At 44.8% G+C, this 67,229-nt stretch overlaps 1 protein-coding gene and 1 pseudogene across 1 annotated transcript; one reads left to right on the forward strand and one right to left on the reverse strand.

Annotated features, from left to right (window-relative positions):
• Positions 1–13,826: 13,826 nt before the first annotated feature.
• On the forward strand, positions 13,827–53,118 carry LOC142428878 (cytochrome P450 2C23-like). Its single transcript, XM_075533777.1, has 9 exons — positions 13,827–14,006; positions 21,702–21,864; positions 36,875–37,024; positions 38,746–38,906; positions 39,443–39,619; positions 40,026–40,167; positions 41,261–41,448; positions 51,509–51,650; positions 52,937–53,118. The coding sequence occupies exons 1-9, from the start codon at positions 13,827–13,829 to the stop codon at positions 53,116–53,118; spliced, it is 1,485 nt and encodes a 494-aa protein (XP_075389892.1).
• LOC142428879 (NEDD8-activating enzyme E1 catalytic subunit pseudogene) lies at positions 18,298–19,688 on the reverse strand (annotated as a pseudogene).
• Positions 53,119–67,229: the final 14,111 nt, after the last annotated feature.

Genomic DNA, 67,229 nt, shown 5'->3' on the forward strand with positions numbered 1-67,229 from the left:
AGCATTGATTGTGGATCCAAGTCAACTGAAATCCTCAGTAACTTCAATCTTTTTCCATTTTGCATGATGTTGTCTGTTGGTCCAACTGTGAGAATTTGGGTTTTCTTTTCTTTCTTTCTTTTTTATATAAGATTTGGGTTTTCTATACATTGACTTGCAGTCCATGTTGAAGGCGGCAGACCTCGATCTTCATCAGTAAGTACTTCGTGTCCTCTTTGTTTTCAGTTAACGAGGCTTTGTGCCCTGCATGTTGCAGGTTAACGAGCCTCCCTTCAACCCTAACGCCGTCTTCTCCTTCTCCACACAGCCCAGCTTCTCAGATGATATGCCCAGTGTCCAGATTGAGTAAGTATGGGGAGAGGACACACACCTTTTCTGATTTTGAGCCAAGTAGTATTCCCTTACCAGGAGCTCTGGTGGTGCCGGTTCCAGGTTGGCCTGCTAACCGCAAGGTCCACCGTTGAAAACCATAAATTTTCTACTCCTAAAAAGGGCTATAATCTCAGAAACTCACAGGGGCGATTCTACCATGCCCTATAGAGTTGGCATCCACTCGATGGCAGTGAGTTGTTCTATTCAAGCAACTGCCTCTTGGTAAATGTACAGGTTCTTTATGAACACAATATAGTGCTCTAGACCTCCCATCTTTTGTGATGTTATCGATCTATCTATAATCTATCTATCATCTATCTATCTATAATGATCCATACTATCTAATGTCTTTCCATAATCTAATGTCAACTTGATCTATAGAAATGTAGGGGTGGATTCTAACCTGTTAACCAGGTCACAGCCTGACACCTTCTGTGGGCATGCTGTCCTCGAGGAAGGGCCTGGGAACCTCTCACCACTCCTCTGCCTTCATCTCCCTGCTGGCAGACCCAGGGTGTTGTGAGCTCTATGATGTGGCCATCGCCACTGGATCATAGGCACCCACTGGCCTTTGATCTTCCTGCATTCTGCATCATTGCCTGTGGCTGTGATGAGACTTAGGGACTAAGTATCATAAGTATGGATTTACTCTGGACTGGGATGTGATGTTTGGTTGCTATCTATAATTATTTCTTAAGATAAAGGTTTCTCGTACCCATATATGCGTGTCACTGGATTTGTTTCTCTAGTCAATGCAGCCTAACACATACTGTCAATAAAACACAAGTAAACATCTTCCTGATAGTCTCTGCTTATTGCCAAGATTCATCTGATGCCGCAATGTTAGGTTTTCCTGTCACATCCTCTCCTGAATCTCCTTTGAATTTCTGGTAGTTCTCCATGGATGTACTACTGAGATCATTGTGAAACGATCTTCAGCACAGTTTTACTTGCATGTGATATTGATATTGTTCACTATTTTTGCATTGTCTTGGGTCACATTTATTTGAGATGGGCACAAATATGAATCTCTTCCAGATGATTGGCTAGTTAGCTGTCATCCTTTTTTTTTTAACAGACTAATGAGGGCTTCTAGTGCTCTATCCATTTTTGGAAACACATCAGTTGGGGTTCTGTTCATTCCTGGAACCTTGTTTTTAACTTATGCCTTCAGTGTAGCCTGGGTTTTTCCTTTAAGATGATTGATTCTTGATCAAACACTACATCTGGAAATGACTGAATGGCAATCAATTCTTCTTGTGAATTAATTCCACCTATTCTCCATTCCCATAAGAAGGCGAGACTTGGGCTCATGTATTTTGACATGTTGTGAGGAGACACCAGTGCCTGGAGGAGGGCATCATGCTTGGTAAAGTGGAGGGAAGTGAAAATGAGGAAGACCCTCCCAGGACGGATGGACACATGCCTGCAGCAGCATGTTCATGCAGAACACTTGGGGAGATGGTTCTGAATCAGGTGGTGTTTCATTCTGTTGTCCACAGGGTCACAATAAGTTGGAACCAAATCCACAGCACTCTACAACAACAACCACAACAGTATGTACCAGGTGCTTAACAAATGTTGAAAAAGTATAACCAATATTGAACTATCTCCTCTGCACATACATTTTATTGATTTTAGAACAGCACAGGAGATGACTGAGCAAAATTCCAGAAACCTCTCATTACCATCAAGTCAACCTGACTCCTGGCAACCGTGTTGGGCAGAATCAAGCTGTTCCTTTGGGTTTCTGAGACTTTAAATCTTTAGAGAAGTAGAGAGCCTCTTCTTTCTCTTGGAGAATGGTGGGCTGGTTTGAACCACTGACGCTATGATTGGCAGCTCAGTGCTTAACCAACTACATCACCAGAGATCATATTTGGGGGGTTCCTAAGGCTATAACTCCTTATGAGAACAGAAAGTCTCATCTTTCTCCCAAGCAGCGACTGATGGGTTGGAACCACGGATCTTATAGTTAGCAGTCCAGCGCGTAATCTACAGAGCTCCTTCCAGAAATCTAGGTTGTTCCATATGCTGTCACGAACCTCACTTTGCACCAGGCAATCACCGCTTCAGGGAAATGTTGGCTTAGACTGTCTCAAGCCACTGTGTGGCATGGACTCTGAGTCTATTTGTTGTATAATCATTGCCTCATTTGTAAATAGTTGACTGTAATCCTCCTTGTCAATAACAGAGGGGTATTTTTTTCCTGTGACATCAAAGCAAGCATCAGGCAGAAGGTTAACCAGACAAGAGTAGCTTGGTGCTGCATAATCTGATCCTGTGGGATAGGGAGACCACCACGTGTCAGACTTTGGATGGCCCTGTTAACTGGACCAGAGAGACTGTAAGTCAGAATATTGTGGCAGCAACTCCATTTCATTGACTGTAAAGTGCTCTTTAGGTCACGTTTTAGCACCTCTGAAATGAATAGTCAAGCAGATGACACCTTTGATTCAGTGTTGTCATAGGAAAGTGTCAGAGAAGCCCAACATACCACTGTTATACCAAAGAAACTCGACAACAAATGTTGATGGAGTGAACAACGATACCGTATTTACCCGAAGATAAGCCGAGGCACCTAATGTTACTACAGACAACCGAGGGTGGGGCCCTTTCAGCATAAAAACGAGATGAGAAAACTCCACTCATACGCGAATATAATGAGAGAATTTCACTAAGTAACCAGGAGACAAGATTCAAGAAGAAGCAATAAATGATTCACAAAGAAGCCAGATTTGCGGTTTCTGGTCAAGATGGTGCCAAGGTAAGCAGTCCATACAGCGGGCTCCAGTGAGTCTGGTGTCTGGGAAGTCCAGTAGAAGTGTTCTGGTGACTGGAAAAGTCCCTATGAGGGGTTCTCCTTGTCCATTAGGGGCCTTTCCCCACATCAGCTTTATTTCAACAACGGAGAGCTGGTTTCCTGCCAGCTGTGCGACCCTTGTGTGCTCTGCCACCATCCAGTGACTCCCCCCATTCACCCCCTTGCCTGGTTGCTGCCCCAGGAACCGGATGGCTATCTTGTGGAGCTGCCCAATGCCGGACCTGACCACAACATAGCATCTGTCCACTCGTGGCTCCCACTTGGGGGAGCTTCACTTTTCTCCCACGGTCCCCCTATGTTCCACAGGGCGAGCAGCCATTCCGCCTCCATGCTCGGGTCCCTCTCCGCTGCCGCCCAGGGCCCGAGGACTGAACCCGCAGCAAGTTTGAGTGCCTGCAGCTGGGTGCACCCAGCACCAGGGCCTGGGTCACCTCCAACTCCCACACAGTTATCCCCTGCCATTTCAAGGGTGCCTCTGCTTATTGTGGTCCCAGCATCACACCGGCCACCGGGAGCACCACCCGCACTTCCTGCCCACCATTTCCCTTGCACAGGGACTTCTGGCAACCCCTGCTTCTCCCAGCCCCTTTTTCTCCTCCCAGCGAATTGTGCTACACCCTGCCCCCACCCATGTCGCAGGAGTAGCCTGCCTGGAGCCATGGGAAAGTAGAGATTGGGACCAGGGCCATTAGAGCTCGCCTCCTACAGCCCCTGCACCCAGTCCTTGCAGACACGCAATGCACAAATTCTGCATTAGCGTGGGAGACCAATTCACTGACTGGGGCCAGACAGACACATCTTGAGTTACCTCACCCAGATTAGTGGGCTGGGTCCTTGCAGGCCTACCGCGCACTACCTCGTCAGGACCCTTGGAGGGCCACAAACCAGATCTTTGTAGGCCTGACCAGCAAGCACCCAGTCCCTGGGGCCTCAGCTAGGCGCCACCTGAGTCAATCGCAGCTTGGGGAGCTTTGCTGCCCTGTCTGCTCCTAGCCCACGCAGCGAGTGGTTCAGTGGATAGTACATCCCAGGCCCTAGGGCATCCTTGCCTCAAACCTAGCCTATATCTGGAATACAGGGGACAAGCGACCCACTACTGGGAGTTACCATAGCCCATGTGGGTCACACCACCTTAGGTCCTAAGAGTAATGCCACCTGCCCATTGTGTCCCTATAGCCCTACCACTGTACTGAAACTATCCACCACTCAAATTGAGTTCCCCATAGCTGTCCCCAGCCGTGCTCGCCACCTCTCATCACTGTTGACCACTGAGCCAACACGCCACCTGTCTTCACAGCAGCCTGACCAACCTCCATAGTAGGCCACAGTCAGCCATTGAAAACACTGTCACCAGTCACTCAGTGAGAGTACACAGGGCCTCTTGGTCTCCCAGAAATATGGTGCCCACCTCTTCAAAATCATCACGTAAACAACAGCATACCACATAACTCCCAACAAGTAAACAAGAAAGACAAGCCACATCAGCAGAACTAACGATGTTCATAGAAGAATCTGATGTGCATCTGCCACAAAAAGAAATATTACTTATTTCATGAACAGACTAGAGAAGGTGGAGAAACGTATCAGTGATCTCGAAGATAATCAGGCAGACCTCAGCAAATGAGAAAGACAATCAAACAAGATAATAAAAGAGGCAGAAGCAAACCTGAGATCAATGTCTGATGCTATGAAAAGGAACAAAATCCAAATTATTGCCCTACCAGAACAAGTCACAGCGAAGAAGTCAACAGCTAAACTAACAAGGGAATTTCTGGAAGAAAATTTCCCCACCCTAACGAATGAAAATCAGTCACTCACACAAGAATCAGAGAGGACGCCAAGTAGACTAAACCACAGGAAGAACCCATCAAGGCATATATAATAGTTAAAGTAACAAACTGTGAAGAAAATCCTAGGAGCAGCAAGAGAAAGGAAGACAGACACATACAAGGGCTCCCAGGTAAGAATATGCTCAGCCCTATCAACAGAAACCATGAAGAGGAGGAGAGAGGGGACTAGCATCTTCCAAAAGCTCAAAGAAAATGCCTCCCCTAGAATCCTTTACCCTGCCAAATTATCTATTAAGATAGAGGGAGAAATAAGGGTTTTCCAGGGCAAGGAAAAACTTAAAGAATGTGCTGCAAGACACCCAACCCTGAGGAAGATCCTTGCCAACTCACTATGGTCAGAAGACCAACGTCCACCAAGCACAACAGGAGAATATCATATAGCCCAACTCCAACCCAAAGCCAACAAGCCGATACCAATCACCAAGATAAAATGGCCACAGAGAGAAAAGATGGCAATAAAGAAGCCCCTAACAAAGACACAGCACAGCAATAAGAAGGGCGATAGGAAAACACACAAATCAAAAGGCACGATATGTCAGCAATGAATCCACAGATCGGGTTAATAACTCTAAATGTTAATGGCCTTAACTCCTATGTTAAAATAAAAAGGCTTGCAGACTGGCTTGGAAAAATAGCCCATCAATCTATTGCCTGTAGGAAACACATCTTACACTCACAGACAAGAATAAACTAAGAACAAAAGGCTAAAGGAAGCTATACCAGGCAAATGGTGACTCGAAAAAAGCAGGAGTCGCAATTCTAATCTCAGACAAAAGTGATCTCAAGGTTCAAACCATAAAGAGATAAGAGGGGGGCACTGTATAATGCTCAAAGGATCACTTTACCAGGAACCCGTGAGCTTAATAAATATATGTGCACCAAATGAGAGATCCGCTAAATTTGTCAAACAAACTATTCAGAAAATGAAAAGAGATATCACATACTCAACAGTTATAGTAGGGGACTTTAAGACAACATTCAGAAAAAAGATAGATCATTTGGACGGTAGCTCAGCAATGAGACTAGAGCCAAACAACATTCTTCTCAATTGCGCATGGCACATTTTTTAAAATAGACCACATGCTGAGACACAAGTCAAGCCGGAGTAAATTCACACACATTGACATCATGCCATAAAACTGGAGATCAATAAAAGAACGACCAGGAAAACAAGGGAAAACAATTGGATGATTAATAATGATCTTCTGCAACATGAGTGGGTACTGACCCAGATTAGAGGGGAGATCGAAACGTTTCTAGATGCTAATGAGAATACTTTGTATCAAAACCTGTGGGATTCGGCGAAAGCAGTCATCAGAGGTCGCTTGATTGCAATAGGAGCATATATGAAAAAGGCAGAGAGACTTATGATGGATATGCTCTCACAAAACCTCCAGCGATTAGAAGAGTCAACTGAACAATCCCTCTAACATCAAAAGAAAGGAACTAATAAAAATCAGGGCAGAATTGAGCCACTGGCAAGACAAAAGAACAATGCAGATGATTAAGGCAACAAAAAGCTGGTTCTTTGAAAGGATCAACAGAATCGACAGACTACTGGCAACCCTAACCAACGAAAGAAAAGAGCAAACAACAATAGACAGGATGAGGAATGAAACAGGGGTAATCACAAGAGACCCTAATGAAATTAAAAGGATAATCACAAAGTACTCTAAGGAGTTCAACAATGTGGAAAACATGGACAAATACTTGGAAAAACAATCCCTCCCTAGACTATCCCAGGTAAAGAACAAGAACCTAAAGAAACCCATAGCAAAAGAAGAAATAGATATGGTTATCAAGAAGCTATCGACAAGAAAAGCTCCCAGACCAGATGGCTTCACTGAAGAATTTTACAAAGTATTCAGGGTAGAGCTGATACCGATCCTCCATAAAGTATTTCAGAGAGTAGAAAAGGATGGCAAACTCCCAAACTCCTTTTATGAAGCCAGTATAACTTTGAAACCAAATAGGGCAAGGATCCCACAGGGATAGGGAATTATAGACCAATATCTCTAATGAACCTAGATGCAAAAATCTTCAACAACATGTTGGCCAATAGAATACAAAAGTATACAAAACATATCAACCATCAGTATCGGGTAGGACACATCCCAGGGATGCAGGGATGGTTTAACATCTGAAAATCCATAAGTATTATATACCACATTGATAAGGAAAAGTAGAAGAACATGATACTATCTATAGATGCAGGAAAAGCACTTGACAATACCCAGCACCCCTTCCTAATTAAGACGCTCAGGAAAATAGTGATGGAAGGGCAGTTTCTCAAGTTAATACAAGCTATCTACAAAAAGGCGACAGCTAACATCATAGTCAATGGAGTAAAGACTAAATCAATCCCACTGAAGAAGGGGACTAGACAAGGATGTCCCTTGTCCCCACTTCTATTCAATATCGTACTGGAGGTCCTAGCTAATAAAATATGACAATGGAAGGACATCAAAGGTATCCAATTGGGAGAGGAGGAGGTGAAATTATCATTATTTGCAGATGACATGATTCTGTACAATGAAAATCCCCCAAAGCTCCACAACTGGAGTACTGACAGCAATAGAGGAATATGGAAGAGTGGCACGATACAAGATCAACAAACAGAAGTCGATTGGTTTGCTGTATACATCGGACAAGACCATGGAAGAGGAGATCAGGAATGCAGTACCATTCACAATAGTCAAGACGGAACTGAAATATCTAGGGATATATCTAACCAAAAAAATCAAAAGACCTATACAAGAAAAACTACAAGACCCTACTACAGGAAACCAAAAGCAACCTCCACAAATGGAGGAATGTCCTATTCTCATGGATTGGAAGACTCAAGAAGGCACTTGAGTGGAAGGGCAATTTATAAGTTTAATGCTATACCGATTTAAATACCACCAATCTTCTTCATAGAATTGGAAAAACTGACCAACAATTTCATATGGAGAATCCCAGAATTAGCAGAAGAAGAAGAGCATAGTCGGAGGGCTTGCTTTACCAGACTTTCACACCTACTACAAAGCCACAGTGGTCAAAACAGTGTGGTATGGTACTGGCATAATGATAGATACACAGACCAATGGAAAAGAATAGAAAGCCCAGAAATAAAACCATCAGCATACAGACATCTGATCTTTGACAAGGGCCTCAAAAAAATCAAGTGGGAGGGCAATGCTCTGTTTGAACAAGTGGTGCTGGAAACAATGGAAATCCATATGTAGGAAAATAAAGCAGATATATACCTCACCCCATGCACAAGAGCAAACTTCAGATAGATCACAGACCTAGAAGTAAAACCCCAAACCATCAGGAACATTAGTGAAGGAATCAGAACAAACCTAATGAACTTGGCCCAGGGAATACAAAGGCTAACTGCAATAGGGCAGGGTACACACACTGGGGGATCAGAAATAGACAAATGGGATTTACTACGGATAAAACACGTTTGCATCAATAGACTTTACCAAGAGAGTATCAAGGCAACCCACAGACTGGGATTTTTAGCAATGACACAATAGACAAAGGACGTATTACGAAACTCTACAATACCCTCCTTGCCTGCAAAAAGAGGAAAACAGTTAACCCTTTGAAGAAGTGGGAAAAAGAACTGAAAAGAAGTTTCATTAGGGAGGAGACTCATATGGCTAATAAACATATGAGAAAATGTTCATGATCATTAGCCATCAGAGAAATGCAAATCAAAACAACCATGAGATACTATGTAACACGTTTGAGGTTAACCCAAATCAGAAAATCAGAGAGCAACAAATGTTGGAGGGGATGTGGCGAGACGGGAACTCTCCTACATTGCTGCTGGTCCTGTAGATATGTACAGCCACTATGGAAAGCGCTCTGGTGAGACTTAAAGAAGAAGTACGTTGAGCTACCTTATGACCCAGCTATCCCTCTACTGGGTATATCCTCAGAAGAGGTAAGAAAGACACCACGACCAGTTGCATGAACTCCAATGTTTATTGCAGCGCAATTCACAATTGCAAAGAGTTGGAAACTATCTAAATTTCCATCGGTAGATGAGTGGATCAGTAAACTCTGGCACATACACACAACGGAGTACTATGCATTACGAAAAAGCACAGAAGAGCACATGAAGCAAGTCTTTTCATGGGAAGAGTTGGAGGAAATTATGCTAAGTAAAGTCAACCAATCACAAAAGGAGAAGTACAGCATAAGTCCCCTGAGGTAAGTGTAATCAGAGTGGTAGGTATAGAAGAGAAGCCACCTATATCATAAAAATTGGGTTGAGATACAAGGCAGTGGGAGGAGGTTGAACCAAACCCAAGGAGGTACATGTTGGTCCAACATAGTAATGGGAAAAGGATGGAGGGGGAGGGAGAAAACAGGGGGATTAAACGTGAAATGATAATGGAGGGAGCAGGGCACTAATCTACGCAGGGGTGAGTACTGGTCTGTCTCCACAGAAACTGGAAGGGGCATGCAGACACTGCCTTGAAGTACCAAACCAAGAGGACAGCCTGGTCACAAGGATGAAAAGAGAGAGCTTCAGGGATGGCCCCAACCAGAGCCAAACTGGCCCCTTCCCTGGAAGTGGGTTCTGCAGAGAGCAGGTTGGGGAGAGGGCCCAGCATGCCACACCCATACGGAGGCAGGCCAGGAGGGAGGAAGAGAAAGAGATCGAACTGGGACCTACACAGGCACACAATGCTCAGAGGATGATGTCCTTGCTGGGACATATTGGGACACAGAAGGGACTGGGCAAATGACAAAAGCACGTATCATGCTGACCCCTTATTGGAGCAGACTGACAGAGGATATTTTGGGGGTCACAGGGTGGAGAAGCAGCATAGTCTGAACCCTGCAAAATGGAGCAAATCAAGAAGGGAGCATACCTGGATACCCAATCTGGAGGAAAAAACAACTGAGCTGACTTTTCAGGGCAACAAGGGAGAGGGGGAATGAGGTGGGAAGGGAAGGAAGTGGTGTTAACAAACTCAGGAACAAAGGAACAAAAATGGGTCCAAAATTTGTGGCGAGGAGGGTGTAGGAGGCCTGGTAGGGCTTGCGCAAAGGTAATGTAGCCGAGAGGAAATGCAGAAACCCAAATGAAGGCTGAGCATGATAGTGGGACAACTGGAAAGTCAAAGAAAATAGAGGAAAGAGCATTTAAAGAGCTCTAAATACAGGCATGTACATATGTAAATATTTTTATTTATGATGATGAGGAAACAAATCTATGTGCATATACTTATAGGTTTAGTACTAAGATACCAGATGGACATTGGGCTTCTACTGAAGTACTCCCTCAATGCAAGAACATTTTGTTTTATTAAACTGGCATTCCATGATGCTCACCTCCCTGATATGATCGCTGAAGACAAATGGGTCCATAAGGAACTGTGGTGAAGAAATCTGAGAGTACCCAGCTATTAAAATATATAGCGTCTGGGGTCTTACACTTGAAGATAAACAAGCGGCCATCTAGCTGAGAAGCAACCAAGGCCACACGGAAGAAGCACACCAGCCTGTATGATTACGAGTTGTCGAAGGGATCAGGTTTCAGGCATCAAAGAAGGAAAAATCATATCATTGTGAGCTTGCCTTCCTGATACGATTGCAGAGGACAAATGGTGGCATAATCATGTGTGGTGAACAAAGCTGATGGTGCCCGGCTATCAAAAGATACAATGTCTGGAGTCAGAGTGGGCTCCATGGTGGAGGGGTCTCTTGGTGAACTTCCAGAAGCAGGAGAAAATAACATGAGCTGTTTTAAACCACCCATTAGGTGGTATCACCATAGTCCAAAGGCTGTAGCTTCACACACACGTGTACAAGTACATGGGTATGCAGTGTCCGATTAGCACATCGTTATTTGCCTGTCCTACTATCAGGACCTGCCCTTTGTGCCATTTCTCCGTGCCGCCTCCTCAAACAAAGTCTGGGATAGTAAATTCAGCAGAGCCCAATGGTAAAGTCCCTGGGGCTGTCCTCAATAGAGACAATTGTTTGCTTTATTTATCTGTTTATTTTAACTTTATTTATTTTAACCGTTTGCTTTAGAGCACTGTGGAAATGACACCCTCCAGTCCTGAGACTTCTCCTGCTGGGGTGCCAAGGGAACAAATGATGTCTTTCTGCCATAAAGGTCCTGAACTTGGCACCCTGAACCTTTGGACTTTCCACTCTCTCGACTTCACCTTCCTGAATTGGGTCCTGACCATCTCTGTGTCAGCAAAGTTACACAACCAAATTTATGGGTTACCTATGAAGCCAGGGAAAACTTTAAAGTTCATACGGCGATATATGGTATTCCAAAAAATACCCCAAACCATTTTAAATGAATAAAGTCACCCTTCTGACAAAAGGAGAAACATGTGAACATAAAATCCAAGTGGATCCAATGAATACCTCGCAGGTTCCTGGTGGGTGCCAGGAAAGGAACCCGTGTAAAGAGACCAAGACTGCAGTGAGCAAGACTGACCACTGTCTCAAGGGAAGGCAGAACTTGAGCAAGGAGTTCCACGTGCAATACTCAACCCCAAACCCACTGCCATCCAGTGCATTCTGATTCCGTGACTAACGAGACCCCCTACGGCAGGGTAGAACTGCCTCTCTGGGTCTCCAAGTCTCAATCTCGATGGAATCAGAAAGCCTATCTTCCTCCTGAGGAGTGGCTGCTGGATTCAAACTGCTCACTCTGAGGTTCGCAGACCAGCTTGGAAGCCACTACACCACCAGGGCTCTTTTCCAGGTGAGATGAAATAACCCAAACCAAGATCAGTGCTATGGAGTTTCATCTGACTCCTGGGTCCTGACAGGAGAGGGTAGAACTACCTTGCTGGGATTCCGAGTTTCTAAGTCTTTACAGGAGCAGACAGTCGCCTGTTTTTCGCAAAGAGCTCCTGGTTGTTTTGAACTGCCCAACTCGTAAACCAGGAGAACAATATGGCTCCTTTGCAAGTGTGATAAGACCACCTAAATGGAAGAAAGGGAATGTAAGAGAGAGTTTACAAAGGAGAGAAAAAGAGAAGCTGATACGAAGGGCTGAAAAAGAAAGTAAATGTTTAGAAAATAATTATAGTAACGTGTACAAAATATGCTTGATACACTTGATGTATGCATTGCCATAAGAGCCCCCATTAAAATGATCTTTTAATAATTAAAAAAAGAGAGAAAGTTGAAGTATGAGAGTCATGGAATAATAATAAGCTAAGACAATAAATAACCAATTTCAAAATGAATAAAGAATTTGAATAGATATGTCCCTGAAGAAGATATGCAAATAGCTAATAAGACCATAAAAGATATTCAACTTACTCATTGTTAGGAAAGGCCAATCAGAACCATAATGCGATATTACTTGACAATCACTTACTGACACTGAGTCAATTCTGACCCAGCGTGACCCTGTAGGACCGTGTAGACCTGCCCCTGTTCTGAGACTATAACTCTATAGAGGAGGAGAAAGCCTCATCTTTCTCCCATAGAGCAGCTGGTGAGTTTGAACTGCTGACCCTGTGGTTAGCCGACCAGTGAGTAACCCACTATGACACCATGGCTCTAGTGACACTCACTAGGAAGCTATCGCTCATTGTCAAAAGATCAACACTAGCAAATGTTCGTGAGGATGGAGCATTAGGACCCTCATAGATACTGCGGGTGCAGGCACTGAAGTAAGCATTTTGGTAGCTCCTCAATGTAAATGTAATAGACATGAATCCTAGGAATACCGTGTGAGCTAGCAGCTCCACTTCCAGATATCTGTCCAAAATAATTGAAACAGGTCCACAAAAGACTCGAACATAGATGTTCGTAGGAGACTCAAAATAGGCAAGAAGCGGAAACAAATCAACTCTCCATCAACGGATGGGTAGATCAACGAAATACAGCAGAATATTACTCAGTGATCATGGAACATGAAGTTCTGATACATCCTAGAATGTAGGTGGACCGTGACAAGTTATGCCGAATGAAAGAAGCCAGTCACCACAAGTCACACAGCATTGCCTCTGTAGCCCTTGCCCTTTATATACAAATCATCCTGAATGTTGTTCGAACAGCTCCGTGGACTCAATCTGCTAGGCAAATCAGTTTGGTGACAATAAGTCATCTGTGGAACATACAGCGGGTTAACTCTAACATGGGGGGCAAATAACAAAATTAGGATCGATCTAATGAAGAACACTGGTGCCAAATGACTGCTGTTGGGTCAAATTTAACTTCATGACAACCACGTTGGACGGGGGAGAGCTGGCCCTGTGTGTTTCATCAACTGTAAGTGACTACAGGAGTAGAAAGCCCCCTCCTTCTCCCTCGTGTCAAACTGAGTCTTAATATTTGCTATAATAAATAGTGGGAATCCACAGGAGTCTTTTAATGACGGGAGACGTGACAAAGGGATGCTTCAGTAGGAACACCCCGACGACCCTCTTTGCAGATGTACTTTCAGGTTGTGGGAGTAGGATCTACCCCTTTTTTTTTCTAGTGTGTACACAGCTTTGGAACCTTAGAATACCTTCATATTTCATGAATGACTAGTGTTGACAGAGGGGGAAATTAAACTGTGGAAATACTTATAAAATCAAAGGGATGAGGTTGCAGATTTCATGAATGAGAAGTATAAAGTATGAATCCCATGCTTCAGCAAAGCAAATAAACCCAAAGCACGTTGTACTGGCTGAGTCCAAAGGGATTCCAAAAACCCAGACCAACCTTTGCCCTGCAGGTCTCATCCTGTGTATAATAGGCCTGATTCTCTGGCAGGCCACCCTGAGAGTTCTGGATGCTGAGCGGGTGAAATGGTGCTCCTGGAAGTGCCTACTCTTACCCTGACGATTTGTGTCGCTTGCCTGATTTTTCTTTGGGTATGGAGGAACAGTCTGCGCCAGAGAAGCCTCCCTCCTGGTCCAACGCCTCTTCCCATCATTGGGAATATGCTGCAGCTGGACCCCAATGACCTCCCTGCATCCTTCTCCAAGGTAAGGGCTTGTGATCTCCCAGCAGTGCATCTCAGACGACGGCTAGCTGGTGGTCTTGCCTCACTCTCGTGTTCTGCTCCTCAAGGGAACACTCTGGCGTGTCTATTTCTGCATTACTGTGTGGACTAGAACGCTTTAGAGCTGGTAATATAATGGAAACAGTGGTTCAATTCTATTGAATGAGAGCATTCTGGTACCAGAACACCTTGAGGTCACACCACCAAGAGGCAAGCCAAATCCACAAATGGTATCACTTGCATCTAAGAGCTGAGTGAAAATCTTGGTTCTTCCTGATAATGTTAACATAGGCTTGATTAAATTACTCACATGTGAATGGGAAATAATGGCAGTACTTAGTCCCTGAAGTGGTTGTATAGATTTATTAATCTAATGCATTCATCTTATGATCACAATGTCTGGCAAATGTAATATAGTTCTTTTATGTTATGATTAATTATGTTACTTGTAAAGAATAATCCTGCTCTCAGGAAACCCAACCCTGCTGCGTGGTATGCTGTTCACATACTTTAAATATTCCTTGGGGAAAAGATACTGTCTCTGAGTTCATGGTGCAAAAACAGATCCTCCCGAAAAGAAGAACCAGTGCTGGGGATGTCTTCTTTGGTTATCAGCCGCAGCACTAGATAATTAATGTGCTTGATAAACGTTTAATGAGCCCATACTCTTTGCCAAGCTCTGGGGATACTTCTATGAACAAAGAGGCAAAACACCAGCCTAATTTAGAGAATATTCTCTCGAGGGACATCCGACAGACAGCACAGAGATTAGTGAAGGACTCAGCACTTTAGGTGGGTTATGTTTAAGGCTCCGGAGAGAAGGGAGACCGAGGGTGAGCGTTTCAATAGGAAGCCTTCGGTGACGACAGGGCGGCAGCCAGAGGTGCCCCCTGCTTTTACCAGATAGCTCTACTATTGATTTCCGTGCTTCAGACTAGCATGAGAGGGTTTGGAATGAGGATGCGCCTCCTTCTACCTTGTTCTTCTTTTTCAAGATTGCCTTGCCTATGAGGGGGTCCCTTGCAATGTTATATAAGTTGGGGGATAGCTGGCCATTTCTTCAAAGATGATTGTTGGAATTTTTATTGGCATTGCACTCAATCTGTAGATTGCTTTGGATTCTTAACATCTTCACAGGAAATCTTCCCATCCATGTACATGAGGCTCCCCCCGCCCTTTACCTATTTAGGTCTATTTATTTCATCCATGTTTCTAGTTTTCAGTATAGAAATCTTTCAGCTCCCTGAATAAATTTGTTCCTAGGTATATTTTCCTCTTAGATGCTATTGTAAATGGGATTGTTTTCTTAATTTCCTTTCTAGATGGCTCATTCCTGGTATAGCAAACCACAACTGAGTTTGGTGGGCTGATTTTATATGCTGAAAAGGTGCTGGATTCCCTTGTTTGTTGTAGAAGCTTTCCCGTGGAGTCTATAGGTAGCGTAATACAATTCTGAATAGCAGTGGACAGAGCAAGAATCCTTGTGTGGTTCCTTTTCTTAAGGGGCAAGCTCCAGGTTGGTAGCTGCGGCTTTCATAAATGTTCCTTGTCACACTGAGGAATGTTCCTTCTATTCCAGGTTTGTTGAATGTTTTTGTCATAAAAGAGTATTGAGTTTTGTCCAGGGCTTCCAACCAGCTCGTTCTGGTTCAACCTCCTGCTGAGAATGTGTCTTTCCAACCAACCCCCCCCCACCCTCAGATATACTAAATCAAGTTCTATATTTTGACAAGACTTCCACGAATATGTTCTTATATAGATCTAAGCATCATGAGGGGCTCTAGAGGAACCACCTGGGACCTTCTTAAAATGCTGATTCTGATTTTGTAGACCTGGGGCAAAAGCAAACTCTCTGCAGGGGGTGGGACCTGAACTAACTGGTTTGAAGCCTTGATTTTGTCAAATGCTTTTTCTGTGTTGATGGAGATGGTGAATCTTTCCCTTTTGTTAGTAATTGATTTTCTACTGTTGAACTACCCTTGCATTCCCAGATGTCATCCTTAATCATGACATATAATTCGTTTTGGAATTAAATAATTTTATTGGGAGCTCTTACAGCTCTTATCACAATCCAAACATACCTCTATTGTGTCCAGCACATTTGTACATATGTTGCCATCATCGTTTTCTGTCTTTTTAAAAAATCATTTTATTGGTGGCTCATACAACTCTTATCACAATTCATCAATTGAATCAGGCATGTTTGTACATATGTTGCCCTCCTTCTTTTCTAGACATTTACTTTATATTGAGGCCGGGGTATCAGCTCTTCTCTACCCTGCCTACCCCAATAACCCCCGATAGACTGTACATTGTCATTATTTTAATCTCTCACACTGACCGCTCTTTCGCTTCCCCATGTCCTCTGTTGTTCTTCCCCCTGGAGAGGGGTGCATGGTTATGTGTTGATCATTGTGATCCATTCCCCCTTTCCCCCCTCCGCTCTCCCTCTTCCTCCTACTCTTCTGGTATCACTACTCCCACTCCTGTTTCTGGATTCTGTGTGTTGTGAGTTCTCATCCTTTTCTATAGCTGTTCACATGCTCTGGTCTCGTCTGAATTGAGAAGCAGCACTGGGGTCATGGTAGTGGGGGGTGAGGAAGTCTCAAGGAACCAGAGGAATATAGAGTGTTTCATTGATGCTTTACTGAACCCTGGTGACTCATCCCTCCCCTGTGGCCTCTCTGTGGGGAGATTGTTCCACTGTCTTTGGATGGGCTTTGGATCTCTTCTCCAGCCCCCCTCGTTCTCAACAATATGTTTTTGTTTGTTATGTGTCTGCTGATGCCTATTATCCGGTCCCTATGCCTCCTCGTGATTGCACTGCTGGTGTGCTTCTTCCATGTGGACTTGATGCTTCACTGCTGAATGGTGCCTTGTGTAACTTCACGCTTTAAAGACCCCAGACGCTCTATCTTTTAATAGCTGGGCATCATCCGCCTTCTTCACCACATTTGCTTATGCACCCGTTTTGTCTTCAGCAATTGTGTTGGGAGGGCGAACATCTAAGAATGCTGATTTGTTAGAACAAAGTGTTCTTGTATTGAGAGACAATATGAGTAGAGACCCAAAGTTCTTCCACTATCTCAGTGCATTGCCATATAAATACATGTACATAGGCCATTACTTCTATTTTTGTGGATTAATGTATTTTGTGGATATGTACACCTCTATGTTTATACCTCTATCAATTGCTTTTTATCCTAGGTTCTTCCTCTGTTTCCTTTTACCTTTTTCCTGCTCCACTGTCACTTTCCCCTTATTTCCACCTCCTGGTACCTCTTCTTATCTATTTTGCAGTTGCTCCTACACCACCAACACCCCACCTCCCCCACCCACGTCCTCCCTCAGATCCCTACCTCCTTGTTATTGACTCCAAAACCCCAGTGCATGGCACAGTCTACTCACCACCGCCTTCCGCCACCAACCTCACCTCCCAGGTCTCCCGGCATGACTGGTCCCGCTGCTCTCTCCTCGGGCATGCCTCTCATGCCCACCCTTTAAAGGTAGGTACACAGACTATGACATCCCAAACTGATTTTGAAAAATGAAAAGAGTAAATAAATGTTTAGACAATATACAATTTTATTAATAAATAATGTGAAAGCATCAGTGATAACTATTTAAACATTAAATTCTTCTTAAACATCTTGGCTTTAATGATGTGCATATTATCTTCTATGGCACCACAACACAAATACATACATGAAAATATTCCCATTTCCATGCACAGGTATTTGGCTATAACATCATTTACAAATTATTATGGACAAGATAAACCTTTTAAATAATTTACATTCATGTGGACAGCCATAAGTAAATAATTATTAAATCACACAAAAAATACTCTGGTAACTATGCTCTAGATGGTTGATAAGTGGTTACATTTTTGTTTTGTTTTTAAAATTTCATTGTCTTATTGTTGTCAAGGGGTGTGAGTATGCAACTGAAAGCTGAAGAATACCTTCTTTGACCACAACCAACAAAATTCACACACAAGAATGTTCGCCTCTCCTCCTGGAGAAGCAAGTCACATGCACATCATCTTTGCAGGCATTTCACAGGTTATCGAGAAAGTGCTTATAGACACCAACCCCAAAATTCTGTCTTCAAGGATAAGTTACAAAGTTGTTAAAAAAAAAAAAGAGGATTCATTGTATATATATTTTAGAAAGTCAATTCCAGCAACACCAATGCTAAAAACGAAGCTAAATTTCTTGATAGCCACAAAGTCTATTTCCATGAGTTTACTATTATGTGCACATTTATTTTCCTTAAGACATAAAATGAAGTTTGACTAGCACAGTCTGTGGTGACATCAGCAACTGCCAATTCTTGCCCATCAACGAGTCCCGGTTCTTTCAATGTCTTGGAGATATTTGGCCTTGTTCGTTCCTCAATGGAGGCTACTGACTATAAATGAAGTGTTCTGTTTTTCCCTCTAATGTGGCTGTCTGTAATGGCTGGAGATTTCATTTGCAGAGCAGCACGGTTGGTCAGGTAGTCCAGAACCTCCTGCAGTGTAGCCGAAGGGGAGAACGCGGTGTTCTGAGGGAGCTGGCTACAAGCTGGGCAGTTTTACTTTCTCTCTGCTTCAAATGTGTACGTGTCCAGCCCATCTGCATCGTTGAATACCAAGTAATTGTTAAGAGGAATGTACGCACTTGTTGCTATCTTTAAAACTTCAGTGGCACACACAGCTGCAATAACTGCATTTGTGGAAGCTACTGCAAGAATCATTCGTTTCACCACCCCTTGAGTGAGTCTCTATGTAACACCCCTAATATTGTATTGTGATGCTCTCTCTAGAGATTTTTGGAAAATCCACTGAATATGATAAGGATCATCTCCATCTAATGGAATGCCTTCTCCAAAAGGCTGCTTCTTAGGCCACTGCAACATCCTTACATACTCAATACAGTGTTCAGGTAGCCTGGGCATTGATGCAATGGTGCACATGGGAAAAGTAACCTGAGGTGGATAAAGTTCCAACGTGCACTCAATACAAGCAGTCATTCCAGGCAGAATCACTCGGGCATTGCCTTTAAAACTGTCAGTGCCTCTGTCTATCAAAGGGACAATGGAGCTTGGATCTAACAAACCATCTTCATAATTTAGAAGCGATACCAGCATGCCATTTATCCATCTTCTGGCAACGATAGAGTCTAGTCCGCAAACAATAATATGAAATTGTCTATAGAAAGTGTCGTTAAAGTCTTGAATCTTGTTGAAATGTGGAACTATATTGCAATTCAGAACTCTGTCATACAGAAATTCAGCAGTAACTTCAGCCTTTGGTCTTCCAACATCTTTGGGCCTACACAAAAACTGCCTATTTAGATTGGAAACATCTATAGTGTCCATGTCTATAACATGAATCTGTCTAAAACCAGACAATGCCAGGTTTTTCAGGAGCTCACATCCTAAGCCGCCAGCTCCAATGACCAGAACTTTACATGTATCTTAACAAAAATGGAAGAGATTCATTGCTTGGTTCGAAATCGGGGTGTGTGAAGGGTCCAGACCGCTTGAGGAACTTCTTTACATGGTTCCAGCGACCTTCCCAGTCTCCAGTGTCCCCACACCCACCATCAACAGCCATTTTCTCAGCCAGCAGCAACTCTAGTCTCCTTCCTTTCTTCTCCGGGTCGTCGCCATCAGCCATATTGGTTTCCGCCTCTTCCCAGAATCCCTCGTGGTGGGCGGGGCCGCTGGCAGGGAGGGTGGGGTCGCCTACCCCTGGGTCGTAAATAAATTTTTTTTTCCTGATCCTAGTGAATTTATTTATTTGGTTTTTTTAAACAATTTATTGGGGCTCATACAACTCTAATCACAGTTCATACATATACATACATCAATGGTATAAAGCACATATGTACAGTCTTTGCCCTAATCATTTTTTTTCTCCTCTTTTCTTTTTTTACATTTTATTAGGGACTCATACAACTCTTATCACAATCCATACATATACATACATCAATTGTATAAAGCACATCCATACATTCCCTGCCCCAATCATTCTCAAAGCATTTGCTCTCCACTTAAGCCCTTTGCATCAGGTCCTCTTTTTTTTCCCCTCCCTCCCCTTTCCCCCCTCCCTCATGTACCCTTGGTAATTTATACATCATTATTTTGTCATATCTTGCCCTATTCGGAGTCTCCCTTCCCCCCCTTCTCTGCTGTCCCTCTCCCAGGGAAGAGGTCGCATGTGGATCCTTGTAATCAGTTCCCCCTTTCCAACCCACTCACCCTCCACTCTCCCAGCATCGCCCCTCACACCCTTGGTCCTGAACGTATCATCCACCCCGGATTCCCTGTACCTCCAGCCCTCATATGTACCAGTGTACAGCCTCTGCCCTATCCAGCCCTGCAAGGTAGAATTCGGATCATGGTAGTTGGGGGGAGGAAGCATTTAGGAACTGGAGGAAAGCTGTATTCTTCAATGGTGCTACATCGCATCCTGACTGACTCATCTCCTCCCTTAGACCCCTCAGTTGTTTCAACTTATAACATTTTCGGTTTTCTTTCTAAATTAGATTTTCCTTGTTTTTTTTCTAGTCGTTTTTGAGTTTTGTTTGTGTGTTTGTTTGTTTAGTGTTTTGTATCATTTTCTGCGTGTGAAATCCCAGAGAGGAAGATCTATAGAGATGGTAACTGGATTGATAATTGCCTAGGGGTGTGGCGAGGAGATGGAGGCAGTGGGGAGCTGACAACCATGAAAAACCAATAATACTGTTCTGACATTGGTTGTGGTGAAGACTGCACAAACCTGTTTAATAAGACTGAGTGATTAAACTGCCTGCCATTTAGAGTTTAACCCCCAAAACTGCACATTTTTAACAACAAAAATGATTAATACTTTCTTGGTGCTTCTATTTACTCTTATTTTTTCTAATTATGTTGGAGGAGGAGAGGTGTGTTCAGTGGCTCCCCTCACCATCAAGACTTCCTCTCTGAAAACCGGAGTTTGGGGTTGTTTGCTGTGGGGAAGGTGTGCAAAAGGGGACACGTCAAACGCTTGGGTTATTTCAACACGTGCACTTGCCTTTTCTGCAAAAATAGCCACGGATGTAGTGGAGCAGACAGGGCACGGTTACGAAAACTTCTTAAACACAGAAAACAATGTGGGGGATGAGTCCCGTGGCCTGGGGGCCTCAGGACGCCGTCACAGGGAACACCGAGGACAGCGTTTCCCTCTGACGCTGGCAGGTAGCCACTGGAGGCTGGACTAGAGAATGGCTCTCCAAGGTGTGACTGTAGGTCCCTCGGTGACCAAGGAAAGGAGAGTGGTGAAACTTAGCTCCGTGGGAGAGAGATGAGGCTTTGTGACAGGAGCTGCAGGAATGGTTTCTTGGGGGTGTGGCAGGGGAGGTTGGGGGGAGTGGGGAGCGAATAGCAATGACTACAAGAAGCTAGACAATGCAAACGTCATTGTGATGATGAACTTACGATGCTTCTTAGTATGACTGAACGTTGCATTGGACAAAATATGAATCCTATGCCAACAGACTATTAGTAAAGAACAAATAAGATAGGTGATTCTATTCTATTAAGTTCATCTGGTTCCATTCCTAAAATGGAATTGTTGGAGCAAAGGCTAAGCGACATGTCAATTTAGAACTTATTTTCTACTGTGAGCCTCCAAGTGAGCTATTTCACAATGGTACTCTTTTTTCAGCTGGCTAAGGAATATGGCCCTGTCTTCACCCTGCGCCTTGGTCCGCAGCTCACCGTGATCTTACATGGATACGAGGCAGTGAAAGAAGCTCTGATTGATCAGGGTGACGAGTTCATGGGTAGAGGATCAATACCAATCGCTGAAGACACCCTCAGAGGATGTGGTATGTTTTCAATACTATTATGCATTATTTTATTGATACCTGAATATTTAGCCAAAAAGTCTGATGAGCTAATGGGACAAGTATCTGTTTTGCACAGAGCAGTTGAGTTAGATGCCCTGATAACACCATTGAGACCGCCGTCACAGACGCCAAAGGCCCAAGTGGTGATTCTGTGACCAGGTTTCAGGAAAAGCAATCTGTGACTATTCATATTCTATAAAGACGCTTCAGAAAAAGACAATCAGGTTGGAGGGCCTACCGTTGAGAGAGCTGGGAAAGTCACACGTGGGTTTAGGTCTCACATGGTCCCAAGGCTGCAACCACACACAGACAACTAGATACTGAAATCCCCGTGGTTTCCATGGTGGCCTGTTTGTCACGGAGTAGTGCAGGTGATCATGGTGACAACAGACTCAGAGAGTTGCAGTAAGGATCTACTTCTTCAGATGAATGAGAGTTTCACTGATAATTCATTGAATGATTAGGCTTCAATATTTTGCCATATATTCCTTGCTTGGCATCAAATAGTGCATAGTCAAAGAAATGTTTTAGGATAATTTGAATGTCTCCACAATATGACTTTGGAAAATTAAAAGTTCAAGAGGAAAAGCAATCAATGATTTTCGAAGCCTATCTGTGGATAGCAAAATAAATGTAAGACAGTGTACTAAGAGCTGAAACAAGGCCATCTTTGGTCTTCCTCCGGGCAGCGTCGGCTGCATGTGTTTAACCAAAGGCACAATGGGGTCTTTTCCCTTGGTTATGCTCTTTCCCCCTAAGCAGGTGGAGTCCACTGGCTGTGTGAGAGCGATTGGATTAACTCTTAACTAGAAACACAAGCTGCTGGGCTGGACTGAACTGACGTGGGGGAATTTTTCATCACTTGCAGTTTTTGTAACTCCGCGGAAAGTGATTTATAAGCTTCCTATAAAATCCTTCTTAATGCTCCTTACTTGCACATGACAGAAACTACTTCTTCCCTCAACCTCTCTAATCTGGAAAAACATAAAGAGCCAAAACCACAATCACTGCCATGGAGGCGATGCCGACGCACAGGGACCCTGTAGGACAGGATTACACTGACGCTGTGGGTTTCTAGTCTTCATGGGACTAGAGAGCCCTGCCTTTCTCCCAAAGAGAGGCTGGTGGTTGCAAACTGCTGACCTTTCCAATTGCAGCCCAACCCATAACCCCCATACTACAAGGGCTGCTAAGAGAAGACCAAACATTGCATTTGTAGTTCTCCTTCCCAAATGAAGTTCTCCGCTGGGATACTAAAGGGCTTGTTTAGATCCTTGAAAAAAATTAATCTAGTGTTTCAAATTCCTGCCTGCAATCCGTGTGTTAACACGGATCAAGTTGATGAAACATGCCCTCCCTTTAAGTCCGTGTTTTTCCTAGTTGCCTAACCTTTACACATTTGTCTCACTGAAAGATTAGAAGCTTCTTTTATTTGTGCAGTCTGCACACCAGAGCTCAGGGTCATCACTTATTGTCCCAAATGCCAAAAGTTAAAATAGTTTCTGGCATCCTTAAAAATATAAATAAAGCCCCAATCCCAACTACATGGACAGCCCTCTCCCCACCTCACCCCCGCCCCCGAAGAATTCAGAGGAGAGCACTGAAACTACAGATCAGTCAGAGGGACATGTCTGATCAGAGCACACAGGAGCAAGTGAAGTGGGAGCAAGAGAGAGTGGAGCACATCCTGGCCCAATAGCCTTGAGGACGATATCCCTACTCAGAGCTGCCAATGCACAGAGAGGACCAAATGGCTGGCCCCACTATAAGACACAACATCCCTCATTGACCCATAGCCCTACAGGGGATGATAATGGAGACACAGTGCGGGAATTGTGCCCAATCTGACCCCACTACACTGAGGCAAATGACTAAGGGAGTGTAACAGAACAGCAAGGGGAGCAGACAAGGAAGTCCTAAGGGAGTCCCCAAAACAGACTTTCAGGCAGGGACGTGACACCCCATCTACCTGTACTGGTAAACACTCCTAAAAGTCAACAAACAAAATGTATACTATTTACAGGCTCTTTTTGTCATTGGTTTTTTGTTTTGTTTTCTTTTGTTGCTTTGTTTTGCTCTGTCTTGTTTTTGGTGCATGTTATTATCTCTGCAGGTCTATTTAGGTCAGATAGGTGGGATAAACAATCTAGAGGAGAAAACAATGGGACCGACTTTCCGGGGGTACATGGGAGATGGGAAGGTGGGGACAAGGAAGTGGGTGTTAACAAACCTAGAGACAAGGAAACAACAAGTGATCCAAATTAGATGGCATGGTGGGTGTAGGAGGCCTGGTAGGGCTTGATCAAGGGCAATGTAACTGAAAGGAATTACGGAAACCCAATAAAGGCTGAGCATGATTCCGGGACAAGAGGAAAGTCAAAGGAAATAGAGGAAAGAAATAGGAGGAAAGGGCATTTATAAAGGGCTAAATTCAGGCATTTGCATGCATATGAGATGTGAAAAAACAGAGATGCAGAGCAGATAGAATTCAGCCAAGAATGTGAAGTTAAGAAAGACTTTATTGAGGCAGGGAAAGAACTCCCGGCAAATTCCACAACCAAACGAGCTAGGTAAAGGCAGTTGCACTAGGCAGTCAGGTGGTGTGATATATAGTGTTTGAGTCAGGATGTAAGTACTGAAAAGGGGAAGGGAGTTTTTTAGTGCTGTATAAAAAGGATTTGAGCCAGGATGGGGTCTGTGAATAAATCATCTTGTTTTTGCAAACTTGCTTCATGCCTCAATCAGGAATGCTCGGGGAAAGGGCTGGGTGAACCCTTCCCAGAGACATAAGCTCCTTGGAATGCAGGAGGCAGGGACTGCAAAGTCAAGCAGAGCACCCATCTTTCTGAGAGGTTGAAAGAAGGGGCTGCAAGGTTCAGACCGGGCCCAAACATCCCAGTTTCTTACTGATAAGGGATGCTAAGTATTGTCTGTAACTACTTCCTGCTGAGATAGGGTGACAAGGGAAGGGTGTAAGAGTTGGCAGGTTTAGGGCTTGTGTCAGTTGGCAGCGGACTGTAGGGATGAAGTTGGAGCTGGTTGATAGCTAGATTGGAGATGTCTTTCATCCATTCCAGTAAAAATGTAAACACACAGGGAGCTAAAAGTAATAGTAGACATATTATTAGGGACCTGATCAGGGCATAACCCAGGTCATGACAGGATCCTGAAACCATGAGGAAGGGCTGGTGGTGCCCCACTGACTTTTTTTATTTCATCGGCCGTGGTGCGGAGTGCTTTAATGTTTTGCTGAACTATACTTGATTCATTAATATAGTAACAACATTCTTCATTTAAGAACGTGCATGCTTCTCCGTTATCTACTGTTAGTAAATCAAGGGCTGAGTGATTTTGTAGGGTGACTTGTGCTAAGGATGTTAACTGCTTTTGGAGGGAGACAAGAGAGTTACAAGTGGAATTCATAGCAAATTGTATTTCGTCGTTAAAGGTCTGAGCTTGAATAAGGGTTTGTCCTATTGTTCCTTCCGACATGCCAGCTGCAACTAAGGAGGAAGCAAAAACTGAGTCCTACTAATACTGGAAAGAATAATGCTCATTTGATTCGAGGGTTAGAACGAGTTGTAGTTCTCACAGCCACTGGAATTCGGCTTGTCAAAACATCATAAATTGTGGAACTGCAGTGACTGGGAGGGAAGGGGAGTGGTGGGAGGCATTGAGGCACTTTATGAGGGTCCCATTGCACCAGAAATGGGGTCCTAGAGGGGTTTGAGTGCCTGTAACCTTTGTGGTGAGGTTGCAGCTAGGTATGCTGTGGGTCTGTGCTGTGGATGGTAAATAGCACAGGGGCTAGCTAACATTAATGTGGCCTTCTGGACAGATAATGGTATATTAGGAATGGAAGCAAGACAGGTGCTGCTAATATTACTAGAGGGGAGGGAGTTTATTGGAACAGCTGGCAACAATGGACGTTGGAGGGAAGCCCAGAGAAAGCAGGATCAGTTTTCCATCCCAGAAGCATGTAATAAGAGGGCTGCTTCCTAGAGCAGCTTCACCCACTTGAAAGGGTGAGGGTTATGGTCTTTTTTTGTTACTTGGGTTAATAGATGAAGTTATAGGTTTCCTATTTCTTCAGCAATTTCATCTAGCTTCTTGGAGGGGGGGAATCTGGATATATTATCTGTGGATTTTCAGGGTGGCTCTGGGTTCCTTGCCCCAGTGGTAGTAACACAGACCTCCCTCCCAACACGTTCCCCCATCTTGGGTCCCAGGTAACTGACATATAGAGTTTATACTTTCCTCACTTAATGGTGGTGAAGACATTGGAACTGAAAAAGTCTAAGTGGTATTTGCACGACCAATCAGGACACCCCTTGTACTGGTCAGGCCACTGTTTACAGGTGTCTTTGACCTGATCATAAAGAAAGCAGAGCATTAGAGGGTCAACTTTACTTTCAAAGTCATAACCAACTGCGTTTGCGACTCTGGAGGAGAGGTCAGTCCAGTTAAATGGGATGCAGACTGTTCCCTGACATCCACTCCGACCACAGTGTGCTTTGCTGACAACATGCGGTTTGCCTTGATAGGTTTCTCAAACAACAAATGGCCACACAGAAGACCCTGGGCTTGTTAGGGTGGAAGATGGGCACGGGAAAGGCAATTCTCTTTGTTTATACCACAAAGCACAAGCTGCATTAGGTATTGGAAACAGAAGGCACCTTAGTAAAGCATAGGGTAGTAGGCCCCACAACTTGGGTTGAATACCGGGCATAATTTGTGTTGGGGGCTAGCTTCACTCTGGTGAGTTGATGCCAGTTAGGGCCACTGAGGATTTTGAGAGCCCCGGGGGTGGTGAGGACGATTGTGTATGGTCCTGTCCACTTAGGCTACAAAGGCTGAGGGTTAAGTTCTTTCAGCAGGACAGAGTCTCCCGGACTGATCACCGGCAAGTCAGGCCATGTAGGATCAGGGGTGGGCAGACACCGGTCTGCATGCTCCTGGAGCAGTTTCCTTAAAAGAGAACGAAAAGGTAAATAGTTTGCTAGTGGTGGTGTTTGGATTGGTATGCTGTGGTTTATAAGAAAGGGCCTGCCATATAGAAGCTCAAAAGGGCTTTGATAGGAAAGGGAGCTCAATGCATGAATACTTTCTTCTATTAAATTGGCATTCTATGATGCTCACTCGCCCGACATAACCGCTGAAGTCAAAGCGGTGAACAAGCAAATGTGGTGAAGAAAGCTGATGGTGCCCGCCTATCAAAAGAGATAGCCTCTGGACTCTTAAAAATTTGAAGATAAAAAAAAGCGGCCATCTAGCTCAGAAGTAACAAAGCCCACATGGAAGAACGCATCAGCATGTGCGATTACGGGGTTCCGAAGGGTTCAGTTATCAGGCATCAAAGAACAAAAAAATCATATCATTGGGTGCACACCTCCATGATACATCGCTGGGGACAAAAGGATGCATAAGCAAATGTGGCAAAGAAAGCTGATGGTGCCCAACTATCAGAAGGTGTAGTGTCTGGGGTCTTAAAGGCTTGAAGGTAAAGGCTCAGAAGCAACAAAGCCCACATGGAAGCACACCAGCCTGTGTGATCACGAGGTGTCAAAGGGATCAGGTATAAGGCATAGTCAGAACAAAAAAGTCTTACCATAGTGAATGAAGGGAGAAGTGCAGAGTGGAGACCCAAAGCCCCTTTGTCGGCCACTGGAGCTCCCCTCACAGAGGGGTCTAGGGGAGGAGATGAGTCAGTCAGGGTGTGATGTAGCACCGATGAAGAATACATCTTTCCTCTAGTTCCTAAATGCTTCCCCCATCCCCCGACTATCATAATCTGAACTCTACCTTGCAAGTCTGGATAGAGCAGAGGATGTACACTGGTGCAGATAGGAGCTGGAAGCACAGGGAATCCAGGGCAGATGATACCTCCAGGACCAGTGGTGTGAGTGGCGATACTGGGAGGGTAGAGGGAGAGTGGGTTGGAAAGAGGGAATCAATTACAAGGCTCTACATGTGACCTCCTCCCTGGGGGATGGACAACAGAAAAGGGTGTGAAGGCAGATGTCAGACAGGGCAAGAAATGACAAAATAATAATTTATAAATTATCAAGGGCTCGTGAGGGAGTGAGGAGCAGGGAGGGAGGTGGGGGGAAAGGACTTGATGCCAAGGGCTTAAGTGGAGAGCAAATGTTTTGAAAATGAAGAGTGTCTCAATTGATGTATGTACAGACTGTGATAAGAGCTTTATGAGCCCCAATAAAAGATTAAAAAAAAGAAAATGAAGAGTGCAATGAATGTACAGATGTGGTTTACACAATTGATGTATGTATGGATTGTGATAAGATTTATATGAGCCCCTAATAAAACGTTTAAAAAATAGAAATAAAAGGGACTGCACTAGGAACCAAAGAGGAGATATCAGCTCCAGCTCTCTCCAACTCTACCTGGGTGAGGACACGGATGAAGGCAATCCCTACCAGGACTAAGAACCAGTAAATGATAGGATGCTGAATTAATCTTGTGTTACCCTTATAACTAATGACTTCAGTTAATTTTAAGATTGTTTGATGTGTGTTTGAAGAAAAAAAAAGTGAGCATTCTAAAATGTCAACAAAAAATAAAAAAGGAAGGGGAGCTAGGGGTGGATTGAATTAGAATTAAGACAATGGGGAGTAGGTCCACCTATGAACAGTGACGTTTTAGGGACAGTTTATACAAGTGGTTTTTTATAATTCCATTCATTTTTTCAACTTTTGCAGAGGATTGAGGCCTGTATGGAATGTGTAAGGGCCACTTAATGTTTAGGGAGAGTGAGACTTGTTGTATGATTTGGGATATGAAGCAGGGACAGTTATAAGTTTGTATAGAGTTGGGGAGGACAAACCTGGGAATGATTTGGGTTAGTAAAATGACTATGACTGTGTCTCCTCTCTCCCATTTGGTGGGGAAGGCTTCCACCCATCCTGTGAATGAAGGGCACGAGGTACTATGTGTAGAAAGGTATGTGTTTGGTGTAGGAGGTGTTCAGCTTGCTGTGTTGGTAATGCTATTTGGCTGCGAATAACTTCAGGGTTTTCTGTCCCCTCTTCTGGGTTAGGGTGGCTTCTTCTTGGCGTGTGTAAGAGGATTGGACCTCAGGGATGGTAATGCAGAGAATTGGAGCTGGGTTAGCAGGGCTGGTAGGGAGGTCCCTTGCAGTAGTGTCTGCTTTGTCCTTGCCCAGTGTGACAAGTGAGTTATAGGTCTGGTGTTCTCTGCAATGGATTATAGCCACTTTTCTTGGTAGCTGAAGAGCCTGTAAGAGATTAGCTATTAATTTACTGTTTACAATGAGGGACCCCTTGGTTGTAAGAAATCCCTGTTTTTTCCAAATGGTGGCGTGACAGTGAGCTATGAGGAACACATACTTAGAGTCTGAATAGATATTAGCTGTTTTTCTTTTAGCTAAGTGGAGAGTTCGAGTGAGAGAAATGAGCTCTGCTTTTTTAGAGGTGGTCCTGACTGGGAAACATGCAACTTCCCAGACCTGGTCAAGGGAGACAACAGTATAGGGGGCTGCTCATTGTCCTTGGGTGTCTACAACAGAGCTACCATCATCAAACAAAGTCAGATCTGGATTAGAATAGGGTTGGTCTGAGAGTTTAGGTCAGGGTAGTGCTAGTTCTTCAATTCCTTGTGGACAGGAGTGACTGCTAGGTTCTGGCATGTCTGGGAGATGAGGCCAGGGTTGTTGGGTTTAAAGAGGGAGCGTGGCACAGGGTTCCCAATAAACATTTTCTTGTGTTTTCAATAAACATGATTGGGATTTCCTGTAAGCGGCTTGAAGACAGCAGAAAGAGGACTCTATGTGAGAGGAGGTCCTGCAGTTTGTGGGTGGATAACGTCTGGATAGCCTCTCACAATGTTAGCTTGAGGCCTTCTTTGGTAAGGGGGGCAGCTGCCGCCATGGCCCAGAGCCACCATTGTCAGCCTCTGACTGTTGTATCTAACTGTTTGTACAGATAAGCTACATGGGGTAGAGCAGGACCCAAGGGCTGTTAGGACTCCAATTGCTATACCTTGCTTTGCATCTGTGCAAAGTAAAAAAAAGGTTTGGTAAATGTAAAGGTGGGGATAGAAGGATAGTATGTTGGAGTTTGTTAAAGGCTGCTTTGGCTAACTGGGGAGGGTCTAAAGGACCAACAGGAGTAGCCTTAGCAGCTTTGTAGAGTGGTTTAACTAATAAGGAGAAGTTAGGAATCCAGTGTCTGAAAAATCCTACAAAGCCTAAGTAGGAAAGTATTTGGTGTGTGGTTTCTAGAGCTCAGAGCTCTCTCACCACTTGGCGCTGGTCTGCTGTGAGTTCCCGGGTGGTGGGAGTAAGTTGTAGGGCTAAGTAGGTAATGGTTGGGTGAGAGAGTTGGGCCTTAGCGTGTAGCACTTGGTAGCCTTTGGAAGCTAAGTAGTTTACGACTTGGGTGTGTGTTCTAGTGAACTGGTTTTGGATGGGCTACACAGTGGCAGGTCATCTGTGTACTCTAGCAAGGTGGACGGTGGAGAGGACAGTGTAAGAGGTCAATGGTTAGCGCTTGGCCAAACAAGTAGGGGGAGTTGCGGTAGCCCTGATGTAAAATGGACCACGTATCCTGAGAGGCAGTTCCGGTGTCTGGGTCCTCCCAAGTGAAGGCAAAGAGAAACTAGAAGCAAGGTCCAGGGGAATTGTAAAGAAAGCATCTTTTAGATCGAGTACAGTAAAATGGGTTGTATAGGTGGAATGCGGGACAGAACAGTGTATGTGTTAGGGACTACAGGGTGCATGGGGACTATGACTTCATTGATAAGACACAAGTCCTGTACTAGGTGATAGGACCCCTCTGCCTTCTTGACACGCAAGACAGAGGTATTACATGGAGAGTGAGCAGGTACAATGAGTTGGTTAGTGACAAGGTGTTGAATGATCAGCTTCAGGCCCTTAGGGTGAGTGAAGGAGATTAGAAATTGGGAGCAAGATGGGAAGGTGGATGGATTTTTAAGGTGAATAAAAACAGGGTGGTGATGTCTTGCAACAACAGATTGGGAAGTGTTCCACACTTCTGGGTTTACATAATGTGCAAGTGGGTTGGGGGAGGGTGCAGACTGAGGTTCAGTGGTGCAAACCGTTAGCAAAAGGAAGTTGGGGAGGGAGAAGTGGATAGCAAACAGCTCCACTGAAAACTAACTCCCAACTCGGAAAGGAGATTTCTACCTAGTAACAGTGCAAGTCATTACTGCATTAGTAAAAAGGAGTGTTAAAGAGGGGAGTTTTCTATATCTAGAACAAAGGATGTGTCACTAGGGGTTATACCTACAACCATGACCAGGAAAGGAGAGGTGGGGCCTGAGAAGGAAGGGTGGACAGAGAAGGCAGCTCCTGTGTCCACCAAAAAGGAGACTAGTTTACCCACTACCTTGATTGTTGCCTGAGGCTCAGCGAGGGTCACCGGGTTCATTGAGTCAGGGTGTCTTCAATCATCTTTGGTGGCCAGGAACAGCAGTGCTAATGGTGGGTCGGGGTTTGGAGGGACAGTCCCTCTGTGGCTCTGTGGCTAGGCACCGAGGGGTAGTCGCTTCCCCAATGGCCCTGCTGACCGCATAGCGGACAAGGTTTGCTTGGTAGTCGGGGCTGTGGGCAATGTTTAGCCCAGTGTCATATTTAAAACAAGGTCCTGGCAGGGGCCAGTTAGAGGCATGGTTAGAGTTGTTGCTGCCTGGTGTCTTCTGACCCCTCCAGTTGACCTCAGGGCGGCAATCAAGACTTGGGCTTGCCCGCTTGCCCCTTGGTGGGCTTGGGATTCATAAACTGCCTTAGCCTGTTCATCTCAGGAGTTAAACCTTTAAATGCCATATTGACCAGGTCATGGAAGGGGGTCTGAGGGCCATCCTCAGCTTTGTAAAGTTTAAATATCATGTTAAGTGAGGTCCTAAGCCTGAGTAAGGAATTGGAACTCTTTAATAAAGGTGATAGGGTTTTGTGAGAAAACACTTACCACTTTTTTATTTGGGAGAGGTCCATTGGGGAGAACAGTGTATGGACCCTGACTGGCTTTTCTGCCCCCGCAACCTCCTGGGGCGGACAGACAAGGGTATGGTGGGAACAGGTGTAGCTGGCAATGGGAGAATTTGGGAGGTTTCGGGTGTCGCTTCAGAGGAGGTTGACTATGGAGGAAGCCAGGAAAGGGGGAGAGAGGGAGAGATTCTAGGGAGTCTGAAGGGTTCAGGGCTTCAGAGAGGGCAAAAGTGTTGGGGATGCAGCCGCCTCAGTTTCTGGGAGTGAGAGGGTAGCAGAAGGAGGTGGTAGTGAGGGACACTCAGAATTTGGAGGAGATTTTACTGGGGGTGCAGAAAAGGATTCAGAGGGTTCAGAGAAAGATGAGGGGGAGCACGCTCAGGGGCCTGATTACGAGAGCGTTTGGCAAAGAGAACTTGAGCAGGGCGACAGGTAGTAGAGAGGGATGGGAGGAAAAAAAGAAAAAGCCCTGAACATATGGGACTTCTGACCACTTGTCAGTTTGTTGACAAAAATTGTAGAGGTCGCAGAGAATGTTAAAATCGAAAGTACCAATTTCTGGCCAGTTAGACCCATTGTCTAATTGGTATTGTAGCCACACTTGGTTACAGAAAAAGACTAGACATTTGGGGCGAATGTCTGGAGCCAGGCCCAGCTTGGTGAGATTGGCCAGCAAGCATCCCAAAGGACTATCCTTAGGAGACTTAGACAGAGCATTTCCCATGTTGTCTCAAACTGCAAGGGGTATGGGTAAAGGAGAAGGATGTCTCCTGGTCTCTGTCCCCACGTATCAGATAGGAAGTGGCCCGGTAACCCTGAGAGGCGTCCTGGTCAGAGTTAGGGACCCAGGGGAGAAACCTGGACTCTCTGGGACAGGAAGGTTCCCTGATGCAGGCCACAGCTTTATTATACTGGCATTCCATGATGCTCACCTTCTGAACACGGTCACTGCAGACAAAATGGGCGCATTGGCAAATGTGGTGAAGAAAGCTGATGGTCCCCAGCTATCAGAAGAGATAGCATCTGGGATCTAATAATAAATAAGAGGCCATCTAGCTGAAAAGCAACAAAGCCCATATTGAAGAATCACACCAGCCTGTGTGATCGTGATGTGTCGATGGGATCAGGTATCAGGCATCAAAGAACAAAAAATCATATAATTGTGAATGAGGGGTATGCAGAGTGGAATGGAGACTGGAAACCCACCTGGACATCCCCTTACAGAAGGGTTGTAGGGAGGAGATGAGCCATTCAGAATGCAGTGTAGTACCAATGAAACACACAGCTTTCCTCTAGTTCTTCAATGCTTCTTCCAAATCATTATCATGATCCCAATTCTACCTTACAAATCCAGCTAGACCAGGGGATGTACACTAGTACAGATAAGAGCTGGAAACACAAGGAAGCCAGGACAGATGAACCCCTCAGGACCAGTGTTAAGAGGGGTGATACCGGGAGGGAAGGTGGTATAGAAAGGGGGAAACAATCACAATGAACTATGTATAACCTATTCCCTGGGAGACAGACAACAGAAAAGTGAGTGAAGGGAGACATGACAAAATAATCATAATTTATAAGTTATCAAGGGGTTGTGACAGAGGGAGATTGAGAGAGGGGAAAAAAGAAGAGCTGATACCAAGGGCTGAAGTAGGAAGAAAACAATTTGAGAATGATGGTGGCAACAAATGTGCTTGACACAATGGATGGATGTATGAATAAAATGATTTTTAAAAGAAATAGAAAGTATAACTAGACATACATTCCTTCACTGAGGAGTGCAAATACAACAAACTTGTTGGGATGCACTGAGGCGATTCAATTTAAAAATAAGTTGTGCAGCTTGTTGACGTCATAGGCACGAGAGAGTTGGACATGGGATGAGGATGCTTTGCACGATGGTGCGGATGAGGAGCACTGAAGCCCGCTGGACTGCCAAAAGCAGAACCACGTCGGGTTGGGGTAAGACCAGCCAGAAAACTTCTAAGAGGCAAGGATGACGAGATTCATCTCATGTGCTTTGGACGTGTGGTCAGGAGAGTCCGGTCCCTGGAGAAGGACATCATGCTTGGTAAAGGAGAGGGGCAGTGAGAAAGAGGGAGACCCTCCTCAAGATGGACTGACACAGCGGCTGCACCAATGGGCTCCAGCATCAGAACCACTGTGAGGACGGAGCAGGACCCGTGGGGGGAGGGGGCGCAGTTCTGCTGTATGTAGGGTCGCCGTGAATCAGAACTGACCGGATGGCTCGGAGTAACTGCCCCTGTGGGTTTCCAAGACTAAATATTTCAAGAGCAGACAATTTTGCCTTTTGCCCAAGGGGTGACTGGGGGTTTCAAACTGCTGACCTTGTGCTCAACAGCCCAATGTGTAACTATTAAGCCACCAAGGCTCTGGACATGCACACACGCACACACACATGTAAATAAGAAACTGATGCTACATGTGCATACCATGTGTCACATGGGAAATAAAAAGTCACCACAACTGGAGACCCAGGTCAGGGAAGCACAGCTTCATTCCACAGAAACCGCGTGAGCACCTGTCTCTACAATGAGTGGATGAACCCAGACTGGCCGGTCAGGCCGCAGGCTGCTGGCTCATGGGCCGTCGAGGCTGATCCGTCCGACATTGGTGGGCCATGCAGTAGGCTGCCGTCTCAAGTCTCAAACCGCGATGTCAGATGAGGAGCCAGATGCAGGATTTAGAGAGAGCAAAAGGCTGGCGGACTCTGCCAGAGCATTCATCTTGAGGAAGGGATTTCAAAAGGTTTCTGGGGAAAATTCCATGTTTTAATTCCACTTTCCCATTAACTTTTAAAAGACCCCTCATGTTGGATGCAGGCCACTCTACTGAGGAAACTCCATGTCAACTGATTGGCATTTCATAGCAAATCTGATCGTGGAGATGATTACATCATGGAGTGCTAACTGTCAAGCTGCCTCAGGACTCCCAGACTGGAGAATCATGGCCACCATGGCTCTGGACCACGTGGAGAAGGGACAAACATCCCTGCTGAGCCCTGTCCGAATTACTGACCCTCAGAATTTGTGAATATAATGAAATATTTCTATGTTTAAGCATTTTTTAAAAAACTACACCTAAGCATCAAATAACAATAGTTATATTAATATTAATATTCATTGAGTATTTTTATATACCACATACATAGTTGAATGTGTTATGGATATTATCGTATTTCATCAACATAGTGTTCCCAGGAGGAATGTACTCTTTAATTTGCAACAGATGCAGAATCAGAGGCGATAGGAGTAAAGGACGTTTCTAGGATAGAGCGTGTGGGAGCAGAGCTGTGGACGCAGTGTCTAGGTGTGGAGGCCGTAAGCACTAAGTAACCTGCCGCCATGCACTGCACACGGCGACTTGCACGTATCATCTTCCAGATGCTGCCATGCATTTTACACAGCCGTAGTGAAGGTACACAGAAACGTTGGCAAACGGATCTCTTTTAGGATACTCATATCGTTTCATGTATTTCTACATCGTTTTCAGAATAATCATTTCGCCGACGGCTTAGTTTGTGGATGACTAATGCTGACTTGGAGGAGCCTGGGTGTACTGGGGGCTGAGCACTGTGTGGTCAGCTGGAAAGTTGATGGTTCAAACCCACAAGTCGATCCACGGGAGACAGATGAGTCCGTGTACACCCCTGAACATGACAGCCTTGGAAACCCCCGGCAGCACCTCTGCTCTGCTCTGTCGAGTCGCTAGGAGTCAGAATCAATTCAGAGGCAGTGGGTTTGGAAGGGTTGACTGAGGACCCCTAGTGGTTCCATGGTTGCAGCACTTGCCTATTAACTGAGAGGTGGATGGTTTGACCCCAACAGCTTGTCTGAGGGCTGACGATTGGTGGTCTGCTTCCATCCAGGTACACAGCCTGGGAAGCCCTGTGAGACCCTGCTCCGCTGTCCTGTGGAACCACTAGGGACTGGCACCACCTTCATGGCAGTGGGTGTGGTTCCTTTTTAGTGTTCATTTACGGTAGCCACGCATATAATTGCCCTGTTGTTATTGTCTAAATGGCTTACAATTTCCTTAAGTTGGTACGGAGAGCGTCGCAGCATCCATCTGTATACCTTTGTAGAACTATTTCTTTCTGCAACTTTTAGAAGAGCAATCAATGGGTCAGAGACAGTTTTAGTCATTTTCTCTAAGTAATCCTTACATTTTCAAAATATGTAGCATCATGGAAAATTTATACAACCTCTACATGCTTGCTGATTTAGGGGATACGAAACAGATATTGAACTCATTGCATGTTGAACTAGGTGCAAGGTAAAGGGCCATGCATCCCAGGGAGTATTTGGAGAGGTCAGTCAGATAGCTAACTATAGGAGACCAAACCTCTGAAGAGAAATCACGGCAGGAATCAAATTATGTAATTCAAGGTAGAAAAGAGAACTTGCACTGAGACATTAAAAGACAGGGGGAAAACAAGCTTAAGGAAGATTCCCTCCTGCAGAAGAGTCTCAAGAAGGCTTCACAGATAAGCTTTTAGAAATGAGTGTGAAAGGAGAGCCAGACACTCAAAGAAGGAAACAGGGCAGGGACAAAATTGGGAGCCAGGAGCAAAATGAGGACACAAAATGGTGTGGTGAGTTTAGTGAGAAGATCACAGATCTCCTGTGAAACCAATTCCTCTGAGAGAGGGAAGTGTGAAACCAGAGCCCAGGGGAAGGGGTGTCGTGAGCTCACGTGCCATTTATAACGACCTTTCACACAGTCAGATGGAAGGAACAAACCCATGTGTGGGAATGCGCTCCACCTGCCAATAGTCGCCCCGTCCAATGCTACCATCTTCCCGTTCTGACCACAGCTTGGCTTGGTTTTTCTTTATCACAAAACTTGGTCGAAACCACAGAGCATGTGTGCCCTTACGTTGCCGGAGAAGGGGCCCTGGGGCATCAGGGGTGGACACAAGAGATGGGCCCTTGGGAACATTGGCTCTAGGACACAAAGTGCTTTCTGGGTCTTTGCTCTTTCCCCTAGGAATCGTTTTCAGTCAAGGAGAGAGGTGGAAGCAGATGCGGCGCTTCTCCCTCCTGACCCTGAGGAACTTTGGAATGGGGAAGAGGAGCATCGAGGAGAGGATCCAGGAGGAAGCCCGGTGCCTTGTGGAGGAGCTCCGGAACACAAAGGGTGAATCTTTCTCAGCAGACCTTTGGGAGCAAGGATGAGCCACCCACACTGACCTACACGATCCTCCTTGGGGAGGCACTTAGGAGTTGCCTGCCGTGTTAGTCCAGGTAGACTAGAGAAACAAATTCATAGAGACACTCCTGTGAATTACAAAGAGATTTATATACAAGAGCAATTGAACATTGAGAAAACATCTCAGCCCAGTCCAGATCAAGTCCCTAAGTCCGATATTAGCCCATATGACTGATACTAATCTAGAAAGTCCCCCTCTGACTCACGAAACACATGCCGTGATGCCGAATGTAGATCACAGGCCAGTCGCTGGGTCCAGTGGCATTGGAAACATCTCGGCGCTGACAGAGGTCTCTGCATCAGGGAGGGTCCATGCGTCTTGTCAGTGGTTTTGTCTCCCAGGATGTGAAGTAGTGAGAGTCTCTCCCGTCTCCAAGGAGGAAAATACCAGATTTCCCAGAATACTCAGGAGAAGGCCACGCCCACACAGAGGTCTCATTGAATATGATCTGCTTGACAGCTAGACTCCACCCCTCCACTCTTAATCCTCCAACTGACAAACGATTATATATCTACCACAGCTGCGAAGCAGCAAGGTCGGTAGTTTGAAACCACCAGCTGCTCCTCAGGAGAAACTCGACTCTTTCCATTACAGGAAAGATCCGCAGTCTTGGAGACCCACCTGGACGGTTCTATGCTGGCCGAGTCAGAATCAGCGGCATCAGTGAGGGTCCCAGCCCAGCATCTGATCTGATGAGTTAGTGCAGAGAAAGGAGTGGGATGGATAGTGAGTCAGGACCCTGGCTTCCTTGTGTCTTGGCTGATGTCCCAACAGGGGCTCTTACCCAACCAGACCCAGCCCCACCCTTGGAGAGCCCATTCCACCGCACAGCTACCCTGGGGGACAGAGCATCACTGTTCCACAGCTTCTCCATGACGGTCACTCTTGATGGAAGCAGACTGCACAGCTCCCTCTAATGGAGATGCTGGGGGGTGTCTTCACTACCCACCTCTTGGTTAGCAGCCTCCTGCTTTAAACACTGTGTCCCTAGGGCCCCCTGAGCACTACGAGTCCAGACATACAGACACGGAACTTAGCTCCACTAGGACATTTTCCTCATCCTAAACAAATAGGGCTATAAGTCAGACATCAGAACGAGAATTGAGTGATAGAAAACATGTCCATAATCCTCCAAAGCTCCCCGCCTTCACGTCTATGCCACTCATAGCGCCTCCGTAGGACAGGGAAGAGCTGCCCCTGTGGGTGTCGCAGACTGTCACTGTTTTTCCAAGAGTAGAAAGCCCCACTTTCTCACCTGGTGCAGGCTGGTGGCTTTGCTTGTACAGAATATGCAGCATGCGTTCAATACTGCATGACACGATGGGTGCTGTTATTAGACTGGGAAGTCCTGGGTGGTGCAAATGGTTAATGTGCTCAGCCTAAAGGCCTGGTAACCTCTCCACAAAGTCAGCCATTAAAATCCCTACGGATCAGAGTCCTTCTGGAACACCCGTGGAGTCGCTGTGAGTCCGAACCAACTTGACAGCAGGGGTGCTGTTCCTGGAGCACTGCGGTCAGTCTTAGGAACAGGGTGATCGTACGTCGCCCTGACTGTGTCTTCACCTGAGCAGAAGAGGTCTTGTGCTTGGGATGACACAGCAGGATGTTGCCCTTTCTCCATGTGAGAGCTGTTCTTCTCTTACACCAGCCCAGCCCTTTGACCCCTCCTTCATCTTCTCCTGTGCTCCTTGTAATGTGATCTGCTCCATCCTCTTCAACGAGCGTTTCCAGTACACTGATGAGAGATTCCTGCACCTGATGAATTTGCTAAATGAAAATTTCAGGTGCCTCAACTCTCGATCAATCCAGGTGAGGCTAAGACTGTCTCTGCACTTGGGGTTCTCTTCCTGACTCAGAATGCCTTCAGAAGTAGGGGGGAGGAGCTGCTGACCCACTCCAGGGAGCAAGTGCCAATGTGGGCAGGCCACCTTCCCTCAATCTTGGCAGGATGGAGGACTGCAGATCACTTAGCCCAGCATCGAGGCCACGTTGCCCTCTGCTTCCCACCATGGGTTTACTCAGACAAAAGAAGGCAGAACATTCTGCTCTCAAGTTTCTTGTAAGGTCCCTAACATCCTATTGTCCGCTGTGGCCAGGCGCAGTTGAACTGAGCAAGCAGATGGGGAAGGGCGACTCCTTGAATGGGAGGCTCAGAATTCACTTTTCTTTATGAAAGCCGGGGAAGGATGCTGCATGGTCAGATAGCTCAGAGGGTTAGGTGTTCCATTCCATAAGCTGGTCTCCTTTCACAAACTGAATCTCCTGTGTGTGTGTGTGTGTGTGTGTGTGTGTGTGTGTGTGTGTGTGTGTACACACATATCCCCTTTGTTTCTCCCCATTTTCAGTTGTATAATCTCTGGCCAAGACTCATAAAACATCTTCCTGGAGAGCACAGAGCATTCATAAAAAGAACTCAGGACATGAGGGATTTCATCCTGGAGAAAGTCAAGGAACATCAGGAGTCTCTGGATCCGAACAACCCTCGGGACTACATTGATTGTTTCCTGAACAAGATGGAGCAGGTACCCCCTGCGCTGTCATACCCAGGCCCCGTACCCGTCATTCCATGCAAGTACAGCACGCGGGCATAGTTACACCATGTAGGTAATGATGGATATTTTGGTATCTCATAGCGACAGCAGACGCTGCCCTCATGAATAATGTGCTGCTGGTTACGGCCACGTCGGCGCTGACTCGTGCCAGCCTGATGTCTGACAGAATGCGTTGCCTGGTTCTGGGCCATCACCACGAGGCTTGGGAAGCCATGCCTGTGGCTGTTGAGTCAATCCATCTCTCCCCTCTTAGCTGACCCCCTGCTTGACCAGACGTGCCTGTCCTTTCTCAGCATTGGTCTTCCCAACGACATGTCCAAAGTAAAGGAGTCACAGTCTCTTGAACTCATGTGGCCACGAACTCTTCCACTTTCAGGAGAAAGACAATCCGGCATCTGAATTTAACTTGAGGAACTTGGCAGCTTGTGGATCTAATTTGTTTGTGGCGGGAACAGAGACAACGAGTAGCACCCTGAGATTCGGGCTCCTGCTGCTAATGAAACACCCAGCAGTGGAAGGTACATCAAACTCCCTAAGAGCCATGGAAAGATGGGGTCAGGGCCCGGGAGGAGGAGAGGGAGAAACTGGCCGGTATCTGCTGCCTGTAGAACACCAAGCAATGGGCCGTTCGTTGTGGGTTTACTTTTATAGATCAGAATCCCATCTGATGGCGTTGATGAGATGAAGCAGTCTCTTGAGCACACAACACTTTGAATGAAGCTTACAAATGGAGGGGTCTTCTGAATTCCATGCCTCATTTTTGAGACACAAAGCCAGAGAAGGAGCCCGAATTAGATGAGGACACTTCTCATTTTCTGCCTGCCGCTGCCTGACAGTGGCTCTTAACATATTATTTTACCTTGCGGGCCCATGTTTTCACACCTTGACAAGGGATCTGGCTCCCCAAGCACGATTTCTGGCGCCAATCACCCTTGAAATCCAAAGCTTTTCGAATTTATGTTCGTTCGATTTTCTCCAACATTACTCTCAGAGCTCAGACCCTCAGAAGCCAGTGTGTGTCGTGCGTAAAAGAGACAGAACCTGCCAGCCCTCTGAAATGCGTAGGACAGAGTATACGGCTGACAGAGAGAGGACTCCACCAGAGTGAGCGTTCAACATGGTCTCTCTGCAGGGGCTTGGCCAAGAATTGGGGGACAAGCCAAGAGCTCTCCCGCTTGGCTGCTCACCTGTACATGAGAACAAACCTATTAAAGCCAAAAAATGCTCAAACCAGAAACAGCCAAACTCACTGCCATCAAGTCGGTGCCCCCTGAAAATGGCCCGTTAGAGCAGGGTCAGACAGCCCCTGGGAATTCCTGAGCCGGTAGCTCTTCACAGGAGGAGAAAGCCCCACCTTTCTCCCGCGGAGCGGCTGGTGGTTTCGAACTGCTGGCCCTGTGGGTAGCAGCCCAGCATGTAACCACTGCACCACCACGGCTCCTATTGGCAGCCAGCTGGACAGTGAAGAGTCCCTCAGCAGCATGGCAGCGTGCTGGTTAGGAACTGCCTTTGGGACCCTTCTCCAGGCCCCTTTCTGGGGGCGGGGCAAAGCCTTTCTGGGTCTCCAGGGAACAGACCCCTGAGCGGCATTTTCGATTTATGTCTCTGCAGCCAAAGTGCATGAAGAAATTGACCGGGTGATTGGCCACAAGCAAAGCCCCTGCACGATGGACAGGACGAAGCTACCCTACACGGAGGCTGTGTTGCACGAGATACAAAGATTCATCACCCTCCTTCCCTGTAATCTGCCCCACTCCGTGACCAAGGACACGGAATTCAGGACATACGTCATCCCTAAGGTCAGACCAGCCTGGCAGAGCCGGCGGGGTGGGAGGGACTCTGTGGGACCTGGAAGGGTCTGTGGGACGTGTCATTCCTGGGTCAGAGAGACTGGTGACTGAGTCACAGGAAGAGCAGAGGGCAGCGTTACAGAATCTGAGCTTGAAAGCTTTCACTGTGACCATTGACCCTGGTACAACCCCTTCCCTCTGCGGGTCCTTCTCTGTCTTTGTAGAATCCAGGAGGCTGGCCCAGGGCTTCCAAGGCTCCTTGCTCTGCTCATATCAAATGTGTCAATGTCAAATGAGCAACGATTTGGGTGAATAAGTCTCTTGGAACCTGAAATCTGAGCCAAGCAACACACAGACAGACAGGGACAGGGAAGGATGGGACATGTGCCTCCACTTGAGCCCAGTCTGCCTCGCCTTCCTTTATTTGGACCTCTCTCCTCCCATGACGATTGGAGGGAGCGCTGCCCCGGGAAGTCCCTATGGATAGAACACTAGCCTGTGTGCATCCAGGGGAAGCCATCAGGCTTGTGTAGTGAGTAAGAGCTTGGATTTGACCTTTCACCTCTTTCCGAACATAAAAGAGGCATAAAAGATGTCAACCCCGTCTGAAAATGCTACTATACTCCCAAAGGTCAGTAGAGAAGTCTTTTAACACATCTCACTGTCACTGAGTCAGTGCTGACTCAAGGCGACCCTCTTGGGTTTCTGAGATTGTAATTGTTTTTTTAATTTATTTTTTTATTGTAATTGTTTATGGGAGTCGAAAGCCCCGTCTTTCTCCCTCAGACCTGCTAGTGGTTTCGAACTGCTGACCATGTGGATCACAGTCCAACGCATCACCACTACACCAACAAGGATCCCTTGAACACTTTAGGTCCCCAACACAACAGAACAGCACACTGCCATCCAGTCTATTCTGACTCGTGGCAGCCCTACAGGACAGGGTAGAATGGCCCCCTGGTGGTTTTCTGAGACTGCAACTCTTTATGGGATTAGAAAGCCTCGTCTTTCTCCTATAGAGTGGCTGGTAGTTTCGAACTGCCCACCTGGTAGTTAGCAGCTGAATGTGCAACCACTATGCCTCCAGGGCTCTTCCACCTAAGGCCTAGCTTTACATTAAAAAGCACTATCCAGTTAGCATGGTATTATATATTACAACAGGAACACCAGAATGATTCGACATCATGCGAGCCAGTCAGTATAGAAAATGCACTTGATAATGTTCAGCCTTCACTCTTGATATTTTAACCTTCAATGGACCAGGAATAGATGAATGTCTATTTAATTAGAGAAAATAGATCTCTCAAGCAAATGTCCCAATTATTTCATTAATAAAAGACTAGAACCATTCTCCTTAATAACAGAAATAAGACAAGGCCATCCATTACCATTATTATTCACTATGAACCAGAAAATAGAAAGCAACAAGAGACATAAAATGATTTAAAGGTGGCCGACTTGCAGGTCATAAAATAGCACTTGGAAAACGCAAGAGAATTAAAAGAAATGCCATTGCAAAAATGATGATAATAATTGGGTACCAATCATGTTTGCAAAAAAACGATGGTTACTCTCTAAAATACAAAATCATTTAAAAGAGATAATGAAAGTTTTTCATGACTCAAAACAACAAAGAAGGTAAAACACTTAGGAACAAACAAGTGATTCACGAGATTGATTTAAAGAAAGAAAACTTTAAACTTTTACTAAGAGATAACAAACATTATAAATAAGTCAATCTATGTATATAATGAGATCTAAATCCAAATATCAACCCGATATTTTTCCTTAGTACTAGACGAACAGATCCCAAATCTGATATGGAACACTGAGAAATAAAGAATCTCAGGAGTAGTTCCTGCCAAACATTGAAACATACTCTAAAGCCATAGTCAAATTAAGGCAGTGACATACAGCTCCTTGGATAGGCAGATCAATGATGACGGGCCTAAGAAACAAAGCTACATACACATGGGATCATAGGACATGATAAAGATGTCCTTTTTCCTTTTACCCAGGAGGGGAAATCTGAATTATTCGGTAAGCACCAAAGCAGTTACCCTCAAGGCCACCCCACTTGGCCGGTATCTTTTGAAGCTGAGCACCAAGCCTTTCTTCTGAGGTACCGGGGACAGACGCCAGTCTTCATGCAAGAGCCCAGTGTTGTCACTGTTTACACCTTGCTGGGACTCGATTACTTAAGAGATATTGGCAAACTCCCAGTGGAGTTGGAAATAAATACAGGCAAACCTACATAAGTAAGCCAGAACATGCATGAGGGAGAAAATTGTAAGAAAATGAAGAATAATTCCCACTCACACATAGAAGTGTTCAAATGCACCCTGGGAAAGACTGAAAACTTCTGACACCTGAAAACACAAGCCCCCACCCCCACCCCACGGAGTGCCGGCTCTCACAGCTTCACAAAGGGACAGAACCCTCTTCCTAGCTTACAGGTGACTCAGATGTGCGCATGCTGAATCTTAAACTATAAACGTACTGAGTTAAAGGGAAATATGTTGTGTTGTTGTTGAGACTGTCAGAAGACAAAAGCCTTCCTGACATTGACCAAAGGAGGGCAGAGGTGGGAGTGGACAAGAGATGACCAATTTAAGAACGGATAAATTTAATTACATGCACATAAGACAAAAATCTACCCAAAGACACAAGGTCAAAAGATAACTGGCAAATTGAGGGGAAATGCCATGTAATGCACAAGAGCCAAGGACTCGGGGCAGAGGAACCAGATGAGCATCTAAAGCCACTGCTGTGTGCCACCGAGATGCTGCCAGCTCATGGTGACCCAGGCACTGTTGGCATGAGCAAAACCCAACCCCCAACACTGAAAGTACAAAGGCCAGAATGTGAAAATTCGATGAAAGAATTACAAACAGCTTTTAAGTGTGTGGAAATGAGAGATTGCAATGAATGAAATGAAACAAAGTGTATAAATTGTGTCGTCTCCAAGGAGGGAATCTTGAAATAAAATCATTGTATTGGAGGCTCGTACAACTCTTATCACAATCCATCAAGGCATCCATTGTGTCAAGCACATGTATACATTTGTTGCCCTCATCATTCTCAAAACATTTGTGTTCTGCTTGAGCCCTTGGTATCAGCTCCTGGTGTTTCCCCTCTCTCCCTCTTCTCGCCTCCCTCATAAGCCCTTGATAATTTATAAATTACTACTATTTTGTCACATCTTACACTGTCTGACGTCTCCCTTTACCCACTTTTCTGTTGTCCGTCCCCCAGGGAAGGGATTCTACGTAGATCCTTGTAATCAGTTCCCCCTTTCCACCTCACCCTCCCTCCACCTTCCCAGTATCGCCACTCTCATCACTGGTCCTGAAGGGATCAGTTGTCCTGGATTCCCCGTGTTTCCAGTTCCTAGCTGTACCAATGTACATCCTCTGGTCTAGCCAGATTTATAAGGTAGAATTTGAGATCATGATAGTGTTGGGGGGAGGATTTAAGAACTAGAAGAAAGTTGTGTGTTCCATTGTTGCTACACTGCACCCTGACTGGCTCGTCGCCTCCCTGCAAACCTTCTGTCGGGGGGTGTCCAGTTGCCTACAGATGAGCTTTGCGTCCCCAATCTGCACTGCCTCTCATTCACACTGATATGATTGTGTGTTCTTTGATGCCTGATCCCTGATCCCTTCGACACCCATGATCACACAGGCTGGTGTGCTGCTTCCATGTGGGCTTTGTTGCTTCTGAGCTAGATGGCCGCTTGTTTACCTTCAAGCCTTTAGGACCCCAGACACTATATCTTTTGATAGCCAGGCACCTTCAGCTTTCTTCACCACATTTGCTTATGCACCTGCTTTGTCTTCAGTGATTGTGTCCAAAGGTGAGAATCATGGAATGCCAATTTAATAGAACAAAGTGTTCTTGCCTTGAGGGAGTACTCAAGTATAGACCCAATGTCCGTCTGCTACCTTAACTAAACCTAGAAATATATTCACATAGATCTATTTCCCTATCATCATGTAAATATAGTCACATATGTACATGCCTGTATTTAGACCTCTATAAATGCCCTTTGCCTCCTAGTGCTTTCCTCTATTTCCTTTGACTTTCCTCTTGTCCCACTATCATGCTCAGCCTTCATTTGGGTTTCAGTGATTCCTCTCAGTTACATTGTCATTGATCAATCCCTATCAGGCCTCTTACACCCTCCTTCCCACTACTTTTAGATCACTTGTTATTCCCTTGTCCTTGGTTTTGTTAACATCACTTCCATTTTCCAACCTCCCCCTTTCCCATGTCCTGCTGGAACCATCAGACCCTTTGTTTTCTCCTCCAGACTGTTCATCCACCTATCTTATCTACATAGACCTGCAGAGTTAATAATATCCACAGAAAACAAGACAGAGCAAAACAAAGCAACAAAAGAAAACTAAAAAACCAATGACAAAAAAGAGAAAAGCCTGTAAAGAGTTCAGTCTGTTTGTTGACCTTTAGGAGTGTTTTCCAGTAGAGTCTGATGGGATGCTACACCTTCATCTGGGGACTTCCTTGCTCTGTTCCCCTTGCTGTTCTGTTGCATGCCCTTAGTGTTTTGCCTCCGTGGGGATGGGGTCAGATCAGGCACAATTCCGACACTGTGACTCCAGTGTTGTCCCCTGTAGGGCTATGGGTCAGTGAGGGATGTCATGTCTCCTAGTGGGGTCAGCCATATGGCCCTCTTTGTGCATTGGCTGCTCTGAGCAGGGATATCGTCCTCAAGGCTTGGTGGGCCAGGGTGTGCTCCACTCTCTCTTCCTCCCCCTTCCTTTACTGCTTGTGCTCTGATCATACATGTCCCTCTCCCTGCGCTGTAGCTTCAGTGCTGTCCTCTGAAGTGAATTCTTCTTGGGGGATGGGTGGGTGTCCATGTAGTTGGGATTGGGGCCAGGTCCTCAGACCTCTCTCTGGGTTCCCTGCTTCATGCCAGTATGTTTCATTCACATCTCGGACCACCGGGTTGAAGTCTGGTCCCTCTTTCCCTGTGGAAATATAAACAATACCCTCCCCTTGGATGGATCAGTGCCCTGTTCCACCAGCTACCCAATTCTCTCTTTTTTTTTCCTTTGTCCCCTTTCCTTTTTAGTTGGCTACAATATGCACCCATGGATTTGGTCTGGTCCCTGCCATACTACCTGGACCTTACCCCAGGAATGCTTGTATACAGTAGCTTTTTCCCTATGCCCCTTTTGCATTTCTTTTTTAAGCTTACCTCAGTGGACTCATGTTGTACTTGTCTTTTTATGCTTGGCTTACTTCAGTTAGCATAATTTCCTCCAGTTCCTCCCATGAAGTGACGTACTTCATGCATTCATCACTGCTTTTTAGAGATGCGTAGTACTCCATTGTATGTATGTACCACAGTTTAATCCTTTCATCTGCTGATGGGAATTTGGGTTGCTTCCAACTCCTTCCAATTGTGAACTGTACCGTGATGAACATTGGGGCACAGATGTCTGGCCATGGTTTGTTTCTTGCCTCTTCTGAGCATATGGCCAGAAGGCAGATTGCTGGGTTGTGTGGTAGCTCAAATTCTATCCATTTTTTATACAGCCAAATCATGTCCATAGTGGCTATACATACGAACAGGTCCACCAGCAGTGAGTGACAGTTCCTATCTCACCACAACCCTTCCAACACTTGTTGCTTTCTGATTTTTTTGAATAGGGTTTCTAACTCACAGCCTTCAAGTAGATTCTGACTCATGGCAACCTTATTGGACAGTGTAGAACTGTCCCTGTGAGTTTCCAAGACTTTAAGTCTTTATGGGTATAGAAAAGGGAAAGAAATTCATTTTTACTCTATAGTCATTTGTACCTTTTTCACTTTTTATATAAAGTATTCATGCATTTGTCAAGGATTTCATCTTGTTTGGATCCACAATTAGTCCACAATCAATGCTCATGGGAACACCACTCAAGAGATCAAATGATACAGTATATTGGGTCAATCTTCTGCACCTGCTTTAAAGCAGTGGCTCTCAATCTTCCTAATGCCCCACCCTTTAATACAGTTCCTCATGTTGTGGTGACCCCAACCATAAAATCATTTTTGTTGCTACTTCATCACTGTCATTTTGCTACAGTTATGAATTGGGCAACCCCTGTGAAAGGGTCATTTGACCCCCAAAGGGTGGCGGCCCACAGGTTGAGAACCGCTGCTTTAGAGTGTTGAAAAGCAGAGATGTCACTTTGAGGACTCATGTGCACCTGACCCAAAAGCCATGGTGTTTTCAACTGCTTCAGATGCATATTACAATTGTCCATTATCTATGGAACACTAGAAAAAACAAAACCCTGCTACCTTTGGATGATGGTGCGATGAAGGACATTGAAAGCTCCATGGGACCTATGGGAAACTGTTTTCAACAAGAAGATGGCCCTAGGTCATGACCCCTGTTCCTCTGGTGGATATCTGTATGTTGATGTTTTTTCTTTGTCTTTTTTTTTTTTTTTGCTTTGGTTTGGTTTTTCTCTTTACTTATGATTGTTATTATTTTGTTTTTGTTTTTGGTGTTGATCTATACAAGAAAGCAGGATGGGCGGTCTTAAGGAGACAGTGGCTGGACCAACAGTTCTTGAGGGGCATGGGAGGGGAGAAGGGGGCAGGGAGGTGAGTGGGGAGCCCACAATTACAGGTCCAGGGGAATAGTAAGAGTTCTAAAATGAACGGTGAGGAGGGTGTGGCTTTTGGGGGGCATGTCTGTCAATCAAATTGTATCTGAGAAGAATTGCTTAGAGGTGAGCAACATACAAGCATAATAGTAGGGTAGGAGGAAAAAAATCAAAACTGAATATATATGTGCATTTATGTATAAACATATATATGTGTATGTACATATGTAAATGCAACAAGGAAACAGATGGACTTTGGACCTCTACTTAAATCTTACCTCTGTACAAGAATAGTTTGTTGTAATAATGTGGCAATGTATGATCCTCACCTTCCTAACATGATCACTGAAGACCAAATGGGTGCATAAGCAATTGTGGTGAAGAAAGCTTATGGTGCCTGGCTATCAAAAGCTATAGTGTCTGGGGTCTTAGAGGCTTGGGGTTAAACAAGTAGCCATCTAGCAGGGAAGTAATGAAGCCCACATGGAGGAAGAAGCACACCAACCTGTGTGATCATGAGGTATTGATGGGAAGAGGTATCACAAGTTCAAAAAACATACATCCAAATGAATATGAAGGGAACTGGACATGGTGGAGACTCAAAGTCCACCAGCAAGAAAATTGGACAGTCCCTCTTAGAAGGGCCTCACAGAACAGAGGATAAATCCAGGATGCAGTGTGACACTGAGGAGCCACACAATTATCCCCTAGTTCTTTAAGATTCCTGCTTCATTCCTGGGTTTCGGCACACACACATACAAAATGTTTCCGGGACGTGACTCAGTGGATTCCAACGGAGTCAAAACTCCAAGTCTCTCTGTCCCTCCTGAGTCCAGGAAGAAAAGAAATTCCCCCCGAAGTAAGCTTTGAGGATTTGAGGCAAGAATAAAATCGAGCTCTTTGTAAGGGAGGCAGCAATAACGAGAAAGACCACAGGACACCGTGCGAGTTGCAAACTCCACTTCCTCTCCAGCAGTTGATTATTACCCATGACCATGGACAGCTTCATGTGTTACATGGCTGGAGAAAAGAATCCACTCAGCCTATGGAAATGTGCTCAGAGCGATCACACCCGACTTGGAGGGCATCGGTCTACACAATCGACAACTGAGGCCGTCCACGAACACTTTCTCACACAGATGACACGGTTCACAAAACAAAGACAGTTGGCGGTTTCCTTGAGGTCACCTGTGGACGGGTGAGGAATGCAGACTGGGCTTCTACTGGGTGATGCGCTTAAAGGGGCAGCATCATACAGTAGTTGATTTTAGGAATGACGTACAGGGATTCTTCATCATATGCTATAGTTTTCATTGGGCTCATAATGCATCCCTGGTGGAAGTTGACACAGATTTATTTTTGTTGTTGCTATTTATTTATTTATTTTAGCGCTAGGTTAGGGTTAGTGCTCAGCTTTGGGCTTGGTTTAGCTTTAAGTCTGGGTTAGGGCTAAAGTGATAACACCTGGGTTAAGGATTAACAGTTAAGGGCTAGAGCTAGCGTTAGGGTTGACACAGCTATAAGGAGACATCTCAAGAGCGTGTGAGGATTCCTTGTGGCACCAGGGGCTCATTTCATGAAGCAAACATTAATATAAATGTTTAAGTGGTCTAGGAAAGTTCATATCAGGCTAGCCTCAAGATCTTTACTTGTATTACAGTTTTGTCACAAAGAAATATTCCTCTCATACAACCACTGAAAACAAATGTGTTTATAAGCAAATGTGATGAAGAAAGCTAATGGTGCTCGGCTATCAAAAGATAGCATCTGGGGTCTTAAAGGCTTGAAGATAAACAAGTGGGCATCTAGCTGAGAAGCCAAAGCCCACATGGAAGAAGAAAACTAGCCTGTCTGACCACAAGGTGCAGAAGGGACCAGTTATCAGACATCAAAGAGCTAAAAACCATATCAGTGGGTGCCCACCTCCCTGATACTATATATGAAGACAAACATGTGCATAAGCAAATGTGAAGAAAGCTGATGGTGCTCAGCTATCAAAAAATATAGCGTCTTGGGTCTTAAAGGTTCAAAGATACACAAGTGACCATCTAGCTCAGAAGCAACAAAGCCCACATGGAAGAAACACACCAGCCTGTGTGACCACGAGCTGTCGAAGGGATCAGGTATCAAGCATCAAAAAAACATATCATTGAAAAGGTGGGTGAGTTCAGAGTGGAGACTCAAAGCTCAATGGTAGTCAACGGACACCCCTTACTGAAGGATTGTTGGGAGGAGATGAACCAGGCAGGATGCAGGGTAGCAACAATGAAACACATAACTTTCCTCTAGTTCTTAAATGCTTCCTCCCCCCAACTCTCATGATCCCAATTCTACCTTACAAATCTGGCTAGACCAGAGGATGTACATTGGTACAGATAGCAACTGGAAACACAGGGAATCCAGGACAGATGACACCTCCAGGACCAGTGGTGAGCGTGGCGATGCCTGGAGGGTGGAGAGAATGTGGGGTAGAAAGGGGGAACTGATTACAAGAATCTACGTATAGCCTCCTCCTTGGGCGAGGGACAGCAGAGGAGGCGGGGGGAGACATTGGACAGTGTAATATATGACAAAATAATAATAATATATGAATGATGAAGGGTTCATGAGGTAGGGGGGAGTAGGGAGGGAGGGGGGAAAATGAGCAGCAGATATTAAGGGCTCAAGTAGAAGGCAAATGTTTTGAGAATGATGATGTCAACAAATGTACATATGTTCTTGACACAACGGATGTATGCATGGATTGTGATAAGAATTGTACGAGCCCCCAATAAAATGATTAAAAAAAAAAAGAAATATTCCTCCCATCGACTTTGTACAAAAGACAGCTCTGCCAAAATGTCCTCCCCCAGAGCGTATTTCCATAAGGCCTTAACTTAACCAGAGGAGAAACCTCTTTCTCAGGTTTATGGCACTTAGCACTTAATGCACTCTCAGGAGCTTGTAAGGAGAATATATACACGGTCCCAGAGAGGCAGTTGGATAAGCGTCATTCCTACTACTTCAGTAGAGTAGATCCTAACAATATAGCATTTGTGTGACTGGGATCTTTATGGGAGCAGATAGTCTTTCTCAGGCAGGGTGCCTAGTGAGTTCAAACCATGGCCTTTAGGTTGATGGTCCACCCCTTGTCCAACAGGGGCACCATGGACTCTTAGAGAATCAGCAAAGACTGAGTTAAATTCAATCACACCGTTGTGTTCTAAAAGGCTTTCCTATTTTTTTTCCTTTATAACAGAATGGTTTTATTATTAGGTGAGATCATGTATAAAATGTATATGATAGTGTCTATAAAGTAAGCTATAACTCAAGACAGTGAGTCACCAGAAAAGTTTGAAAGAACTCACCCGTCCTATACCTACTATGTTAAGAATTTAAGCTTGTCTCTGAATCAAGGATAAGTAAAATCAAATACCTGTCCATTCTGCATTTCTTGCTTCTAGGGCACTACTATATTTCCGGTACTGTCTTCAGTCTTGTTTGATGACAAGGAGTTTTCTAATCCAGAGAAGTTTGACCCGAACCATTTTTTGGATAAAAACGGCAACTTCATGAAATCAGACTACTTTGTGCCCTTTTCCCTTGGTAAGTACAAATAACCCCCCATACCATACATGGACCCTGTGGACCATTTCTAGACCACTGAATTCATTACATCTCATTGGATGATTGCAAAGTCAATCATTTCAAAATCTTACCATCCAAACTTAGATAGAGCCATTTAAGTCTCTAACCAATAAAACCACTCACTGTCATCGAGTCAATACTGACCCATGGAGACTCTATTGGGCAAACTAGAACTGCCTCTGTGGGTTTCAGACATTGAAACTCTTCACAGGAGCAGAAAACCTCAGCCTTTCCCCACGGCAAGACTGCTGAGTTCATAACCACTGTGCCCCTCCATCCAATGGGATCAGATAAATTACCCAGGGACTAGGTTGTGGTTTAACAATTGAACATAATGACAGTTTAACAAATAACAAGTCAATCCAATGGAGAGGGTACGTATTACCAGATGACCAAGGGAACTGCCATTGCAAACTTTATTGACCTTTTTTTGTAAAATCGTCTTTCTTACCCAAAACAGAGTGGCTAACTGTGTGAGTTTTCTGTTTCTGAGACCTCGAGGCCATGGAGGGGACCTTGGTCACCTCATCTTCTTTCTTTCTCTCTACACTTCAGAGCCCCACATACCCCTGCTGCCTCTGGACCAGAGCTGAGTAGCTCCTTGTCGCTATCGCCATGTCAACCAATTTAGGATTGGTGGCACACAATCTTTCCCCTTGTTATTCTTTGTACCCTGTTGATGATTCCCCCCCCACACACCTTAATCCTCTTATTTAGAGCTACAGAAATTATAACCATACAACAAAAAAATAATGGAAGATGCAGAAGAGAGAGAGAGAAGAAAGTTCTGCCCTCTCACCTTATGGAGATAAACATTATTTTACTACGTATACTTCAAGTAATTATTCCTGCATACAACAGATGTATATTATAGAAGCAAATGTAGTCCTGATCTATTTGATAAAGTGCTTTTACTAATATTCCATGACTAAACAACTGTCCGTTGTAAACATATTCTTTCAGAAATGGATGCATAATTTCTTACATCCATCCATGGATGTCGGGCTTCACCTAATTCATTAGTATCATACACAATGGATGCAACTGACATCCTCACACGAATTTCCATTTCTTGCAGAGAAGTTCTCAGAAGGGGAATCACTGGATGAAGTTGTGTAAACTTCTTTAGAGGGTTTCAATTTGTGATGCTTTGCCGGTTAACTGTCCTCTAGCAGATGTGGGGTTCTGGGTAGGTCCTCAATGGTGTTACGTAAGCGAGCTGCCGAGGTGCTTCCTCTTTCCAGGGAAACGAGCTTGTGTCGGAGAGAGCCTGGCCCGCATGGAGCTCTTCCTCTTCCTCACCGCCATCCTGCAGAGCTTTTCCTTGAAGCCCGTCACTGCGCCTCAGGACCTGCCCCTCAAGCCTCTTACTAGTGGGATCATCAATTCCCCACCACCTTTCAAGTTATGCCTCGTTCCGAGATAAGACAGAAACTCTTATCCATTCATCATCTGCACTGGAAATCAATGTTCTTCCCTCTACTGGAAATTTATTTCATGTCGATCTCTTCCTTTCAAATGCCACTTAGGCTAGAAACACCATGCACTAAAAAGTTGATGGAAATTTGGTGAAATCTACAAATATTTTGACAAAAGTGACTGGATTCTGTGAAGTGCAAGGTACACCATGGCCTCTGAAGCCAGCTCTGATCCAATCAGACCAGTCTGATAGATGGCCTGGATCATGGGCAATCAACAAACAGTAGCGCCTTTACCATTTCTTGCTAAGGAGCCCTGGCAGTCATTGGGCTGCTCTCTATAAGCTCGGTGGGTCAAACCCATCAGCTGCTCCATGGGAGGAAAATGAGGCTGTCTATTCCCATAAATATTTCCAGCTTCAGAAACTAGGGAGCAGTTCTATTCCATTCTTTCCAGGATCACTGCAATTCAGAGTTCACTAAGTGGGTTGGGTTTCACTATTTTGGTGCTTTTAGATATAATGGTAATTTCTAGTTTGTTGGTTTGGTTTTAAACTAGACACCATTATAGACTGATCTATGTGTATTTTTCTGTTTCCAATTGAAATAGTTTTTATGAATTTTGTCACGTTAAAAAAATAAAGCTTATTCTCAATAAAGATTTTATAGTTGACTTCATTCTCGGGAGAAGACTCCAAAGTCAAATGTATTTTATAGAGACCCCTTTATTAATTCTTTAGAGAAAAGGCAAGACAAAGACAAATGATGCAGATGAGAGAGACCATCAGCACGAAGCCGTAATGGTGGCCAAGAGATTGAAACTACGCTGCTAATTATAGGATCTAGAAAACAAAGGACATTAAGGTATCAGATGGACATTGGGCCTCCACTCAAATACTCCCCCAATGCAAGAATACTTTGTTCTATTAAACGGGCATTCCATGATGTTCACATTCCCAACACGATTGCTGAAGACAAAGCGGGTGCATAAGCAAATGTGGTGAAGAAAGCTGATGGAGCCCGGCTATCAAAATATATCGTGTCTAGTCCTAGGGTCTTTAAGACTTGAAAGTAAACAAGCAGCCATCTAGCTGAGAAGCAACAAAGCCCACATAGAAGAAGCACACCAGCCTGTGTGATTACTAGGTACCAAAGGGATCAGTTTTGAGGCATCAGAGAACAAAAAAATCATATCATTGTGTGCTCACCTCCTCAGTGCAATCACTGAAAACAAATGGATGCATAAGCAAATGTGGTGAAGAAAATTAATGGTGCCCAGCTATCAAAAGATATAGCGTCTGGGGTCTTAAAAGCTTGAAGGTAAACTAGCGGCCATCTAGCTCAGAAGCCACAAAGCCCACATGGAAGAAGCACACCAGCCTGTGTGATCACGAGGTGTCAAAGTGATCAGTTACCAGGCATCAAGGAACAAAAATCATATCATTATCAATGAGGGGGTATGTGGAGTGGGGACCCCAAGCCCTTCTGTAGGCAACTGGAGATCCCCTTACAGAAGGCTGTGGGAGGAGATGAGCCAGTTGGGATGCAGTGTACCAATGATGAAACTTACTACTTTCCTCTAGTTCTTTAATGCTTCATCCCCAACACTATCATGATCCCAATTCTACCTTACAACTCCGCCTAGACCAGAGGATATATACTGGTACAGATAAGAACTGGAAACACGGGGAATCCATGACAAATAAAAAACTCAGGATGAATAATTAGATTAGTCATAAGGGGAAGTGGGTAAGGGGAAGGTGGGGAAGAATGGGGGAACCTATCACATAGACCTACATATAACCCCCTCTCTGGGGGACAGATAACAGAAAAGGGGGTGAAGGAAGACTTCAGACAGTATAAGATATGACAAAATAATAATAATTTATACATTACTAAGGGCTCATGAAGGAGGGGTCGGCAGGGAGGGCAAAAAGAGGAGCTGATAACAAGGACTCAACCAGAAAGAAAATGTTTTGAGAATGATGATGGCAACAAATGTACAAATGTGCTTGACACAGTGCATGTATGTGTGGATTGTGAGAAGAGTTGTATGAGCCCCCAATAAAACGATTTTAAAAAGAAAAAAAGAAATTTTACATACTAAAAAAATCAAGGCAATCCAATAATGCTGGATTGAAATAATAATGTTATTGTTTTTCCAGTAAAGGGCAGTGCTGGATTTTCAATGTTTTCAATGAATACTGCTCGCAATGCTCCTCTTCAACAGAAAAACTTCCCTCACAGCACCACACACTGTCTGCTCTAGTTAATTCTCACTATCCAAGAAGAGTTTTATAAAAACTGTGAAGTGTTAGGTATATGCTGTTTGCATTTATAAGTTTCTTACTGCCTTGACTAGGATGACTATTCCTTCAGGAGTTTAATGTAACCTGCTTGGATCTAAATACATCTCTTCCCTCCCACCCTACCTCCAGCCCCATCTCCATATTTTTTGTTTGGGAAATGGCACCACCTGTTGCCCAATTCAAGAATGTGGAAGTCTTGTCTCAGGAAAACAATGAACATTACTCTTCAGTACAACGTACCTTAAAATGTATGCATAAGCAAATGTGGTGAAGAAAGTTGATGGTGCCCAGTTATCAAAAGATATAGTATCTGGGGTCATAAAGACTTGAAGATAAACAAGCGGCCATCTAGCTCAGAAGCAACAAAGCCCACATGGAAGAAGCACACCAGCCTGTGTGACCACAAGGTGTCGAAGCGATCAGGTAGCAGGCATCAAAGAACAAAAAAACCATATTATTGTAAATGAGGGTGAGTACAGAGTAGAGACCCAAAGCCCATCTGTAGGCAACTGGACACCCCTTACTGAAGGGTCGCAGGGAAGAGACAAGTCACTCAGGTTGCACGGCAGCAACGATGAAGCATACAACTTTCTTCTCCTTCTTAAATGCTTCCACCCCCCACTATCATGATCCTAATTCTACGTTACAAATCTGGCTAGACCAGAGGATTTTCATTGGTACAGATGGGAACTGGAAACACAGTGAATCCAGGACAGATGAACACTTCAGGACCAGGGGTGAGAGTGGTGATACCTGGAGGGTAGAAGGAAGGTGGGATAGAAAGGATCTACATATTACCCCCCTCCCTGAGGAATGGTTAACAGAAAAGTGGGTGAATGGAGATATTAGACAGTGTAAGGTATGACAAAATAATTGTAATTTATAAATTATCAAGGATTCATGAGGGAGGGATGAGTGGGGAGGGAAGGGGGAAAATGAGCTGATATTAAGGGTTCAAGTAGAAAGCAAATGTTTTGAGAATGATGATGGCAACAAATGTACAAATGTGCTTGACATAATGGGTGTATGTATTGATTGTGATAAGAATTGTACGAGCCTCCAATAAAATGATTTAAAAATAAAGAAGCAATAAGAAAAAAATCATCTCTATGAAACCAAACAGTCAACAATATATTGATCATTTCCAGACCCCCCTCAGTAAAGTCCTGATTTCTTCCCGTGGCAACCAGGCCCTCCCTGCCCCGACGCTGGGCTTCCTGTTCGGCATCAGAGCTCTCGCTCCGCCCCAACACTCACACTGCATGCTGATTTCCTCTGGTTCCCTTGAGGTAGCTCTGACTCTCAGTGGCCCTAAGTCCAACAGAAAGAAACACTGCCCAGTCCTGTGCCATCCTCACAAATGTGCTGATGTCAGAACCCCTAGTTGTTGCCTCTGTGTCGACCCAGTTCATTGAGGGTCTTCTTTTTGTAATGATCCTCGCTCTGTCAAACAAGAAGCCTTTTCCCAGGGACTGGTCTCTCCTGATGACATGTCCAAAGGACACGAGACAGTCTCGCCAACCTTGATTCTCAGGAGCACTCTGCTACCCCTCTTTCAGGGGCGATTTCTTTGTTCTTCTGGTAGCCCAGAATCTTCTTCAGCAACACCATCATTCAAATGCTCATTCTTCTCCCAACTTCTTTTCTCCTTGTCCCACTTTCACATGCCTGAGAAGCGATGGGAAATGCCATGGCTTGAGCCAGGTACCCTCAGTGCTCACAGGGCCACCTTTGTTCTCTAACCCTTTAAAAAGAGGTCTTTTGCAATACATTTGTCCAAGGCAACACGTCATTTGCATCCTTGTCTGCTGCTTCCATGAGCATTGATTGTGGATCCAAGTCAACTGAAATCCTCAGTAACTTCAATCTTTTTCCATTTTGCATGATGTTGTCTGTTGGTCCAACTGTGAGAATTTGGGTTTTCTTTTCTTTCTTTCTTTTTTATATAAGATTTGGGTTTTCTATACATTGACTTGCAGTCCATGTTGAAGGCGGCAGACCTCGATCTTCATCAGTAAGTACTTCGTGTCCTCTTTGTTTTCAGTTAACGAGGCTTTGTGCCCTGCATGTTGCAGGTTAACGAGCCTCCCTTCAACCCTAACGCCGTCTTCTCCTTCTCCACACAGCCCAGCTTCTCAGATGATATGCCCAGTGTCCAGATTGAGTAAGTATGGGGAGAGGACACACACCTTTTCTGATTTTGAGCCAAGTAGTATTCCCTTACCAGGAGCTCTGGTGGTGCCGGTTCCAGGTTGGCCTGCTAACCGCAAGGTCCACCGTTGAAAACCATAAATTTTCTACTCCTAAAAAGGGCTATAATCTCAGAAACTCACAGGGGCGATTCTACCATGCCCTATAGAGTTGGCATCCACTCGATGGCAGTGAGTTGTTCTATTCAAGCAACTGCCTCTTGGTAAATGTACAGGTTCTTTATGAACACAATATAGTGCTCTAGACCTCCCATCTTTTGTGATGTTATCGATCTATCTATAATCTATCTATCATCTATCTATCTATAATGATCCATACTATCTAATGTCTTTCCATAATCTAATGTCAACTTGATCTATAGAAATGTAGGGGTGGATTCTAACCTGTTAACCAGGTCACAGCCTGACACCTTCTGTGGGCATGCTGTCCTCGAGGAAGGGCCTGGGAACCTCTCACCACTCCTCTGCCTTCATCTCCCTGCTGGCAGACCCAGGGTGTTGTGAGCTCTATGATGTGGCCATCGCCACTGGATCATAGGCACCCACTGGCCTTTGATCTTCCTGCATTCTGCATCATTGCCTGTGGCTGTGATGAGACTTAGGGACTAAGTATCATAAGTATGGATTTACTCTGGACTGGGATGTGATGTTTGGTTGCTATCTATAATTATTTCTTAAGATAAAGGTTTCTCGTACCCATATATGAGTGTCACTGGATTTGTTTCTCTAGTCAATGCAGCCTAACACATACTGTCAATAAAACACAAGTAAACATCTTCCTGATAGTCTCTGCTTATTGCCAAGATTCATCTGATGCCGCAATGTTAGGTTTTCCTGTCACATCCTCTCCTGAATCTCCTTTGAATTTCTGGTAGTTCTCCATGGATGTACTACTGAGATCATTGTGAAACGATCTTCAGCACAGTTTTACTTGCATGTGATATTGATATTCTTCACTATTTTTGCATTGTCTTGGGTCACATTTATTTGAGATGGGCACAAATATGAATCTCTTCCAGATGATTGGCTAGTTAGCTGTCATCCTTTTTTTTTTAACAGACTAATGAGGGCTTCTAGTGCTCTATCCATTTTTGGAAACACATCAGTTGGGGTTCTGTTCATTCCTGGAACCTTGTTTTTAACTTATGCCTTCAGTGTAGCCTGGGTTTTTCCTTTAAGATGATTGATTCTTGATCAAACACTACATCTGGAAATGACTGAATGGCAATCAATTCTTCTTGTGAATTAATTCCACCTATTCTCCATTCCCATAAGAAGGCGAGACTTGGGCTCATGTATTTTGACATGTTGTGAGGAGACACCAGTGCCTGGAGGAGGGCATCATGCTTGGTAAAGTGGAGGGAAGTGAAAATGAGGAAGACCCTCCCAGGACGGATGGACACATGCCTGCAGCAGCATGTTCATGCAGAACACTTGGGGAGATGGTTCTGAATCAGGTGGTGTTTCATTCTGTTGTCCACAGGGTCGCAATAAGTTGGAACCAAATCCACAGCACTCTACAACAACAACCACAACAGTATGTACCAGGTGCTTAACAAATGTTGAAAAAGTATAACCAATATTGAACTATCTCCTCTGCACTTACATTTTATTGATTTTAGAACAGCACAGGAGATGACTGAGCAAAATTCCAGAAACCTCTCATTACCATCAAGTCAACCTGACTCCTGGCAACCGTGTTGGGCAGAATCAAGCTGTTCCTTTGGGTTTCTGAGACTTTAAATCTTTAGAGAAGTAGAGAGCCTCTTCTTTCTCTTGGAGAATGGTGGGCTGGTTTGAACCACTGACGCTATGATTGGCAGCTCAGTGCTTAACCAACTACATCACCAGAGATCATATTTGGGGGGTTCCTAAGGCTATAACTCCTTATGAGAACAGAAAGTCTCATCTTTCTCCCAAGCAGCGACTGATGGGTTGGAACCACGGATCTTATTGTTAGCAGTCCAGCGCGTAATCTACAGAGCTCCTTCCAGAAATCTAGGTTCTTCCATATGCTGTCACGAACCTCACTTTGCACCAGGCAATCACCGCTTCAGGGAAATGTTGGCTTAGACTGTCTCAAGCCACTGTGTGGCATGGACTCTGAGTCTATTTGTTGTATAATCATTGCCTCATTTGTAAATAGTTGACTGTAATCCTCCTTGTCAATAACAGAGGGGTATTTTTTTCCTGTGACATCAAAGCAAGCATCAGGCAGAAGGTTAACCAGACAAGAGTAGCTTGGTGCTGCATAATCTGATCCTGTGGGATAGGGAGACCACCACGTGTCAGACTTTGGATGGCCCTGTTAACTGGACCAGAGAGACTGTAAGTCAGAATATTGTGGCAGCAACTCCATTTCATTGACTGTAAAGTGCTCTTTAGGTCACGTTTTAGCACCTCTGAAATTAATAGTCAAGCAGATGACACCTTTGATTCAGTGTTGTCATAGGAAAGTGTCAGAGAAGCCCAACATACCACTGTTATACCAAAGAAACTCGACAACAAATGTTGATGGAGTGAACAACGATACCGTATTTACCCGAAGATAAGCCGAGGCACCTAATGTTACTACAGACAACCGAGGGTGGGGCCCTTTCAGCATAAAAACGAGATGAGAAAACTCCACTCATACGCGAATATAATGAGAGAATTTCACTAAGTAACCAGGAGACAAGATTCAAGAAGAAGCAATAAATGATTCACAAAGAAGCCAGATTTGCGGTTTCTGGTCAAGATGGTGCCAAGGTAAGCAGTCCATACAGCGGGCTCCAGTGAGTCTGGTGTCTGGGAAGTCCAGTAGAAGTGTTCTGGTGACTGGAAAAGTCCCTATGAGGGGTTCTCCTTGTCCATTAGGGGCCTTTCCCCACATCAGCTTTATTTCAACAACGGAGAGCTGGTTTCCTGCCAGCTGTGCGACCCTTGTGTGCTCTGCCACCATCCAGTGACTCCCCCCATTCACCCCCTTGCCTGGTTGCTGCCCCAGGAACCGGATGGCTATCTTGTGGAGCTGCCCAATGCCGGACCTGACCACAACATAGCATCTGTCCACTCGTGGCTCCCACTTGGGGGAGCTTCACTTTTCTCCCACGGTCCCCCTATGTTCCACAGGGCGAGCAGCCATTCCGCCTCCATGCTCGGGTCCCTCTCCGCTGCCGCCCAGGGCCCGAGGACTGAACCCGCAGCAAGTTTGAGTGCCTGCAGCTGGGTGCACCCAGCACCAAGGCCTGGGTCACCTCCAACTCCCACACAGTTATCCCCTGCCATTTCAAGGGTGCCTCTGCTTATTGTGGTCCCAGCATCACACCGGCCACCGGGAGCACCACCCGCACTTCCTGCCCACCATTTCCCTTGCACAGGGACTTCTGGCAACCCCTGCTTCTCCCAGCCCCTTTTTCTCCTCCCAGCGAATTGTGCTGCACCCTGCCCCCACCCATGTCGCAGGAGTAGCCTGCCTGGAGCCATGGGAAAGTAGAGATTGGGACCAGGGCCATTAGAGCTCGCCTCCTACAGCCCCTGCACCCAGTCCTTGCAGACACGCAATGCACAAATTCTGCATTAGCGTGGGAGACCAATTCACTGACTGGGGCCAGACAGACACATCTTGAGTTACCTCACCCAGATTAGTGGGCTGGGTCCTTGCAGGCCTACCGCGCACTACCTCGTCAGGACCCTTGGAGGGCCACAAACCAGATCTTTGTAGGCCCGACCAGCAAGCACCCAGTCCCTGGGGCCTCAGCTAGGCGCCACCTGAGTCAATCGCAGCTTGGGGAGCTTTGCTGCCCTGTCTGCTCCTAGCCCACGCAGCGAGTGGTTCAGTGGATAGTACATCCCAGGCCCCTAGGGCATCCTTGCCTCAAACCTAGCCTATATCTGGAATACAGGGGACAAGCGACCCACTACTGGGAGTTACCATAGCCCATGTGGGTCACACCACCTTAGGTCCTAAGAGTAATGCCACCTGCCCATTGTGTCCCTATAGCCCTACCACTGTACTGAAACTTTCCACCACTCAAATTGAGTTCCCCATAGCTGTCCCCAGCCGTGCTCGCCACCTCTCATCACTGTTGACCACTGAGTCAACACGCCACCTGTCTTCACAGCAGCCTGACCAACCTCCATAGTAGGCCACAGTCAGCCATTGAAAACACTGTCACCAGTCACTCAGTGAGAGTACACAGGGCCTCTTGGTCTCCCAGAAATATGGTGCCCACCTCTTCAAAATCATCACGTAAACAACAGCATACCACATAACTCCCAACAAGTAAACAAGAAAGACAAGCCACATCAGCAGAACTAACGATGTTCATAGAAGAATCTGATGTGCATCTGCCACAAAAAGAAATATTACTTATTTCATGAACAGACTAGAGAAGGTGGAGAAACGTATCAGTGATCTCGAAGATAATCAGGCAGACCTCAGCAAATGAGAAAGACAATCAAACAAGATAATAAAAGAGGCGGAAGCAAACCTGAGATCAATGTCTGATGCTATGAAAAGGAACAAAATCCAAATTATTGCCCTACCAGAACAAGTCACAGCGAAGAAGTCAACAGCTAAACTAACAAGGGAATTTCTGGAAGAAAATTTCCCCACCCTAACGAATGAAAATCAGTCACTCATACAAGAATCAGAGAGGACGCCAAGTAGACTAAACCACAGGAAGAACCCATCAAGGCATATATAATAGTTAAAGTAACAAACTGTGAAGAAAATCCTAGGAGCAGCAAGAGAAAGGAAGACAGACACATACAAGGGCTCCCAGGTAAGAATATGCTCAGCCCTATCAACAGAAACCATGAAGAGGAGGAGAGAGGGGACTAGCATCTTCCAAAAGCTCAAAGAAAATGCCTCCCCTAGAATCCTTTACCCTGCCAAATTATCTATTAAGATAGAGGGAGAAATAAGGGTTTTCCAGGGCAAGGAAAAACTTAAAGAATGTGCTGCAAGACACCCAACCCTGAGGAAGATCCTTGCCAACTCACTATGGTCAGAAGACCAACGTCCACCAAGCACAACAGGAGAATATCATATAGCCCAACTCCAACCCAAAGCCAACAAGCCGATACCAATCACCAAGATAAAATGGCCACAGAGAGAAAAAGATGGCAATAAAGAAGCCCCTAACAAAGACACAGCACAGCAATAAGAAGGGCGATAGGAAAACACACAAATCAAAAGGCACGATATGTCAGCAATGAATCCACAGATCGGGTTAATAACTCTAAATGTTAATGGCCTTAACTCCTATGTTAAAATAAAAAGGCTTGCAGACTGGCTTGGAAAAATAGCCCATCAATCTATTGCCTGTAGGAAACACATCTTACACTCACAGACAAGAATAAACTAAGAACAAAAGGCTAAAGGAAGCTATACCAGGCAAATGGTGACTCGAAAAAAGCAGGAGTCGCAATTCTAATCTCAGACAAAAGTGATCTCAAGGTTCAAACCATAAAGAGATAAGAGGGGGGCACTGTATAATGCTCAAAGGATCACTTTACCAGGAACCCGTGAGCTTAATAAATATATGTGCACCAAATGAGAGATCCGCTAAATTTGTCAAACAAACTATTCAGAAAATGAAAAGAGATATCACATACTCAACAGTTATAGTAGGGGACTTTAAGACAACATTCAGAAAAAAGATAGATCATTTGGACGGTAGCTCAGCAATGAGACTAGAGCCAAACAACATTCTTCTCAATTGCGCATGGCACATTTTTTAAAATAGACCACATGCTGAGACACAAGTCAAGCCGGAGTAAATTCACACACATTGACATCATGCCATAAAACTGGAGATCAATAAAAGAACGACCAGGAAAACAAGGGAAAACAATTGGATGATTAATAATGATCTTCTGCAACATGAGTGGGTACTGACCCAGATTAGAGGGGAGATCGAAACGTTTCTAGATGCTAATGAGAATACTTTGTATCAAAACCTGTGGGATTCGGCGAAAGCAGTCATCAGAGGTCGCTTGATTGCAATAGGAGCATATATGAAAAAGGCAGAGAGACTTATGATGGATATGCTCTCACAAAACCTCCAGCAATTAGAAGAGTCAACTGAACAATCCCTCTAACATCAAAAGAAAGGAACTAATAAAAATCAGGGCAGAATTGAGCCACTGGCAAGACAAAAGAACAATGCAGATGATTAAGGCAACAAAAAGCTGGTTCTTTGAAAGGATCAACAGAATCGACAGACTACTGGCAACCCTAACCAACGAAAGAAAAGAGCAAACAACAATAGACAGGATGAGGAATGAAACAGGGGTAATCACAAGAGACCCTAATGAAATTAAAAGGATAATCACAAAGTACTCTAAGGAGTTCAACAATGTGGAAAACATGGACAAATACTTGGAAATACAATCCCTCCCTAGACTATCCCAGGTAAAGAACAAGAACCTAAAGAAACCCATAGCAAAAGAAGAAATAGATATGGTTATCAAGAAGCTATCGACAAGAAAAGCTCCCAGACCAGATGGCTTCACTGAAGAATTTTACAAAGTATTCAGGGTAGAGCTGATACCGATCCTCCATAAAGTATTTCAGAGAGTAGAAAAGGATGGCAAACTCCCAAACTCCTTTTATGAAGCCAGTATAACTTTGAAACCAAATAGGGCAAGGATCCCACAGGGATAGGGAATTATAGACCAATATCTCTAATGAACCTAGATGCAAAAATCTTCAACAACATGTTGGCCAATAGAATACAAAAGTATACAAAACATATCAACCATCAGTATCGGGTAGGACACATCCCAGGGATGCAGGGATGGTTTAACATCTGAAAATCCATAAGTATTATATACCACATTGATAAGGAAAAGTAGAAGAACATGATACTATCTATAGATGCAGGAAAAGCACTTGACAATACCCAGCACCCCTTCCTAATTAAGACGCTCAGGAAAATAGTGATGGAAGGGCAGTTTCTCAAGTTAATACAAGCTATCTACAAAAAGGCGACAGCTAACATCATAGTCAATGGAGTAAAGACTAAATCAATCCCACTGAAGAAGGGGACTAGACAAGGATGTCCCTTGTCCCCACTTCTATTCAATATCGTACTGGAGGTCCTAGCTAATAAAATATGACAATGGAAGGACATCAAAGGTATCCAATTGGGAGAGGAGGAGGTGAAATTATCATTATTTGCAGATGACATGATTCTGTACAATGAAAATCCCCCAAAGCTCCACAACTGGAGTACTGACAGCAATAGAGGAATATGGAAGAGTGGCACGATACAAGATCAACAAACAGAAGTCGATTGGTTTGCTGTATACATCGGACAAGACCATGGAAGAGGAGATCAGGAATGCAGTACCATTCACAATACTCAAGACGGAACTGAAATATCTAGGGATATATCTAACCAAAAAAATCAAAAGACCTATACAAGAAAAACTACAAGACCCTACTACAGGAAACCAAAAGCAACCTCCACAAATGGAGGAATGTCCTATTCTCATGGATTGGAAGACTCAAGAAGGCACTTGAGTGGAAGGGCAATTTATAAGTTTAATGCTATACCGATTTAAATACCACCAATCTTCTTCATAGAATTGGAAAAACTGACCAACAATTTCATATGGAGAATCCTAGAATTAGCAGAAGAAGAAGAGCATAGTCGGAGGGCTTGCTTTACCAGACTTTCACACCTACTACAAAGCCACAGTGGTCAAAACAGTGTGGTATGGTACTGGCATAATGATAGATACACAGACCAATGGAAAAGAATAGAAAGCCCAGAAATAAAACCATCAGCATACAGACATCTGATCTTTGACAAGGGCCTCAAAAAAATCAAGTGGGAGGGCAATGCTCTGTTTGAACAAGTGGTGCTGGAAACAATGGAAATCCATATGTAGGAAAATAAAGCAGATATATACCTCACCCCATGCACAAGAGCAAACTTCAGATAGATCACAGACCTAGAAGTAAAACCCCAAACCATCAGGAACATTAGTGAAGGAATCAGAACAAACCTAATGAACTTGGCCCAGGGAATACAAAGGCTAACTGCAATAGGGCAGGGTACACACACTGGGGGATCAGAAATAGACAAATGGGATTTACTACGGATAAAACACGTTTGCATCAATAGACTTTACCAAGAGAGTATCAAGGCAACCCACAGACTGGGATTTTTAGCAATGACACAATAGACAAAGGACGTATTACGAAACTCTACAATACCCTCCTTGCCTGCAAAAAGAGGAAAACAGTTAACCCTTTGAAGAAGTGGGAAAAAGAACTGAAAAGAAGTTTCATTAGGGAGGAGACTCATATGGCTAATAAATATATGAGAAAATGTTCATGATCATTAGCCATCAGAGAAATGCAAATCAAAACAACCATGAGATACTATGTAACACGTTTGAGGTTAACCCAAATCAGAAAATCAGAGAGCAACAAATGTTGGAGGGGATGTGGCGAGACGGGAACTCTCCTACATTGCTGCTGGTCCTGTAGATATGTACAGCCACTATGGAAAGCGCTCTGGTGAGACTTAAAGAAGAAGTACGTTGAGCTACCTTATGACCCAGCTATCCCTCTACTGGGTATATCCTCAGAAGAGGTAAGAAAGAAACCACGACCAGTTGCATGAACTCCAATGTTTATTGCAGCGCAATTCACAATTGCAAAGAGTTGGAAACTATCTAAATTTCCATCGGTAGACGAGTGGATCAGTAAACTCTGGCACATACACACAACGGAGTACTATGCATTACGAAAAAGCACAGAAGAGCACATGAAACAAGTCTTTTCATGGGAAGAGTTGGAGGAAATTATGCTAAGTAAAGTCAACCAATCACAAAAGGAGAAGTACAGCATAAGTCCCCTGAGGTAAGTGTAATCAGAGTGGTAGGTATAGAAGAGAAGCCACCTATATCATAAAAATTGGGTTGAGATACAAGGCAGTGGGAGGAGGTTGAACCAAACCCAAGGAGGTACATGTTGGTCCAACATAGTAATGGGAAAAGGATGGAGGGGGAGGGAGAAAACAGGGGGATTAAACGTGAAATGATAATGGAGGGAGCAGGGCACTAATCTACACAGGGGTGAGTACTGGTCTGTCTCCACAGAAACTGGAAGGGGCATGCAGACACTGCCTTGAAGCACCAAACCAAGAGGACAGCCTGGTCACAAGGATGAAAAGAGAGAGCTTCAGGGATGGCCCCAACCAGAGCCAAACTGGCCCCTTCCCTGGAAGTGGGTTCTGCAGAGAGCAGGTTGGGGAGAGGGCCCAGCATGCCACACCCATACGGAGGCAGGCCAGGAGGGAGGAAGAGAAAGAGATCGAACTGGGACCTACACAGGCACACAATGCTCAGAGGATGATGTCCTTGCTGGGACATAATGGGACACAGAAGGGACTGGGCAAATGACAAAAGCACATATCATGCTGACCCCTTATTGGAGCAGACTGACAGAGGATATTTTGGGGATCACAGGGTGGAGAAGCAGCATAGTCTGAACCCTGCAAAATGGAGCAAATCAAGAAGGGAGCATACCTGGATACCCAATCTGGAGGAAAAAACAACTGAGCTGACTTTTCAGGGCAACAAGGGAGAGGGGGAATG

This window comes from Tenrec ecaudatus, chromosome 16 (assembly GCF_050624435.1).
Source record: "Tenrec ecaudatus isolate mTenEca1 chromosome 16, mTenEca1.hap1, whole genome shotgun sequence".
In the NCBI taxonomy this organism is placed as follows: Eukaryota; Metazoa; Chordata; class Mammalia; order Afrosoricida; family Tenrecidae; genus Tenrec; species Tenrec ecaudatus.

What these genes read in the sequence shown, in the direction of transcription:
- LOC142428878 (XM_075533777.1), top strand. Translation starts at nt 13,827, where the DNA reads ATGGTGCTCCTGGAAGTGCCTACTCTTACCCTGACGATTTGTGTCGCT. An exon ending in TCCCTGCATCCTTCTCCAAG is followed by an intron (nt 14,007 to 21,701) that starts GTAAGGGCTTGT and finishes CTCTTTTTTCAG; the next exon opens with CTGGCTAAGGAATATGGCCC. An exon ending in CTTTGTGCCCTTTTCCCTTG is followed by an intron (nt 51,651 to 52,936) that starts GTAAGTACAAAT and finishes TCCTCTTTCCAG; the next exon opens with GGAAACGAGCTTGTGTCGGA.